This window comes from Magnolia sinica, chromosome 14 (genome assembly GCF_029962835.1).
Source record: "Magnolia sinica isolate HGM2019 chromosome 14, MsV1, whole genome shotgun sequence".
Classification (NCBI taxonomy): Eukaryota; Viridiplantae; Streptophyta; class Magnoliopsida; order Magnoliales; family Magnoliaceae; genus Magnolia; species Magnolia sinica.
In genome coordinates this window covers 24,937,895-25,009,983 of record NC_080586.1, presented here as the reverse complement: position 1 = coordinate 25,009,983, position 72,089 = coordinate 24,937,895, and the positions used below count along the sequence as shown (strand labels likewise).

The following is a 72,089-nucleotide window of genomic DNA, read 5'->3' as shown; positions in this document are numbered from 1 at the left end:
GCGACTAACCTAAGATCAGGAGTTTACCACATTGAGTCTGACTATCCAAATTTAGGTATGGGACTGGTTTGGATAGAAGTCCCTTATGATGGACCCCATAGCCTGCGATACTACGTACTATTATCCCGACTTCACACTTCAGCATGGTCATTCCAGTCACACCGCATATTGTATTGCATCCCCGACATATGACATTTAGGGTTGCTATATTTCTGTATTTATATGACTTAGATGAGGTTGATGGTATTCGTAGCTCTTTCGAATTGCATATTGTATTACATTGCATCCTCGATTCCCAATATTTGTCTTATTATGTCTTCGCATTGCATAGATCTACATTGCTTCTTTAGTACGTGATAATGGTTTATGTTTTTGAATCGTATAGCCTTGGTACAGCTGATGACACTTATGAACTTGTCAGTATTTCTGTTTATTCTGATAATTATTGATCTTGTCAGTATTTCTGTTTACTCTGATAATTCATGATTTTGTCAGTATTTCTACTTATTCCGATATTATACGATTTATGGATTACCAGTATTTTCGGCATTATATGATGATGACATTGCGTTGGATACTTAACAACTACCTTGTGCACACAGTTACACCACCTTCTAAGCTTTCTATAAGCTTATGCACGATAGATGGATGCAGAAGATGTTAAGTTGCAGCATTGTTGAGCTTGGAGCGTGTGACGGTCTTCTGGAGCTTGATTTTCGATTTATATATTTTCCTTTCAGCATTGTACTCAAATGATTATATTAGTGGATATGTGTTGATGATGTTGCCTTTATGAATTGGGTAATCTTGTGGTTATGCTTATTACGAGCTAAATGTACATTGAAAAAAAATCCTCTTTGTAGGATTCCAGGATCAGAATCTGGTGCATGGACGTTAAGAGCCGAAAACGGGGTACTACGGAGGCTGTCGACACCGGATTCGGTGATTGAGATTTCTGTGAATTCGATTTTCAGGTTTGGGGTGTGACAACTTGTGTTAATTGTGGGAGTTGAATTGCTAGATTACATGCCTAATATTTATCCTGCATATTTTCTTATGCTTATGGATTACTTGTGGATTATTTAAGGAACTTAAATTGGTACATCAGTGGAAAACTCCTACTTATAAATATACACCTATACTCGGGATGTAACTCGATTGATGGTGATTGTAATGGACCTTCGACTTAGTGGTTGTTGAAATGGTGGTTTAAAGTAAATATTGATGTGGGCCTGCCATCCAGGGGTTGCTGGGTTAAGTGAGTTTTGAGGATGGTCTTTTATCACATATTTTTGATATTTGCCCTATGTAGCTTAGTTTTGATATTTGCCCTAAGTGGCTTGTTTTGGTATTTTCCCTATATGGGTTCGAAGTTTTATATTGCGCAACCATGCAATGGCAAGCCCCATATACTAAATATGATTGACCACTAGTCGATGGGTTCCATAAAACATCCTAAGGTGGTAGCCTCATGAGCAAAGGATGGTGGAATGAGATACTATGCCTGAGCTGTCGGCCTACGATGGGCTCTGAGCTTCCCATAGTGACCTTTGAGCTTATTAAACCTGTTGGTTGTAAACGGATTAATAACGGTTGGGTTAATCATGCATTCATAGCATTCGGGCGATGATGGATAGATAATTTTGGATGCTGTAGCACGTGCCTAATAGGATTTAGTTGGGGTATCATTTCGCTAACTTTCAGACCATCGACTATCGACCCACTTTTGGTGAGTTTGGCACTATGCATGTACTATATACTTTCGCTGGTGACCGGACACATTGCATGGGTTTTGCCCAAAAGGCAACTGGATGAGCATCCCCAGTTGATGTGCACTCATGCATCCATGCATCTAAAAAGACTGCATCGTGTATTGCTTTGTATACCTTGTTATGTTTTTATATTATTTCTTACCTAATGCGGCGGTGTGTAATCTCGAGGGGAATTTACATTGAGTTGGTCACTCATCCATCAAATATATAACCGTATAGGTAACACAGGTGGCTTAAGTGGTTTACAGGTTCGGGCTGATGAGGGGCAGAGTACCACTGTTGAAGATGCATGATTGTATTGTCAAGAATTACTATGTGGTTTTACTGTTCCAGATTTGTTATAATTTACTTTGTTTACATGTAACATTATTTCACTTTGTAATTGTAAGTTTTGAGATATTTATTTAAGTTATTATGGGCAACCTCTCGTATATTTTAAATGTAAACGCAAAGTATCCTTTACGTTGAATTGTCCATCCTAAGCTCATCTGCTTGCTCTGAATGAAAAAAAATAAAATGTACACTTAAATTTGACCATCTTTTAAGGTTAACACTCAGGTTTTTGGGATACGGGTCAAAAATTCAGGTCCTGAAAAGTCGGGGCGTTACAAGTGCAAAATTTCAGAAAAGACGAACCTAAGAAGGGTGATTTTTAATCTGTGAAAAATTTGAATATCATGTAAAAAAATGTCAACATCGTAAGTCAAAATCCACGAAAGGTGGGTCTAATGAAAATGCTTGCAGTAGTAATTTAAGAGGACAATATGGTGGGAAATGAGAAAGATTGGTAAGATGACATAGGAGCTATTAGACATATCACACGTGATAAGAACATTTTCAAGACCTATGAACTAGTGGAAAACAATAGGAAGGCCTACATGGATAACTCCTCATCCACTAAAGTCATGGGAATAAGAAATACTAAAATAACACTTTCACCATGAAAAGTGCTAATTCTAAAGCATATCCTGTATACATTAGACATGAGGAAAAATCTTATATCAGATTACTTGAGATTACTTGCTTAGTAAGAATGACTTCAAAATGGTGTTTCAATCTGATAAATTTATTTTGTTAATGAAGCTTCTGTTGGGGAATGATATGCCTATGATGAGGAATATGTTTCATTCCTTTAGGTCCCACCTAGTACCTTCTCTTATCTAAGATGCTTGAGATTTTAGTGGGGTCCATGATTATTTCCTTGTGAGAAATAATGTGGCCGAGATAATCAATCTTTTCTTGCTTAAACTTACACTTTGAAATCTTTGCATATAACTTGTGAGTCCACAATATATCTAAGACAGTTCGTGAATGAATTAAAATATCTTTCCACATTCTACTATAAACCACGATATTGTATAAAAAATACCAATATAAATTTCTATAAATACAGTTTGAATTCTCGTTCACAAGACTGAAAAGTTGAGAGTGAATTGGTTAAGCCAAATTGGCATCACCAGAAACTCAGAATGACTATCATGGGTCCTGAAAGAAGCTTTTGAAATTTCTTCCCATCGACATATATCCGGTGTCATCCATATCTAAGATCCTAACTGAGAATAATATCGTGACTAATGAAGTTCATCAAGCAATTCATCAATCACGGGAATATGAAACTTATCTTTGTTCATCTCTTTATTGAGTGTTATGTAATTAACGTACAGACATTAGTTGTCATCGTGCTTGCGAACCAGTAACATTGGAGATGAATAAGGACTCACACTAGGCCGGATGATGCCTAATTCCAACATCTCATGAATAATTGACTCTATCTCGTTCTTTTGAAAGTGGGGTTAATCGTAGGGCCTAACACTGACTGGGTGGCTTATTTCTGTTAATAATATTTGGTGTTCACGGGCTGTTGGTGGGGTTAATACATATAGATTGGCAAAGACGTCTTCATATTCTTTTAACAATGCCTTGAGTTGCATCTTATTCAGTGGTATTGTTGGTTGGCAATTAAGGCCGTATGACTGTATAATCGTTCCCTTTGCATGCTTTTTAATACTCTTCATCATCTGATAACAATCAACTACCTCCATGATTGCAATTGGCACTCCCTTAAGGGTAGTACCTTCCATCGAGAGAAACCCATCTACAAATGTGTGAAATCCCAAGGGATTGGGCTTAAAGTACACAACTAGTGGGCCCATATTACCATGTCACAACCTCCAAGTGGCAAGAGGTAGAAATCATTTTTAATTGTGAATCCTTGGATGGTGAAAGTGACACCTTAGCGCTTCCTTTCGCTGGCCGTTTTGTTGCCATTTGCAACCATTACACCAAAACAATCACCATGCAACACCTTAATCCCATTTCTTTCATGTTGTAAGGAATTAGGCCCAGTGGACCCAAGTCCATGTAATAAGGCCCATATGGCCATTCATGTTATTATTATTATCAATATGAGAGGGGTCGGGGTTTCATGGCCTAAAGAATTCCAAGCGTCCCATTCATGTTACCATCTCTTCCCTCTCCTTATTCTCTCTTCTCTCTCTGTCCTTGCAAGCTCTCTCCTGTATCATTTCTCTCTTCTTCTATTGCTCCTAATAAACTCATAATATTGGCATGATGTAATGTTTAACATGGTATCAGAGCACTTTGAGTTTGAGAGGGTGTTAGAGAAGAATTTCTTTCTTTCTTAAATTTTATTATGTTAGCATTTTGTTCTAAGTTGGGTCTCATTATGATGCTCCGGCTTGAGGGGGAGTGTTGAAAGGAATTAGGCCCATTGGGCCCAAGTCCATATTATAAGGCACATTCAGTCTATTCACGATATTACTATTATATATATGAGAGAGGGCTAGGGTTTTGATGACCCTAAGAACTCCAAGCATCCCATTTATGTTCCCATCTCTTCTAATACATCTCTCTCGTCCTCTTCTTCTTCCTTCTCTCTCTACCCATGCAAGCTCTCTCTCCCATCTTATTTCTCACTTCTTATGTTGCTCCTAATTAACCCCTAAAATCGACATTCTTTCAACATTTTAACAACTACGGGGTCCACAAAATTGTGGGTACTCGCAGAATTGATTAAGACTATGATGAATTGGAAGCGAGTTTGCCTTTGACTTACATAGTTTGTGATGTTGGAGCTCGAGCAGTGGCACGTGGGGAGATCTCAGGGTTTTCTTCATGCTACTCCATCGATTTCTATGCTTGCTTGGCTGCATCAATCTGCTCCTCTCTTCTGGCTAACCTTCTTCAATTGTAAAAAAAAAAAAAAACAACTTTTGGATCTTACAACAGTAGTCATGGTGGAACTTTTCATCACAGTAGTAGCAGAGGCCTCGTCCCCTTCTCTCTTTACCTTCCATTGGAGTCAACCTTCTAATTGGATGCGTGGGTAACCTGCAACTATTGACACTTAAGGGTTGTTGGTTCTTGGGCTTCTCTGGCCGAGCTTGTCTTCTCTTTGCATTAAGTTTTTCTTCTTGCAATAAAGCAAGCCTTATAACAGTGGTAAGAGAGGCTAGATGAAACATTTGAATGCCCATCCATATTTCTTCTTTGAGGCCACATCTGCTGAGAAAAGACTTGTTGAGTTCCTTAGTTTGTTTGGCTAGTTTCTCGAACAATGACCAATACTCTCATACAATTGAGGTCTTCCTTAACTTGGTGAGGCTATCAATAAAATCCTTAAATTCAGTGGGCCCAACCAAGTATTGAGGGTTGTTACAAACTTTGTCCATGTTAGCATACCTTGTGACTTCTCCAATCAACAGTATCACTGGAGTGCTCCTTCCAAATGGAAAGAAGTACAGGTAAGCCATTTGGTAGTAGGTGAAAAATTGCTCAACACAATAGTTTTTTCAGTCAACAGGCACGCGTCGACCTACTTTCTTTCATGGTGGAATTTTGAAGAAAACAAATAACATGATAAAAACATTAGATTCACTTCAAGGGGAATTCTTTCCTCCTTAACTAGGATAAGATTGAGCAGTTTGTTGTATTTATTTCATTGATTCATGCCATTAAATACAATTACATCCATTGTTGTCATATGCAATCGCATATGCAGTTTGATCTCATATACGTTTTGGACCATGTGTACGTGATGATGGCATACTTTTGTATGCCATAAGTATGATGGCTTATGCAATTATGCAATCACATACAGAGTGTGATGGCATACTTTCTCCCTCACTCTAAATTCTCTCTTAGTGTAATTTGTAAATTGTGTAAATTTGTTCTGTTACATATAATATAACTTTAGATGGTCTGACAGTTAAACTACAGTGAAATAGGTAAATAATAATAATAATAATAATAATAATAAATCCAATCCAATCCAATCATTGTAGTAATTAGACGGTTTTTCTTGATTTTTTAGAATTTTTTTATTCTTTAATTTTTAAATTTTTTTAAAAGCAAGCAGCTTGAGCAAAGCTTTTGTAATTGTGCAAATGCATAATAGCTTATGCGATTTTGACAACATTGAGTCAAATGTTTATTTTGAATCATTCAACTATGCACAACAACTCCGCCGTTCATGTAAGCTTAACACCAAAAATTCTCACTTCTTCCTGACTTGACAACCAACAACCAACCTGTATAAGATACCATGCACTTGCCAGGTGCAAATGCAACATGCACGTATCAGATCTCTATACAATTCAATAGAGCATCCTCTTTCAGTCATTGGGGGCTTGTTTGGATGCTCTATTGAATTGAATCACAAGTTTGAGGTCATGAATATTGTGGTGTATGTATGGCATCCAACCAGTCTGATAGATGCCTGAAAATCATTCTGATCCAACTATCAAGTGGGCCACCATGTGAATTCATATTTTTTGGATGGTTATCTATTATTTTCTATATTCAGTTCACTTGTTTTTTTTTTTTTTTGTGTCATCTCATTTTTACGGTGGGCAACCCTGTCTATGGGTTGGATGATGTACATACACCATGATAGCCCCACAAAAAACTAGTTGCATCCATTTTCATGTTATAGTCGTGCGTGAGACCTCCCTCAAGAACATCAAGGGTTTTTGACATATTATAGACATTCCATCCTAATAAACTGTGCACTTGAAGTTGAACTGAAAATGATGGCAAATCCAAACTCGCAAACCCTTAGGAAACCAGTAACCCAGAAACGCTCGCGGTAAATCCACCAAACCACCCTATAACCAATCCAAAGACGTGTCACATGTCCAACAACCCACAAAACATCCCCCCCACATAACATTTTCACCCCTGAAGTTCTTAATATTTATAAAAAGTGCCATCAACCTATCTATAAATATCACATTCCTCTCATTTCAAGTATGGCATAGTTCTCTACTAGGGCAAGAGAAAACAAGAAAAGAGATCAAGCGTAAGGGAGAGAGATCTATAGAGAGTGAGTATCCACCCTATCCAAGCCACGCATTCCATCTCAACCATTAAATCTAGCTTATGCATCCATTTCAAACCATCACAACGATTCCAATCGATCAAAGCAGGGTTAAGATTTGAGATTTACGATCTTCTCCAAGAAGTGTTTTAGGGGTGTTTGATTTTTTATTTCTCTAGTAAATACAAGTAAATAGCAAATTATTAATTTTTACCCACGTTTTAAAAAATAAATTATTTCCACCTCGAAAAGTGGTCCCAAAGGTACCAACTTAAATTTGTGAGCTCCATCATATGTGTGTGACATATCCAAGCTATTAATCTGTTTTACTGGAACAAGTTAGGGCATGAGCACAAAAATAGGCAAATCCAAATCTCAAGTGGCCCACACCACAGGAAATCGTGTTCGTAAAACATCCACGGTTGAAAAGTTTTTTCTTCCTAGGGTCCAAAAGATTGTTTATTTACCATCTAATTCATTTATAAGATCACACAAACATAAATGAGGGGATAACACAAATATCAGCATGATACAAAACTTCTAAACCCCCCAAATTTTTTTTAATAGTAAGCATTCAATTTCCACTGACATGGTTCACTCAAGCTTTGGATCTGCCTCAATTTTGGGCTCTTGCCCTAAAATCAACCTGCAAAATAGATGGATAACGTAGATAAGCCACATACATCACAGTGGATCCCACGTGAAATTCTCACACTATTCGATTTTAGTGTTCAAAAAGCAACTAGTCAGCGTCAGCATTGAAAAGGGTGCGGGAATTACATGCGTAATTAATTATTACCTATTTATCAGTATTTACATCAGTGTATTAAAAAACAAATAGCCCCTTAGCTCTCACTCCCCTCAAATCTCCCATGTGTTGAAGAGCTTACTTGTCGTTCTTTTACTTCGCTTTCTTTACATATTGGCATTTCCCTTCTCATGCACCTCCCCACTCTTTTGGTGAGACTTAAGTGTATGCTGTCTTACAAAGCTATCAGATCCTGACAAACCTATGATCACCTAACCTTTTTCTTTACTTGGATAATCTCCCAGTAACAGTTGATGCCGGCAGTTGTCTCCACAATCATAGCTGTAGTTGAACTTTATTGGCATTTTCCTTTACATTTCTTTTCTTTTTGATAAAAATCATCTCCTCGAATCACCAACAACGATGAGCTATCACGGTAAAAAAAGCAGTGATTATAGTCGATCAGTCGCTTCCTAATCAGCTTCGTATCTTGCTTGCAACTGACTGCATAATAAGGCCATCTGAAACCCCAAAAATCTCCAAAAATCCCAAAATCCTATAAAATAGAAACTGTGATGCAGGACATGAAATTAAAATATGATATGCAAGATTTTAGGCTTAGATCATACTATTTCAAAAACAATAACATAAAATTCCACATCCCACACAAGTTTAACATTCAAGTTAGGGGAATCAGTATGGGTCCAAGCCTACACAGGCTAGGACTGGATCAGTAAAATTATGAACCAAACGATGCTCAAAGGGTAATAGAAATCATCCACACATGCACAGTAATCAGTCCCTAATCCAAGGGATTCACGAATTGGAATTCAGGAAAACCCTAAGATAAGAAAAGGGGCAAATCAATTAGGGATAATGCAATATAGGGTTAGGGTTTATGAAATTAGTTATAAAAAGAGGAAAATAGGAAGAAAACCTGAACCTGGAACAGCTCCTACGTGCGGACAGCGGGCCAGGGCCTGACGCACGTGCGCTCGAGGCTAACTGCACGTGCGATGGGGGCCCGAATCCCAAAACTGACTCCTTAACTTTGGTTAGCCAGGGGGGACTTTAAACCCTCCAAATCTCGTTGCAATCCGATGTGTGGTCGGGGCGCGGTGTTCCGTCGAAGTTTCAACCCTCCTGCAAGGGCAAATTCTGGAACTGACTGTAGAGAGACGAACAGCTGCAAAACAAGCAGATTTGAAGCGAAGATGATCATAGAATGTGAGAAATATGGATGATTTAAGATGGGGGCGGGTTGGGATAAACGTGGCTTCGCACCACAGTAGTTAGCCCTTCGAAAAGGAAGGGCTTCGCACCCACTTGAAAATTTCCACAACTCACTCAGAGAGCAGAAAAATAAAGCATGAATTTTTATTAAGCTGCAATGAATCAAAAGAGCTACAAGGGTACCAATTTATAGGAAAACCCTATACCCCAAAACTTGACTCATGTGCGCAACTTATTACTTGGCGATGAAGTAAATCAAAATAAAAACTAATCAAAAAAATCTAAAGCGTTCATGATGTTTTAAATAACATAAATAAGCAGAACCTAAAATATGAACTTAATTCGACTAGTAGGTCACGATCATGAGATCCCATGATGGGCTTTACTTAACTATCGGGTCCACTCTAATGAACTAAGACTCTGTCTTCTAGCTATGAGGCTCTCCCTGGACGTCGTCATCCATCCAAATCGATGGTGGGGCCCTCTGTCTTCGTGTGTACGTGCGTAGGAGGCGGCGTGCGTGTGCGTGCACGTGCGCGTGTGATGTCCCCATCAGCTCTCCCCGGCTGCGAAGATTTCGCCATTGGCGAAACAAAACTCCTGAACTGCTCCAAGATGTTAGAATCAAGTCTCTAAAGCTCCTCCTCAGTAAGCCACATGCTGTCTGAAGTTGGGCGTGACTTCCATTTAACCAGGTACTTCTGAAACTCGCCGTCCGACGTTGAAACTATCTGATGGTCCAGGATATCCTCTATTTCCTCTCTGGGTGTGGGAATGTTAGGTAATGGAGGTAGTGGCTTGGAAGAAAAGTCAGGAAGAGGTCATGTGTCAAGGGACAGATCTAGGGAATTAAGATGGGTGGGCGAAGAGCCGGACAAAGTATCAGTGGTCCCCCTGAAAAGCAAGTAGATTCTCCACATTGAATGTGGAACTAATTCTCATGGAAGGTGGAAGATCTACTACATATGCATTGAGACCATTTCGTTTTATAATTTTGAAGGGTCCAGTGCTACGCGTGTGCAATTTACGAACGGCCCCTTGAGGATACCGCTCAGGTCTAATGCGGACCATCACAGAGTTCCCCTACATTGAATTCCTTGAAACGTTTATGCTGGTCTGTAGAAAATTTGTAATGTTCATTACTAGTAATGATCTTTCGCCTGATTTCTTGATGCAATGAATGGATGTGATGCGCAAAAGACTTTGCAGACTCTAATGACCTATGGGACAGAGACATAGGGACAAGATATAGGCTTCCTAGGCTTATAATCAGCAACGACTTCAAAAGAACTTAGACCTATGGACCTATTGACAGAACTATTGAATGTAAATTCAGCTATGGGTAGTATGACGTCCCATGTTGTGGTGTGTTCCCCCACTAAACATCTGAACAAACTCCCTAGGCTCCTATTAACCAGCTCAGTCTGACCATCGGTCTGAGGGTGGTAGGCAGAAGAAAATTGGAGCCTAATGTTCATCATGTGCCATATATCTTTCAAAAGTAACTCATGAATCGTACATCATGATTAGATACTATGGTTTTAGGTTACCCATGCAGTATGACGACCTCACTAAAGAACATTTTGGCAATATGAGATACGTCGGAGGTCTTAGAACAAGGGATGAAGTGGGTCATTTTAGAAAAACGGTCCACGAAAACAAATATGAAATCGTGTTTCTGAATAATCTTGGGAACTCCAAGCACAAAGTCCATACTGATGTCCTGCCAAGGGATGAATGGGATTGGCAAAGGTGTGTATAATCCTGTATTTTGTTTCTTTTGCTTTGCCAGTTGAGAAGTACGACATTGTTCTATAATTTTGGTCACGTCTCGCTTGAGGTTTAGCTAATAAAACCTATCCTCCACTAGGGCAATGGTCTTGTCTTGACCAAAATGACCCGCAACCCCTCCTAAATGTAACTCCCAGACAAGAAAATCACGGAGGGAGGTGCGTGGTATGCACAAACGGTCACTCTTAAACAAATACCCGTTTAAAATCAAGTACTCACTGCTAACTCCTAACGGACTCTCTAACAACGACACATACACAACTCCAAAATCTGGACAATCAGGATATTCTTCTTTGATGCGCTCAAGGCCCGTAACTTCGACACTCATGAAGTAGAGTAATGCGACTCGACGACTCAACGCGTTGGCATACTTATTCTATACACCGGCCTTGTACTTAAGCACAAAAGTATACTTTTGAAGGAATTGGACCCACTTGACATGCCTATGGTTTAATTTCTTCTGAGAGTTCAGATATCTCAAGGCCTCATGATTTGAGAATAAGACGAATTCTTGCGGCAATAGGTAATGACGCCAATGACGCAGCGATTGCACTACCGCATATAATTTATTGTCATAGGTGGAATATCTTTTGTTTCGCCTCATTCAGTTTCTCACTGAAAAAGGCGACAGAGTGCCCTTCCTGATTAAGTACTCCTCCTATGTTGTCTCCTGACGCGTAACATGCGACTTTAAAAGCTTTTGAAAAATTCAAAAATCGCGTGACTGGAGCTTCGGTCATCTTGACCTTTATCTCCTGGAAGGCTTTCGAGGCTGCCTTTGTCCATTGAAATTATCCATTCTTTATACAATCCGTGATGAGAGCCATAATGGAACTGAAACCTCAAATGAACTGCCTATTGAAAGTGGCTAATCCGTGAAAGCTGCGCACCTCATGAATATTACGAGGTTCAGGCCAATTGACGATGGCCTTGACCTTCTCGGGATCCGCCAATACGCCCTCAGCTGACACAAAAACCTAAGATCACACTACTAGACAAAAACACACACTTCTTTAGGTTGGCGTACAGCTTCTTGACCCAAAGGATCCCATAAACCTGCCTCAAGTGGTTGAGGTGTTGTTCCTTAGTCATATTATAAATCAAGATATTATTAAAATATACGACCAAGAACTTTCTCATGAAAGGCCTCAACACTTGGGTCATCACACGCATGAAAGTGCTTAAGGAGTTAGTTAACCCAAAAGGCATAACTAGCCACTCGTATAGACCATCCTTCGTCTTGAATGTCGTCTTCCACTCATCACCAGGGTGTACACAGATTTGGTGATAACCACTTTTGAGGTCAATTTTTGAGATGATAGTAGCATTGGCCATCATATTCAACATGTCATCAAGACACGGTATGGGGAACCGATACTTGACTGTGATTTTGTTGATGGCTCTACTATCAACACACATCTTCCATGTGTCATCCTTCTTAGGTGTAAGAAGGGCAGGCACGGCACACGGGCTCATGCCCTCTCAAATGAAACCCTTCTCTAGGAGCTCATCGATCTGCCTCTTCAACTTAACGTGCTTCTTTGGGTTCATTCTGTAATGCGGGAGGTTTGGTAAAGTCGCCCCATGAATTAAATCAATGACATACTATATATCCCTCATAGGGGGAAGCTCATTCGGTAGATCATCAGGTAAGACATCAGGAAACTCATATACTACATGAATGGCCTCGATAGGTAACTCTATGCTCGCCTCTGGTACACTCTCCTTAATCACAAGGGCGTATACCATCGAGTCTACCTCCATCTCTCGCTCAAAGTCTTTGGCATTTAGAATATGGAGCGGTTTGGACTTGGATTTCGATTCTTTTACTTCTTTTGAGCAGCTCACACTACTCTGCATGGTGGACACCTTTTCATTCGTACTCTTAAGTGACAGAGGGTTTAGCTTGACCTTCTTGCCCTCAAACTAGAATGTACACACATTTAAACAACCAAATATGGTGACATCTCTGTCGTAGAGCCACTGTCTGTCCAGAATGATATGACCAACATCCATGGGAACAATATCGCACCAAAGAGTGTCTTTATATGATCCAAATTGAATAGGAACAAGACAACGGTGCGAGACTAGAATGGATGTTTCATCAACCTAGAAAACTCTATAGGGTTGAGGATGGGCTTCCAACTTAAAGCCCAAACGGCTCACATGCTAGTCGATGCCACGTTGGCACAACTACCACTATCTACGATCAACTTATAGCTCTCTTCTCCATATTTTGTATAAATGTAGAAGATCGTGTTGTGGTACTAGTCATCAGTGTTCTTGGCTTGAGCCAAAGCGTAACACACAATTGCGAGGGTCGCAGACTCTTGCGCTCCCTCTCCCTCATCACTAGGTGTATCCACGGGCTCATATTCTTCCTTCTCACCGTCACTCTCTGGGGGTACTACTTCTACTTGCCCATCAATAAAGAATACTTTGGTGCATTCTCTCATGTAGCACTTGTGAGCAAAATGACCAAACCCCTGACACCTAAAACACCTAGTGGTCCCACTTCCACGTGAACTAGACCCGGCAATTTCTTTACCCTTATCATCCTTAGACCTAGGCTGAAAATTGTTGGAAGGTTTGTTTTGATATCCAGTGTTAGGTTTAGCCCCAGAGGGATTGGCCTTATCATTAAAATCGCGAAAATCAAACTGCCTTCCCACAGACGCTTTGAGATATTGCTTGACGTCCAATACTACTTACTGCTAGCTTCTGATGGACTCTCTAACAATGACGCGTACACAACTCCAAAATCTGAACATTCAAAATAACCTTCTTTAATGCACTTAAGGCCCATAACTTCAATGCTCATGGAGTTGAGTAATGTGACTCGACGACTCAACGCATCGGCAGGCTTATTCTCTACATCGGCCTTGTGCTCAAGCACAAAAGTGTACTCTTAAAGGAATTAAACCCACTTGGCATGCCTAGGGTTTAATTTTTTCTGAGAGTTCAGATATCTCAAGGCCTCATGATATGAGAATAAGATGAATTCTTGCAGCAATAAGTAATGACGCCAATGGCACAGTGATTGCACTACCGCATAAAATTCATTGTCATACGTGGAATATCTTTGTTTCGCCTCATTCAGTTTCTCACTAAAAAAGGCGACAGGGTTCCCTTCTTGACTAAGTACTCCTCTTATGCTGACTCTTGACGCGTCACATGCGACTTCAAAAGCTTTTGAAAAATCTGAAAGTCGCGTGACCGAAGCTTTGGTTATCTTGACCTTTATCTCCATGAAGGCCTTCGAGGCTGCCTTCGTCCAATGAAATTCTCCTTTTTTTATGCAATCCGTGATGGGAGCCATAATGAAACTGAAACCTCGAATGAACCACCTATAGAAGGTGGCTACGCCGTGAAAGCTGTGCACCTCATGAATATTGAGGGGTTCAGGCCAATTGATGATGACTTTAACCTTCCCGGGATCCGCCGATACGCTCTCAGCTAACACAATAAAACCTAAGAAGATCATACTACTTGACAAAAACGCACACTTCTTTAGGTTGGCGTACAATTTCTCCTCCCTAAGGATCCCACAAACCTGCCTCAAAATGATTGAGGTGCTGCTCCTTATTCATGTTATAAATCAAGATATCATCAAAGTATACGATCAAGAATTTCCCCATGAAGGGCCTCAACACTTGGGTCATCACATGCATGAAGGTGCTAGGGGCATTAGTTAACCCAAAACGCATAATTAGCCACTCGTATAGCCCATATTTCATCTCGATGGTCGTCTTCCACTCATCACCAGGGCATACACGGATTTAGTGATAACCACTCTTGAGGTCAATTTTTGAGAAAACAGTAGCATTGACAATCATATCCAACATATCATCAAGACGCGATATGGGAAACCAATACTTGACTATGATTTTGTTGATGGCTCTACTCTCAACACCCATCCTTCATGTGCCATCCTTCTTAGGTGTAAGAAGGGCGGGCACGCACATGGGTTCATGCCCTCTCAAATGAAACCTTTCTCTAGGAGCTCATCGATCTGCCTCTTCAACTTAACGTGCTCCTTTGGGTTCATTTTGTAATGCGAGAGGTTTGGTAGAGTCACCCCAGGGATTAAATCAATGACATGTTGTATATCCCTCATAGGGGGAAGCTCATTCGGTAGATCATCAGTAAAGACATTACGAAACTCATGCACTATCTGAATGACTCGTTACTAGCCTCTGATACACTCTCCCTAGCCACAGGGCGTATACCATCGAGTCCGCCTCCGTTTCTCGCTCAAAGTCTTTGGCATTTAGAGTATGGAGAGGTTTGGACTTCGACTTCAACTCTTTCAATTCTTTTGAGCCGCTCACACCATTCTGTGTGGACTCCTTTCCAGTCGTGTTCTAGGGTGGTAATGGATTTAGCTTGACCTTCTTACCCTCGAATCAGAATGTACACACATTTAAACGACCAAATATGGTAACATCCCTGTCATAGAGCCACGGTCTACCGAGAATGATATGGCCAACATCCATGGGAACAACATCACACCAAAGTGTGTCTTTATATAATCCAAACTGAATAGGAACAAGACAACGGTGCGAGACTAGAATGGAAATTTTATCAACCCGGGACACTCTATAGGGTTGAGGATGGACTTGAAGCTTCAAGCCTAAATGACTCACGGTGTTAATCGATGCCACATTAGCACAACTACCACTATCATCTTACAGCTCTTTTCCCCACATTTTGCATAAGTATAGAAGATCGTGTTGCAACGCCAATCATCAGTGTTCTTGGCTTGAGCCAATGTGCAACACACAATTGTAAGGGTCACAGACTCTTGCGCTCCCTCTTCCTCATCACTAGGAGTTTCTACTAGCTCATATTCCTCCTCTTCACCGTCACTCTCTGGGGATACTACTTCTACTTACCCATCAATAAGGAATACTTTGGTGCCCTCTTTCATGCCGCACTGGTGGACAAAGTGACCAAACCCTGACACCTAAAACACCTGGTTGCCCCACTTCCATGGGAGCTAGACCCGGCAATTTCTTTACCCTTATCATCCTTGGGCCTGGGTTGAAAATTGTTGGAAGGTTTGTTTTGATATCCAGTGTTAGGTTTAGCCCCAGAGGGATTGGCCTTATCATTAAAATCGCGAAAATCAAACTGCCTTCCCACAGACGCTTTGAGATATTGCTTGACGTCCAATACTACTTGATACAATTGTTCAATAGTGTTTATGTCTTTGGCGAGCAACTCTCTCCTAATGTCAGGATGGAGGCCCGTTTTAAAATGAGCAAGGGTGAGTATGGGGTCCTCATCAACCTCACAACAGGTCAAGTACTCTTCGAATTTCTCAATACAGTCAACAACACTCATGGAACCTTGTCGAAGAGACTGCCACTCCTCAATCAACCGCAAACGATAAGAGAAAGATAGATACTTTTTTAAAAGTGTTTCTTTCATTTCTCCCCAATGGACTATTGAGAGTTCCCTCGCTCTTTCTTTCTTTCGCTCCATCATCGCCCAAAACCTCTTTGCTTGGCCCACAAGCTTCATCTTGACGAATCAGACTTGACGAGCGTCTGATATGTCATACCACTCAAAATAGTGGTTCATATCCGCCAACCAATCTAAAAAGGCTTTAAGGTCTAAGTGACCATCAAACATAGGGGCATCTACTCTAACCCCTTTTAGGAGTTGCGTATCTGGGTCATATTGATTATGATGTCCCTCACAGGGTGGGTGCACAGGTGTGCGCCCATGACCAACTCCTTAGCCGCCCTCATTCCTTAGTCTAACTTCCTGACCACCTGCATGAGATTGGACATCTTCCCTAATGGTGGGGTTTGTCCCGAGGGAGGCCTTTATTTGGTCAAGGCGTTAATCTATGCATTGTTCTAAGCGCTTACTCAAGGAATCAACCTGCTGGGTTTTTGTTTTTTTTTTGGTATCACATGTTTTTTTTTTTTTTTTTCACATTTAACCTTTTTTTTTTTTTTTCATAAGCCAAAATATATAGGAATTGACATTCGGGCTACCTCAGGAAAAAAGGACCTGAGAGTAGCCTATCATAAACTGGGAAGTAAGCTGCAGAAACTGGGCAAGACAAAAGAAAAGAGGGAGCAACCAGGCCCCCTAAGGAAATCCTTGGCGAATCGCATCAAGGCCAACCCTGTCAAGGAAAAGAATGCCCCTGACACGCCTAAGAAGAAGAGAAGGTTGCCGAATCAGAGAGTTCACCTGGGAGGAGTTGGCTAACCGAGCCATACCGTCAGCCGGTTCATTCCCTTCTCGGAAAATATGAGAAAAAATAACTTGACCTACTTTAGCAATTACCTAGATGCGGGACACCCAATAAGACCATTTCCAGCTATGCGTGACAGTACCATTAAAAAAATCTACGACTAGGCTAGAATCCGATTCCACTGCAATTTGACGATATCCAAACCGGGAACATAGCTGAAGCCCCTCATAGATAGCTCTCAATTCGGCATATACATTGGAAGCTAAGCCAAATGCTGAAGAGAACGCAAAGATGAGGTCGCCCCTTTCATCTCTACAGATACCACCCTTGCAAGAAGGCCCTAGGTTACCTCTAGCCAAACCGTCAAGATTAAGTTTAACCCAACCTTGAAGCAGTTTTTGCCATCTGACGAGAGAAACAAGATGAATTGTGCGAGAAGAGGCATTAATTCCCAACTCAGCAATAGCAGATTTGTGGGGAGGAGGCCGAAAAAGGGTGGGGAAATGGTCAGCTAAGGACGAGAACCAACGGGAGATTTTCTTACAGATGGACGGAGCCTGGAGCATACTGCCTTCAAATCTGGCTGCATTGTGAGCTTTCTAGAGTTCCCACAGAATAACGCATGGGGAGATATTGTGAAGAGGGGAGGTTCTACGGGTAGATGGATTCCACTAGGCCACCAGCATGGAATCCACGTCAGCAATGGAGGAGCAGACTATTCCGAATATTCTTCCGAAAAAATTCCAGACATATGACGCGACTGGGCTGGTAACAAACACATGGTCCAGAGATTCCACTGCGTGGCAGATGGAAGGTGGGTCTAATCCACAAGAGCAGCAAGACGCTAGAGGGATTCCTTATTTTTGCACTTCCTGATCGACAGGGGTCACTCTGTTCAAGAGTCTCTAAACAAAAACAGAAATCCTGGGGGGCAGACTTGCATCCCAAACCCAGCGAGACCAGGCCTTACGAGGATTACGCAATCTGCAAAGGTTCCACATCGAGCTAACCGAGAAGATTCCGGTAGGAGTGAATGGCCAAATGAGGGAATCCGGGGAGTTAGAGAGACAAAAACCTGCCTGGAATATGTAATCAACAATGTGTTGCGGAAGATAACCGAAGACCGAAGTTGGAGGGAGAGGGCCAGCCGATCCAAATACCTGGTTCACCTTGAGCAATAATAGGTTGGAGGGAATCTGCTGAGACGAAAGGCTGAGCAGAGGGCCCAAACCGGACCAGTTCATAGTCCAGAAGTTGCAATTGCCATGGCTGATTTTCCATTGAGCATGCCGATCGAGAATCGGGAGCAGGTCGCAGATCCAAGTCAACTTGCTGGGTTAACTTGGCTACTGCTTCTTACAATTGCTCCATGTTTAGTGTAGGGTGTAGACCAAAACCGCAACACATACTGTAGGCATACACTTGTTAACTCCACCTAAGGACTTTCTAAGATGACTATATGCAACTAAGTAGGATTAAATGATCCTATGAGACTCTATATGAGGGAACTATGTAGAGTTACTAAAATCCAGCAATATAGTTGTCGGGCTTATTTCCTAGTGACCGTTCTGTTCCATAGGGTTCCGCGGTCCTCCCGGTCAAATTCCGGTGACCCGTGACCTGTAGATTGCATTTGCGTGCAACCCTAAGTCATATCTTGTAATCTCGAGCCATCTCGACCTGAGACCTGCGCCATTGCGACCGCGCCATTGCCGCGATTCCGATGTCGCATCTGGTGTGCCAATTCGATGTCTAGATCATAAGTTGTGGGCTGCGCATGATTCCGGCCATTGATTGCGTAATTGTGGGACCCACCTATCCTGATTGCACATTTCCATAGGCCATATGAGGATGACCTCACCCTACCTACCTACCTACCTAGCTATCCTAGCCACCCTACCCCCAGCCCATTATTATTTTTCTTCCACCATCATTGCCTAGCTAAAAGAGCTAGGCAATCATTTCTCTCTCTCCTTTCTTATCTCTCTCCCTCTCCTTTCCTTCTCATTTCTCCATTGATAGCAACCTTCAACCCTTAATGAGAGCTCCAAAAATCCAGCAACTTTCACTCCCTAACCCTCCCAATCCAACCATCAAAACTACATCCCAACCATAGACCCTCACTCCCTTGGAGTTTTGGAAGCCCTTGGTGGTGGTAGAAGTCCAAGATTTGAATGTGGGTGCTTGATTAGGTTTAGATCTCTCATTTATTTCATTGATCTTTAGTATTTCTTGCATAGGATCATGTAGGACCCACCAATCAATGGTGGAGATCCTATTTGACCCTTTGGATGTGGCCGATGGCCTATCCTTGATGCATGCATGATCCGTGATGGGGCCATTCTCCATGGACTCCATCATGATGTTTTGAGATAATCCATGCCTTCTAAGAGTCATCTAAACCCCTCATTTGCATGGTGGGGATGGTATCCCCACCTCAGATTTTTATTTTGTGATGATGGGCCCATGCATATATGAGACCCATCTTAATGTATGTATTGATGCATGTATTAGGAGGGCCCATAGTGGCGAGGCCCCTCCATCTCACCGTTCTCTCTCTCTTTCTCTCTCCCTCCCTTTTTCTTTTATGGTGATCATGATGATGTGTGTGGTCTACTTAATATGATAAGCAAAATCCAGACTATCCAGAAATTTCTGGATGTCCAGTTTATGGAGCCCACCTTGCTGCCCATTTTTGGGCCACGCCAGATGAAAGGAAAACAAATATCAGCTTATCTATTGGTGGGTCCCACGCATGTGGACCCACCTCTGCATTTTTACATCTGGGTCGTCCACCTGCTGGACGGCCAGCAGCTTGCTTCTACATCGACGTCAGCAAGCTCTATGGGCTAGCATGGTGTATGTGTTTTATATGAGCCGTCCAGGTGGGACGCACTGTGATGTAATGTTTCATCCAGCCATCCATTGGCCAAGATGGTGGAACCCACCTTATGTATTTGTGTTACATCCAACACCCTCCATCCTTTTTTTCCTGAGGCGTGGGACCCACCCACACGTGTTGCATGTGTGGGACGGGCCCACCTTAATGCATGTATTCTCTATCCCCACCGTCCATTTGATTGGGATGGTGGGATGACACCCTGATGTATGTGCTTTATTCACGCCGTTCATCTATGTGGGCCACACTAGCTGATGACATCAACAAGTTTCATGGACCCCACATTGATGTATGTATCTTACATCCTCACTGTCCACACCATAGGACGGTGGGACCCCCTGACGTACAACTGTTGTACGTGCAACAGTAGGACCATGGGTCCGATTATGTATTATTATATCCAACCGTCCGTCTGCTTGAGGACGTGGACCCCACTTGAATGTATGTGGTTCTCCAACTGTCCATCTGTCTAGGGTGGTGTGGGAACCCGCCGTGATGTATGTATTCACCACGCCCCCATCAGCATGTGGGGCACACCATGATGAGTGTGTTTCAACCATGCTGTCCATCGATTTTGTTAAGCCATGGGCTTCCCCATCAGGCCCACTTGATATATATGAGGGCCACCAATTGTATGAGGCCCATTGTGTAGTATTTGAGGCCTAGAAATCAGGCCCATGTGATGTATCTATGGCCTTTGAATGAGGCCCAATGAGATGTATTTGCAGCCCATTTGATAAGGCCCAATGAGATGTATTTGAGGCCCATATGATGAGGCCCGATGTGATGTATGAGGCCCATTTGGTAAGGCCCAAAGTGATGTATGTGAGGCCCATAATAATGTATATGGGGCCCATGAGTGAAGCCTAATGTGATGCATATTAGACACTTGAGGGAGGCCCATTGTGATGTATATTAAGCCCTTGCGTGAGGCCCATTATGTTGTGTATGAGACCCTTGTGTGAGGCCATGGGCCCACTATATGTTAGGCTCCATGTGGGCCACTTCTTGGGAGCAATGTTGGTTAAATGTCCACATTGTGACCTTCCCTTAGGCCTTGTTAAGCCCATTTTCATCATTCTCTAAGTGGGATTGACCCTAATTATTGGGCCCCATTGATATTGCATGCTCCATCTATTTTTCTTAGGCTAACCCAAAATGTTGGGGCCTATTGATTGCTATTAGGATTGTTTTAATTTTGGAGTCCATCTAGGACTCATTTGGGCCCCCTAGGGCATCTAGTGGGCCTTATGATAGTATGGCTTAGATCGGCTGTCCATCTATGGACCTTGCCTTGTATACAGGCCGATTATTGATGCTGATTATGAGTACGCGATAGCACATCATCATGATACATGCGCATACGCATCATCTGCATGCTTGATATGAGATGTGGTTGACCATTGCATATGACATTGGGCAGGTTGTTCATGGGATTCCTTGATAGGCGGAGTTGTCCCACATGAGCGCATGACATGCGCAGGATTGATGTATGATTAGACTGTGTAACTCATCCTTCTTGCATTGTGTGATTGTGATACTATTCGCCCTAGCGACATCAAGTTTGTAGCCTCCGCAGGTATAGCGCGGACGACAGGATTGGATACTGGAAATACTGTTTAAGCAAGGGGGTGCGAAGGATATCTAAGGGTGAAAGTCCCTAAACCCTTATGGTATCATGGAGGATGCTCCAATGCCTAGACCGAGTGGATGTATGAGCGCATGAGGGCCGAATACTAGGAGGCCGCGTCTCCCACTGTGTCATGATCGGTTGGAAGGAGGTGCAGCCTTACCCACCCGAGGGAAGGGGGCAACGCTAGGCTAAGTCTGACCAGCTCATAAATGGGTCCGTTATCGACGTGTCGGATAGATATTGACAGACTATTGGCCAAACGGATAGTGAGGTCTCTTCCGCTTGTAGGGCAGCAATGTGGTCTGTGTATAAGACCCCGGTGATATCCCAGAGATGAGCTGTATGATTATGTGGATTCAGAGGAGGATTGGTATGCTTAAGTTGCATCCTGCATCGCATGGCCTTGGTATGGCCGATAGCATTCATGCATCGCATCGCATAACCTTAGTATGACTAATAATATTCATGGATTCGCTAACATATTCCGCATTACTCTGATATTGCATTTCGAGCATGCTTATATTGTGCACACACTTACACCACCCTCTAAGCTTTCTATAAGCTTATGCACGATTGATGCGTGCAGGTGACGTTAGGCCGTAGCTGAGCAGGAGCAGGAGCAGGAGCGTGCCACGAAGCTTCAGGAGATTTTGGCTATTATCACCATTGTATTTCCCTTTATGCGCATTGTATTTCAAAGTTTTTTATTATAGTGGATTTTGTGATGGTGTTCTTATTATTATTATTTGTGGGTTATGCTATGGTTATGCTTATTATGAAATTGATTTATGTTTAAAATCCTCCTTGTAGGATTCCAAGATCGGAACCTACTATATAGGTGCCGGGAGCCGAGAATGGGGTACTACAGAGGCTGTCGGCGTCGGATTCAGTGATCGAGAATTTTGTGAGCCCGGTTTCCGAGTTTGGGGCGTGACAATAATTGTCGAAATAAGGGAATAGCAGAAAATTACAGCATTAGGAATTGCTGATTTTTCTGATAACAGAAATTCCAACAGCTGGCATCAGGATTTATGGACCTCAAAAAAGCTATATATATGATGCGAGTGGATGTATGATGAACGTAAGCAAACTAAACCCTAAATATGGAATGAATTCCCCCTATAAGAACACTAATCTCTAATACCAAATTTAATGCAAGACATGAAATTGAAATATGAAATGCAAGATTTCAGGCTTAGATCATACTAATTCAGAAACAATAACATAAAAATCCACATCCCACACAAAAGTTCAACATTCAAGCTAGGGAAATCAGTGCGGGTCCAGGCTTACACAAGCTAGGACTGGATTAGTAAAATTATGGACCAAACGATGCTAAAAAAGTAATAGAAATCATCCACACATGCACGGTAATCAGTCCTTAATCCAAGAAATTTATGAATTGCAATTCAGGAAAACCCTAAGGTAAGAAAATGGGCAAATCAATTAGGGATAATACAATCTAGGGTTAGGATTTATGAAATTAGGTATAAAAAGAAGAAAATAGGAAGAAAACCTGAACTTGGGACAACTCTTGCGTGCGTACAGCGGGCCAGGGCCTGACGCATGTGTGCTCGAGGCTGACCGCATGTGCGGTGGGGGCCCGAATCCCCAAACTGATTCCTTGACCTTGGTTGGCCAGGGGGGAACTTCAAACCCTCCAAATCTCGTCGCAATCCGATGTGCGGTCGGGGCGCGGTGCTTAGTCGAAGTTTCAGTCCTGCAGGGCCTGATTCTAGAACTAGCTGTAGAGAGACAAACAGCTGCAAAATAAACGGATTTGAAGCAAAGATGATTGTAGAATGGGAGAAATATAAATAGTTTAATATGGGGGTAGGTTGGGATAAATGTGGCTTAGCACCACGTTAGTTAGCCCTTCGAAAAGGGAGGGCTTCGCACTCACTTAAAATTTTCCACAACTCGCTCAGAGAGCAGAAAAATAAAGCAGAAATTTTTATTAAGCTTCAATGAATCAAAAGAACTACAAGGGTGCTTATTTATGGGAAAACCCTATACCCCAAAACTCGCGCCAAGTGTGTAACATATTACATGGCAATGAAGTAAACCAAAATAAAAACTAAGCAAAGAAATTTAAAGCGTTCATGATGTTCTAAATAACATAAATAAGTAAAACTTAAAATATGAACTTAATCCGACTAGTGGGCCACGATCATGAGATCCCATGATGGGCTTTACTTGACTATCGGGTTCACTCTAATGAACAAAAACTCTATCTTCTAGCTAGGAGACCCTCCCTTGATGTCGTCATCTGTCCAGATCGATGGTGGGGCCCTCTGTCTTCATGTGTACGTGCGTAGGGGGGGCGTGCGTGTATGATGTCCCCATCAAACTGCACGTAAGTGCAAATGAAAAATGGTGCCAACTCTTCCCTTCTCCATAACCGAGGTCCTAACTTGAGATTTCCAAATGTAAACCAACCACAGAAGTCATTCTAATTGCGAAGTCTTTGACAACTGAAAGCAATTCTACAGTGTCTAGTCAACCATAGATTGAGTCTCATCCAATGTTGTCATATGTGATAGCATATGACATAGTGGCATATGCAATTATGCCGTCACTTATGTGATGAAAAAATAAATTTTCTAGGAGGTTGGGCAATGGCATATGCGATTATGCAACCGCATATGCACACGAGCCCCTTAGGTGACATACAATTGCTTGTGCTATTTGACAACAATGATTTCACCAGCTAGTGGCAACTCCATGATAAAGATACTATGTTCGAGTTAATTCCACACCTTCATACTAGGCCAAAGGCCAAAAGGCAGGGTTTATATGTCCAAAGCCCAACATTTAAACATCTCAATTTCTAGATCGCATTGTTTTCTTTCAGTAACAAACATAGAAATTAGGATTTAGGACTGCGAACTGCTGATGGGTAACTGGACAAAAATAAAAGAGGTCTCAGGAACATCTGATACAGGCCAAACCTCCTGGGCTTCCAAGAGTTCTCCATTGTAGCCTGCAAACCTAACAAAGCCACACAGGACTCGTTCATTCAAAAGAAGATTGCCCACTGACAAATCAGTCATTTTGATTATGTAACCTGAGAGGGGTCAAAGATTCCGTCGATTCAACTGCCACACAAACTGATCAACAGCCACCATTGCATGAGACGCAGAGCCAATTGAGCCATCATACCTGTATATGGATCAACGAAACATGAATATTTAAATGCTTATACAAGTTCTCCATCACAAGCCACATCAAGGGCGCATTTGGATGCACTGTAAAATTGACTTGCAATTGTTGATTGAAGGAAACAAGAGAATCCAAATGCTTTCTAGCTGCGAAACATATCAAGGGTGCATTTGGATGCATTGCCGAATCAACGTGCAATTGTTGGTCGAATGAAATGGGAAGGACCAAATTGTGATTTCCTTCGTCAGCATTCAAATCATGGGTCTGGGCTCTGAATTGCGATTACGTTGCTTTCAAGTTAGATGGTAAAAGAAAGTAACTGCAATTTGAGGCCACTTCCCCATTATGAAATATTAGGAAACATCACTATTTTTTGTTATTTCTTCTGACTGAACTAAATGTTTCCAATTCAAACTGGTGCAGCCAAACACATCCTCAGTTCTCCATAACTATCCATATTCAAACATGCTGCTACCATACGGCTAGCAATTTTTTTTTAATTTTTTTTATTTTAAAGGTGAATAAAACTTTTACATGTTTCAATCGACCCTTACATTGCAACCAACAGAAATGCTGCAACCTGCATAATGATAGCGCCTTCACCAGCAGGTTTTGATGTATTCACGCACCGTGCACAAAACCAGTGCTCATGGATTGACGTGATCAGATCTGTAGACACCATTTATCAGAAGTGAATACCAATTAAATCATCCAAGTGTGTGTGGAACTTTGGGGGAGAAAAGTTAATGCATGAAACAATATATGCCAGTCTCAAGGATGAGATTTTTATTTATTTTTAACAGTATTGTGTTAAAGATAGTTTTAAGACAGTCCAGAAATGAACCAAATAATATTGGACACCTATCTTCAAGGTATGGTGGATTTGAAAAAAAAAGAAAAAAAAAGAAGAAGAATGAAATGGTGTCAACCAAATAATATCGGACACCTATCTTCCAGGTATGGTGGATTTGAAAAAAAAAAAAAAGGAAGAAAGAACAGAGAATGAAATGGTGTCAACCAAATAATATCGGACCCCTATATTCCAGGTAAGATGGCATAAATTTACTTTTGACGCTAGAAAAAAAGAAAGAAAAAAGAATGAAATGCTAATGCACTAGGCCATTCATCAGGTGGGACCCATCATGAACATGCCTGGTCCAAAAGATCAGGCCAGTCGATTCATCATGTGAGCAACACATGCACGTCGAATATGGATTGTGGGTGATTTCTTCCCAGCCATCCATTTCCCACAGATGAGTGGAGTGTTGTGGCCTGAGCTTCCATACATGTATGCTTACTGTTAACCAAAGTATTGTTGGGCTGGAGTGTATTTGGGAAGCTCAATATTGTGTTGCCCTCCATCACATCTTTACATGCTGATCGCCCTCTTTCACATCTTTACATGCTGATTGCCCTCTCTCTCTAAGCACATATTTACACCCTGATCAACCTCCCTCTCTAAGCTAAGTATTGCTCAACTTTATTATGGGATCAGAGCACTGATCCAAATCTCGGCTCCTGTGCATCTCAAACCTATAGAGAGTGCCTAGTTGAAGAAAATCGGAGATCTGCTGTTTTGATTGGGGTAATCTATCTTCCAGTTTTATTTTGAACCTCACAAAACCAATCTGGTTCTGCTCTAATCGCAGCATGTGGCTGTGAATAGATCCAGCATGATCAATTTTTTTGTTGAACCAGTTGGGTCAAGATCTGGTCATGGACACCAGGATTTTTTTTTTTTTAAAGAGCCAGTTGTGTCCATTCTTCCCTGGAACAAAGATCTGGTCAGTGTGATCAGGGCGTCGCAACTTTTTCATCAGATTCGTCAGTGCTGATGTCATGGATCTATTTGAGAAGTTAATAAATTTTTTCTTTTTATAATCTGAAGTGACTCAATTGTCAACTTATTGATAATCGTTAAGGTGGATATTGATCAGATTTGTATGCCATTGTGATCAATCTGAATTTTTTTTAATATACCACTGGTTTATTTGTATCTTTGGCTGATCGAATGGTTGATTTGAAACCAGAAACCAAGGCTTACACCCAGTAGATTGTCTCAGTCAAACTGAGGGGTGTCAAGAACTATTTGCCCCGGGCACGCTCCATTAAAAATTTCCTCCAATCCAAGAGAAAACTGAAGCATCTGACCAATGATAGGCCCATGGAGGAATCAGACATAGTTGCAGTGGAAGGAAGACGATTGCTGAGTCATGAGATAGCTATTTCATAGTATGGAGGAGAAAGTATACCATGATGTTATATGTGGTGAAAGTGCCAAGGAAATATGAGACACTCTTCAACAGCTTTATCCTAATGAGGATAATATACAATGGCTGTACGGCATCTTCAAAGAGTTTCAAATGATGAGACAGAGGGAGTATCTACATGAGCATTGTGCCCGATTCCAAGGATTGTTTGATGAATGGAAATTACACCACACCTTCACTCAGAATATTGCTCAACAGTAATGTCAAATAGAGGAGATTGGAATAGCCCTCCTCACCACAGTGCACACGTACCTAGAGCCTATTAAGGCCCAACTACTGAGGAGTGAGCATCTGCCTTCCTTATCTGATGTATTTGCTTGAGTGATATGTGTCTGAGCACCTCCGCCCTTGTCAGCCCCACCACCATCAAGTGAAAACGCAGGTTTGATCACCACCACAGGATAAGGAGGTAGCAGCCGTGGAGGTCATTCAGGAAGGAAAGGATGGGGTTGTGGTTTCTCAAGTGATTTGATAGATAAACATTTTTGCATCTACTGTAAGAAGACAAACCATATGGTGGACAAGTGTTGGAATCTTCTTCACTGGGCTAGACCCCACCAAGCAAATCCTGCACTACAAAGTGGTGATGGTCTATCTACTGGTGTAGTAGCTCTAACTATTTGGTGACTCTATCATCATGATCCAGTTTCACGGGCCGAATACGAAAAAATAAAAAATCCTGGGCAGACTATTAAGTCTGATTCAGCTACTACTTCTTCGACCAGTGTAGCTAACTCCAGTAATGCCCTAGTTGCATCCTCTGGTTTATCACCTTAGGTGATCAATTCTAAGGCTACGAATCACATGGCAGGTATGTGTTCCTTACTCTCTTCAAGAGCTCATAGATTAGTACTTGTCTAAAGTCCATGGTTCGGAAAGTGTTTCCCCTAGCACACACATTACCTCATTTTATGTTTTGTATGTCCTTAAGTTTACCCTTAAACTTGTATCTGTAAGCCAAAAAACCAGAAATTTGAACTGCTCAGCAAACTTTTACCCTTCTCCGTGCCTTTCCGGAACTCAAGACCAAGGTAATGTTGGTGGGGGGAGTGAACTGCACCTATATTACCTCGACCTGGGATCACTGGAGCTGCACTCAGTGCACACGTGACTCCATAACTGCCGGTTAAATCATCCACCTTTGGAGTCCCATAAAAATTTAGTTTCATCATCTTCTATTCATCAGTATGGTGTGAATGTCAGTAAGATAAACATCATAGATCTGTTTTTTTTTTTTAAAATTTTTTTACTAGGATAGATAATCAGATTTCCACTCCTTTTGCTTTAGTACATTGGATGTGCGGGGTCCTATTCGGGTTCCTAGTCTAAATAATTCCAAGCATTTTGTTACATTCATTATGATTATTCTCACATGACCTGTGTATTCATGATGACAAATACATTAGAAGTTTTTACTATGTTTAAATCCTTTTCATTATGATGAGCTGGCTCAGACTGGATGCCAAAAAGCCATGGAAGAGGAGACGATTGCTAGGCCATCGTACTGGGACATGGGATTTGGCCTCATTGCCGCCTGAGATGTGGACAGTCGATTGGCGATGGGTTTATACTATCAAATACGAACCCGAAGGATTGGTTCAATGCATGAAGGCTAGGCTTGTCGCAAAAGGATATACTCAGACTCAGGGGCTAGACTATGAGGAGACCTTTTCTTAGGTTGCTAAACTAAATTCTATTTAAGTTTTGATTTCTGCAGCAGCTAACAGGTCTTGGCTGCTAGATCAGTTGGACATGAAGAATGCATTCTTGAATGAAGATTTAACTGAGGAAGTTTACATGGAGCAACCTCCCAGGTCTATTGCTTAGCAAGAGACTAAAAATGTGTGTAAACTTCAGAAGGTGATTTACAATCTAAAACAATCTCCTAGGGCATGGTTTGAAAAGTTTAGCAGAGCATTGGCCGACTTTGGCTTTCACAAGTGCCAAGATGATCATTCTGTGTTCGTGAAGCATAGTTACAAGGGGCTAGTTGCGTTGGTGGTCTACGTAGATGACATCATTGTCACAAGAAGTGATCTGATGGATACATCAGATTTTAAATCTTACATCCATTGACAATTTCAGACCAAGGACCTTAGACCTCTCTGATACTTCTAAAGATTGAGGTAGCTTGATAAGTTTCAGCGATCTACTTGTCCCAAAAGAAGATGTGTTGGACCTATTGCAGAAGATTGGGATGTTTGGGTACAACCCAAGTAAAATAACAATGGAACCGAAGTGTATACTGTCCAATGATTAGGGAGAATTGTTCAAGGATTTAGAAGTACAGGAAGCTTGTGGGAAAGCTCATCTATCTTACTGTTTGTAAGTGCTATAATGTGTAAAGCACACCTTGTTTGTCAAATTTCTTTTAGACAAAACAGCTTATGAAGTGGCCTTCTAGTGTGGGTCAAGATGGAAAGTTCAGGTTCTACTAAGATCAAGATGTTAAGTTCAAGTTCTACTAAAGTTCTAGTAGAAGATCAAGCTCCATCTAGAAATTCAAGCTCTATTGAAGAATCTAGTAGAAGCTCAAGCTCCCTAAAGTTCAAGCATCTAATCTACTTCAAAGTTCAGTCATTTCAAGTATTATGAACCCTAGAAAGATCTTAGGTTTAGGTACTTTCAAAATCTACTTTAAATGGGTTTTTATACTTATATTTGGCTGAGGTTCAACTAGCCTAAGCTGTGGCTCGACTAGTCTAAGAATTTTTCGACTAATCCTAGTACAAATCGAAGTAAAACAGATTTTCTGTTACACCTTCGACCAGTTGAGGAAGCTGCTCGACTTGTCGAAGGTGGGCCTTCGACCAATCGAGGGTTGTTCGACTCGAAGTCTAGCAACTGAATCAGTTCGGATTTTGTGTACCCTTGACCAGTCGAAGACCATGCTCGATGAGTCGAACAGGGCCCTCGACCAATCGAAGATCTGTTATATCTTATCCTGCTTAAATTTGAATATTTGTTGGAACGGAATCCGGTTCTTAGACGAGTCGAAGCAACAACTTCTTTGCCTATAAATTGAGGTTTTCTCTCAATCCAAAAATACAATTCAAGTCTATCAAATCCTTCTACAAGAGAGAGAGAAGCCCCTGTTATATTCAAGCTATTGCACGGTATTTATTACAAATTTTTAATAGCTTTTTGTTTAATTCATTGATCTCTTATTCTGTCAATTTCATTTTATAAAGAGAGTAAATACTCTTCTTTTTGAGATCTTAAAGGAATTCAAACAAGTAATCATTGGTTTGAATCTATTTAAAATCAATCTAGAACCTTGAACCCTTATCTATATGACTGAACATTGAACAATCTACATTCAAGAGAAGTGGTTCTACGGCTACATCGACAGATACATCTTCAAAGGTGAAGATAAGTATATAATTCTTTTGTATTTTGGTTTTATTGAGATAACCAGAAAATCTCATTGTTGGTTTTCTTGAGATAGTCAGAAAATCTCAGTAAGGCTTTTTTTTTTTTTTTTGGTGATAGCCCATTAAAATCACAATTGTATCAGGTTTTAATGTGTTCCTGTGAAAATCTTATTTATAGTGAAAGCTAATATCACGTGGAGAGTGATTATTGGGAGTGGAGTAGGTGTGGCTGTTTGAGGATGTGGTGAATGCCTTTAATGTTTATGTGGTGAATGGTTGTAATCTGTTTAAGTTAAAGTGGTGAATGCTTGTAATAGTTTAGCTTTTATTGACTCTTGCTTGGTGTGGAATTTTGATTCTTACAAGTTTCGTGAAATAAGGTTGTCCTGCCTAAACTTGTTTGGGTGAAGGTTCTCCTACGAATCAATTTGAATCAACGTTTCAATACTAGTGCAATTGAGACCTCTAATTTATTTATTATTTCTGCACTTTACTTAATTATTTGGCATAGTCCTATTCACCCCCCCTCTAGGAATGTTTAAACTCTCCTTTTCACTCTTACTTGGCCAGACATTTCATTTGCAGTTGACTTAGTGAGCCGATTTATGCGTTGGCCAAGGGTACAACATTGGGACGTAGTTCTTCATATCCTTCGCTACTTAAAGAGAGATCTAGGACAAGGATCAATGTATAGATCACACGAGCATGTTTAGGTCGAGTCCTCTAATGATGTAGATTGGGCTTACTCCATTACGAAGAGGAGATCCATTGGGGGTACTGCACCTTTGTTGAAGGAATCTTAGTTACATGGAAGAGCATGAAGTAGAGTGTTGTTCCTTGATCAAATGTTGAGGCTGAGTGCAGGGCCATGAGCCATGCTGTCCACAAATTGTTATGGGTCCAATCATTGCTTCAAGAACTTTGGTTGTTTGAGGAAGGCCCTATGAAGCTATGCTCTGTCAACCAAGCTAGTACCCACATCAATAGCAATCTAGTATTCCACAAGAGAACAAAATGCATAGAAGTTAATTGCCACTTCATCATGGAGAAAGTCACTTTCAAGGAGCGTCACCGAGTATGTGCACTTTAAAACCCAACTAGTTGACATCTTCACCAAATCCTTTCCTCATACACAATTCTCATCTCTTATTGGCAAACTGGGCATGGTTGATATTTATACTCCAGCTTGAATGGGAAGTGTTAAACTATGTATTTTTGGGCTAGACATACTTGGGCTAATGTGTATTTGGGTTGATCTAAGCCTATTGGCATGTAATGTAATTTCTTATATATTATTAACAAATAATAAGAGGGACCCAGCAGCAACCCAAATCGTGCTGCCATCATCTTTACACGCTAATCAACCTCTACCTAAGTAAAGTTCAAATCTATTTTTGGATTTTATTATTCACAATGCCACACATGTGCTAATGCCAGATTGGAATGTTTGCATGAAGCCCCTCCATTTCATGCAAGTACCATTCGTAATCCTTTTGATGCTACCATAGGGGCTATTTGGATTCGAGCAAAGTTGCATCATTGACTTGCAGGTGCAGACAAAAGTACATGTCCATGGCATGTCAACCATGGTTCCAGGACTCATCCTAGTTGAGTGCGACTCAGACTCAGTAGGAACCAATCCAATTCAATGCCATGAGTCACCCTGTAAGTCACCTCCGATTCGGATGAGTTGAGTTGGTTTAGCCCTGACTTGTGTGAGTTATTACTCAACTTGGCACCAAATGAGTAAATCTAAGTCGTCGAGCCATGTGATCATGTTGTCAACCTCCTTATGCCCGGGAACCTGGACATTTTTGGACAAGTAGTTTAAGACAAATAACCATTAAATCATAGATTGGTTATCTCAGCTAAAGGGGTGGAATTATTGTCCCTAATTCAATGCAAAATTAGGAATAATGCCATCCCTGCACATGCATCACATTTTCCAAACATGCAACGTGTACGACATGTGCCACCATCGATCTTCAAGCACCCAAAAATGTGGCAAATGTGTTAATGTGCTACCATATATATTAAGCTCCCATACAAAATTCTATCAAAATTGCTAGCTTCAAGATTTAAAGCGACTATTAGGGGAGTAATGTAAGACCCGAGGGCCTGAAATTTGGTCCGTACACTGGATAGCCGTTGACCGTAGGTCCATTGGCCCCGAGAATAGTTTGACTTGATCATAATATTGTTCTGTTATCAAGCTGCAAGCCGCATTTCAACCTGATGTTCGAATTTTAATATACCGACAATGTAAGAAATGACAACTATGTCCTTATTTTATCTAGCGATAGGCCATCATCGAGTTTTCAAAATCTGTTAGGTCCGAGAGCCTAACCGTTGTGACCATAGTCGAGTTACAGAATTACTAGAGAAAATGGCATGTCAATATGACACCCGGATTGTAAGTTATAAATAGATATATACATGTATATTTTGATAAAATAACTCAAATGACCTCAATTTTTAAAAAATCCTTGGAATGCTTTATTTCAAATCCCTTAAATAACATTTTTCTATTATTACCATAAGCTTAAACATCTCAAAAACATCACAAAACACCTCCCAACCCTTCTTTTTAGACAAAAGCCTATTTTAAAACCATTTTTAAGTCCATAAACATAAAAACCTTCTTTCAACAACCCATTTCCAGCACTCTCTTCCTTGTGTCATGGGAGGCCTAAGGAAGTGAAGAAGAAGAAGAAGAAAAGGAAGTAGAAGCCGAGTTTGAAATCCAATCCTCTGATGTTACAGGTGAGTGCATAGATTAGGAGCACGCATATATGTACGTTAGATTACTTGAAAGCCCTATAAAAGAATAGATTTTCTAGTCCATGGTTGTTGAGAGAGAGAGAGAGAGAGAGAGAGAGAGAGAGAGATTTAAATTGCCCCACTAATGGCTATGATGTTGGATTTTTTGATTTAGTTGGTTAGGCTATTGATGGAAGATTGGATGATAGAGATGAACTTAAGAAAAGGTCCATGGGAGAAGCTATGCAAGATCAACCCATCACGGCCCCATCTCCACCATCAATTAAACCATCCATGTGGCCCACACCCAAGGGATTCATATGTTTTAGTTTTGTTTAAATTCATAAGTATTTCCATCGGTTTCCATCTTTGTCCCTTACAAAGTCTACCCACTACCTGTTTGACAAAACATTTGAAAGAGTTGTTCTTCCTCCTTTTGGTGTAGTTAACTCTTGAGAAAAAACATGCTTGTGGCATGAAGTCTTATAACAGAATGAATCCCGGGTTGGATTTAGATTGATAAGTCATGTGCATATCATATGCATGGTTCATAGTTGTTGTATCATTGTATGATTGAGGGTGAATGATTCATATCATGGTATGGTGATCATAGTGGGTTGTGTTGCGACACACGATGTGTCTGTGATTAGTATGTGAACCGTCTAGATACAGGATGCATTACATGAGACCCCTATAAGGAACTTAAATTCATGAGGAGACCACATGAGGAAGGTTGTCCTATGCTTGCCTTGAAAAACATGATATTGTGATGGTGTGTGGACTTATGCATACGGTGATTGTAAATGCGATGAAACATACTTTGTTATGACTTGAGTTGGACACCACACTGGAAATGTGTAATTCAACAGGACATGATTAGAGGGTCCCTGGATGAAAGTCCCTAAACCCCGATTGGTACCAATGTGAGCAACCAATGCTTAGACCGGATGGAAGAACAGAGCGCTGGAATGCCAAAATACGAAAGTAAGCGGCGACTCCCACCGACGCGTGTCGATTGGTTGAGAGGTTTGACCTGACCTGCTTATGGGCAAGCAAAGATAGGTTGTGTGTGACGAGCTCATAAATTGTCCACGCTATCGTTTTGTCAGGCAACTTATGACTTCTCGCTGTTAGGCAGATAGTGAGGTTCAACACAAGTGGGTTAGACTAGTTCGGCCCATGAATTATGTAGTCCCACCTCTATAGTTGACCACGGTGGAAAAGCCTATGCAAGTGGGTAGTAATCACATGCGAGTCCCACCTTTGTTTCAGACCTTGGTGATCCAATTGAGAAAAGTGGAAAGTTGTGGAAACGTTAAAAGAATATGTATGTTACAAGTGGGTAGAAGTCCCACCTGTACATGATATGAGCATGACATGAAACATGCATTTTCACTGCACACACACACTCACTGGGCTTAGTAGCTCAAGGTTTCCTTTCCATTTTTTTTTACAGGTGAGAGTAGGGAGCTGCAGGAGTAAAGGTTACAGACTCCAGTTGTCCTTTTTGTTTTGTACATATTAGTGTATATATATTTTTTGTAATACCCTGTATATGTACATTAGGAATCGTAAATATGACATGGTTTATGTTTTGGTTTTGCCTTGATGTGCTCAGTTGTACACAGTAACACATGTTGAATATGATGAAATTTTAAGAAATGATGTGTTTGTCGTCTTTACTTAAAAAAATCCTCCTTGTGGAGCCTCGCTTATGGGACTTAGTATGTGATAGTTGGAAGCCCCAAAATCGGAGTTCTACGGAGGCTGTCAACCAAAATTTGGTGTATAGTAATCACGGATTACCGACACTAGATTTAGGGACGTGACAAAAGATGGTATCAGATCTGAGGACGGCTCTGCCCTCTGTGAGGGATATTTTGATGCCCTGTCACTGTGGTCACATGTGAGTGGGCGCTGATGTAGGTGAGACTTAAGGGTTTGGGCGAGCTACCAGTGGCTTGCAGGCTACTGTGTACCCAATGAGAGGCGAAACCTTGTCCCACTTAGAAGAGTTGTCTGAAGTAATGGGAGTTATATGTGAAGTTGTCACCCTATACTGTATGAGGCTGTCGGCGCCGGATTCGGCGATCGGGAATTTTGTTAGACCGGTTTCCGAGTTCGGGGCGTGACAGCCTTGATGTGCTCAGTTGTACATAGTAATATATGTTGAATATGATGAAATTTTGAGAAATGATACGTGTTTGTCGTCTTTACTTTTAGAAATCCTCATTGTGGAGCCCCGCTTATGGGACTTAATATGTAATAGTTGGAAGTCCCAAAATCAGAGTTCTACGGAGGCTGTCCACAAAAATTGGGTGTACGGTAATTACGGATTACTAACACTAGATTTAGGGACGTGACAGAAGATGGTATCAGAGCATGATCTGAGAAATATCTGCATAAATCATATATTGTCTTTACTATACGTTGTTGCGTTAGAGTTGTTAGGTTCATGCTTTGCAAAGTAGAGGAGTTGTATGGTTATTTAGTATTGTGTAAATTGTATAGGTTTACTTGTTCTTTTTAGGCTAATTCGGTGTTTTGTCAATAGGATGCCGCCTAGAAAGAATTCTGTTCGGACTCCTCCAATGCAACCCAAGTCTAAGTTAAAATCTACGTCAAAATCTATTCTAGACCCAGTTATACCTGTTCCTGCAGCATAACTTCAACAAATGCTGCAGACTATGTCAACTATAATGGCTAATTAAAAGCAGCGATTTAGTCATACTCATGAGACGTTAGCGCAGGAGCAGGCCAGTGCTCTTTTTATGGATTTTAGACGTCTAGATCCACCTTGTTTTTCTGGCAAGCCAGACCCTATGGCAGCCGAGTTATGGAAGTCAGAATTAGAGAAACTTTTTCATGTTATAGGTTGTACTTCGAAACAATGTGTTACCTTAACGACGTATCAGTTGCAAGGAAAGGCAGAACAATGGTGGAAGTCAGTTGTTCGTTCAGTAGATCTAAAATTTGTATGGACAGTTCGATCGTAAGTTTTTTCCCGTAGCTGTTCGTTGTTAGAAAGCGCATTAATTTGATTATTTGGTTCAAGGTGAGATGTCTGTTGCTGACTATGAGGCTTATTTTTATAGAATTATCTCATTTTGCTCCACATTTAGTAACCAATGATGATTTGAAGGCAAGGAAATTTGAGGATGCTTTGCGTCCTAGTTTGCGATCTCAAGTTAGAGGGTTTGAGTTGCCGACCCTTGAGGGAGTAGTAACGAAGGCACAGATTTTTGAGTCCAATTGGAACCAACAACAAAGTACTCATCCATCTACTTCTAATCAGCAAAGGAAGAGGAGATTTATTTCAGAGAGTAGTAGTAGTTTTCAGCCCTGCCTGCAGTTAGATATGATAATGCAGCCAGACCTGATGTCAGATCCCCAGTATCATCATCTGTTCCTCAGCGATAGTTTTCTGGAGCTTGTTATAATTGTGGTGGTGTAGGGCACCGTAAAAGGGATTGCCCCAATCCGTAGAAACAACAGCCATATCAACTACCTAGACATCAGCAGCCCCAGCAACAAAGGCCACCATATAGGTCACAGTATAGGTCCCAACAACAACAGTTTCAGCAGCAGTCACAGCGGCAGCAAGGTAAACAACCCTTATCCCTTCAGACGCAACCTAGTGTTTATGCAATCCAACAGAGAGATTCTCAGACTAAGGGAGGAGTCATAGAAGGTATACTTGTAATATCACGTGTCCTTTTCGATTCTGCTGCATCATATTCATTTATAGCAGATAGTTTTTGTCAGTCGTTGGATTTGCCAAGAACATTGATGACCAAGGGATTAGAGCTCTCGACTCCTTTAGGGAAAAGAATGGTGTTGAGTTCTATATGTTAGGACTGTCCTATTTACATAGAAGAGTATGCCCTTCCAATCGATTTTTATGTTTTGGTGTTGTTAGAGTATGATGTGATTTTGGGAATGGACTGGTTATCCAAGTACCATGCAGTGTTGGACTGCACAGCTAAGACAGTCGACCTTTTCTATACCTGATCAGCCTCGATTTCAGTTTGTGGCTGACCCTAAAGAAAAGTTTATAGAGACGTTGATGTCCTGTATTCATAAAGAGTCCAAAGGTGTGTATTGAACAGTTGCCGATAGTACGTGATTTTCCAGATGTTTTTCAGGAAATTCCAGGTTTGCCACCCGTTAGATGTACAGATTTTCGAATAGATCTTATCCTCGGCACTGCCCCTATATCCAGAGCCCCTTATCGTATGGTGTCGTTAGAGTTGCATGAGTTGCAAAGACAGATAGATGAATTACATCGTTTAGAGTTTATTCGCCCGAGTACTTCACCTTAGGGAGTGCCAGTGCTTTTTTGTAAAAAAAGAAGGATGGTTCTTTACAGTTGTGTGTCGATTATAGAAGGCTTAATAAGGTTACGATTAGAAACAAGTATCCGCTCCCAAGAATAGATGATTTATTCGATCAATTGAGTGGTGCGCAGTATTTCTCAAAGATAGATTTATGGTCTGGGTATCACCAGATTCGGGTTCGAGAGGAGGATATTCCGAAGACATTGTGACTCGTTATGGACAGTTTGAATTTTAGGTTATGTCATTTGGTCTGACTAATGCACCTGCAGTATTTATGCAGTTGAAGAATAAGGTATTCCGTCCTTATTTGGACCAGTTTCTTGTTGTTTTTATTGATGATATTTTAATGTATTCAAAGACAAGGGAAGATCATGAGTGTCATTTAAAGATGATGTTGCAAACCCTTCGTGCCCACCAGCTATATGCTAAGCTGGAAAAAATGTGACTTTTGGCATGAAGAATTAAAATTTTTGGGGCACATAGTTTCAAAGAATGGAGTTTCAGTTGATCCAGCTAAGGTTGAAGCAGTTTTGCAATGGAAACAGCCGAAGAATGCATCTGAGATTCAGAGTTTCTTAGGTCTAGCAGGGTATTATAAACGTTTTATTAAAGGATTTTCTCTTATAGCTGCCCTACTAACTCGATTGACTCGAAAGGATGCAATGTTTGTTTGGAGTGGAGCCTATAAGCGAGCATTCGCGGAACTAAAAACTCGTCTTACGACGGCACCGATTCTCACTCTTCCATCTGGGAGTGAGGGATTCGTTGTTTATACAGATGCCTTGCTTATAGGTTTGGGGAGTGTCCTAATGCAACAGGGCAAGGTTGTAGCATATGCATCTCGCCAACTTAGGCCTCATGATCAGAATTATCCCACACACGACCTAGAGTTAGCAGCGGTAGTTTTTGCCCTAAAAGTATGGAGGCATTACTTGTATGGGGTTAGATTCGAACTCTTTTCAGATCATAAGAGCCTAAAATAACTCTTTTCACAAGCCGAGTTGAATATGAGTCAGAGACGTTGGATGGAATTGATGAAAGACTATGATTTTAATCTTCAGTACCACCCAGGAAAAGCCAATGTGGTGGCGGATGCTTTAAGTTGTCAGCCACAGGCCCAAGTGGCACAATTGATGATGCGAGAGTGGAAAATGGTAGAAGATATAGCTGAATTTGAATTTGAGATGACTCTACAGTCCTCAGTTGTTCAATTAGCAAACTTGATGATTCAGCCCTCTTTGATATCTCAAGTAATAGAAGCCTAACAATTTGATCATTGGGCATTGTTTTGTAAAGATGTGATGATAGGGAAAAGTCAACCAGAGTGGCAGATAAGTTTGGATGGTGGACTTCAGTTTCAGGGCAGATTATATGTTCCATATATCTCAGAATTGAAGAAGGCCCTTATGGATGAGGCACATTGCACTAAGTTTACTATCCACCCAGGATCTACGAAGATGTATAAGGACATGAAAAGACAATTTTGGTGGACTGGAATGAAACGTGAAGTTGATAAGCATGTGTCAGAGTGTGACATTTGCAAACGAATAAAGGCAGAGCACCAAAAGCTTGCAGGGAAATTGCAACCTTTGGAGATACCAGTATGGAAGTGGGAACATGTAACTATGGATTTCATTGTGGGTTTACCAAGAACCTTACGTCAACATGATGCTATATGGGTTATTATAGACCGTTTGACAAATACAGCCCACTTTCTTCCTATTTGTATTTCTTCGTCCAAAGATCAACTCACAACTTTGTTTATAAACGAAATTGTTAGATTACATGGTGTACTTGTTTCGATTGTATCTGACTGAGATCCAAGGTTTACATCAAAGTTTTAGAAGGGTTTTCTAAAAGCAATGGGGACTACTTCAAGATTTAGCACAGCATATCATCTACAAACAGATACGCAGTCCGAAAGAGTTAACTAGATTCTCGAGGACATGCTCAGATCATGTGCATTAGATTTGTCTGGTAGTTGGGACGACCACTTGCCGTTAGTAAAATTTGCGTATAATAATAGTTTTCAGGCGATTATTGGAATGGCTCCCTATGAGGCGTTATATGGTAGACCTTGTAGGTCCCCAAGTTATTGGACTAAGATTGGTGAGCGATGTCTTTTAAGCCCTGATGTTGTATGGAAAACGTTTGAAAAAATTGATCTTATTCAACAACATATACTTACAGCTCAGAGTCGGTAGAAGAGTTTTGCAAATCGCCGACGTAGACCCTTAGAATTCGTCAAGGGAGACCGTGTATATCTCCGAGTTTCACTAGTGAAAGGTGTAGTACAATTTGGTGTTAAGGGAAAGTTAGCCCCGAGGTTTATAAGGCACTTTGATATTGTTGAACAAGTTGGTACCGTAGCTTATCGTCTCGCTTTGCTACCCCAATTATCTGGAGTTCATAATGTTTTTCACGTCTCGATGCTTCGTAAATGTGATCCGAAGATAATAACACCTATTATTGACTGGCAATCCTTAGTAGTTTGGGAAGATGCATCCTATATCGAGTAGCCAATCTGTATCGTGGATAGAAAAGTACAAGTTCTTCGTACTAAAGTCATCCCCCTAGTTAAAGTCCAATAGGGTTATCATTCTATAAAAGAAGCAACCTAGGAACGGGAAGCAGAGAAACGTAGTCGTTACCCTCATCTATTTGATTCCTAGATATGTATAAGTATGATATGGTTATTGTTGTATTGTAATGTTATAATTGAATATGTTTTGAAATTTCGAGGACGAAATTTTTCTAAGGAGGGGAGAGTTGTAAGACCCGAAGCCCCGAAATCTGGTTCATACACTGGATAGCCATTGACTGTAGGTCCATTGGCCCCGAGAATATTTTGACTTGATCATAGTATTGTTCTGTTATCGAGCCGCAAGCTGCATTTCAACCCGATGTCCAAATTTTAATATACCGACTTAAAATTAAACAATCTGAGAAATGACAACTATGTCCTTATTTTATCTGGAGGTGGGCCATCATCGAGTTTTCAAAATCCATTAGGTCCGAGAGCCTAACCATTATGACCGTAGTCGAGTTACGAAATTACTAGCGAAAACTGCATGTCAATATGACACCCGGATTGTAAGTTATGAATAGATATGCACATGTATATTTTGATAAAATAACTCAAATGACCTCGATTTTTGTAAAATCCTTGGAATGCTTTATGTCAAATCACTTAAATAACATTTTTCTATTGTTACCATAAGCTTAAACTTCTTAAAAACATCACAAAACACCCCCCAACCCTTCTTTTTAGACAAAAGTCAAGTTTAAAACCATTTTCAAGTCCATAAAGATAAAAACCCTCTTTCAACAACCCATTTCCAGCACTCTCTTCCTCGTGTCATGGGAAGCCTAAGGAAGTGAAGAAGAAGAAGAAGAAAAGGAAATAGAAGCCGATTTTGAAATCCAATCCTCTGATTGTTATAGGTGAGTGCATAGATTAGGAGCACACATATATGTACGTTAGATTACTTGAAAGCCCTATAAAAGAATAGATTTTCTAGTCCATGGTTGTTGAGAGAGAGAGAGAGAGAGAGAGAGAGAGAGAGAGCTTTGAATTGCCCCACTAATGGCTATGATGTTGGATTTTCTGATTTAGTTGGTTAGGCTATTGATGGAAGATTGGATGATAGAGATGAACTTGAGCAAAGGGCTATGAGAGAAGCTATGTAAGATCAACCCATCACGACCCTATCTCCACCATCAATTAAACCATCCATGTGGCCCACACCCAAGGGATTCATATGCTTTAGTTTTGTTTAATTTCATAAGTATTTCCATCGGTTTCCATCTTTGTCCCTTACAAAATCCACCCGCTACCTATTTGATAAAACGTTTGAAAGAGTTGTCCTTCATCCTTTTGGTGTAGCTAACTCTTGAGAAAAAGCATGCTTGTGGCATGAAGTCTTATAGTAAAATGAATCCCGGGTTGGATTTAGATTGGTTAAGTCATGTGCATATCATATGCATGGTTCACAGAAGTTGTATCACTGTACGATTGCAAGTAAATGATTCATATCATGGTATGGTGATCATAGTGGGTTGTGTTGCGACACACGATGTGTTTATGATTAGTATGTGAACCGCCCCTATGAGGAACTTAAATTCATGAGGAGACCACATGAGGAAGGTCGTCATATGCTTGCCTTGAAAAACATGATATATTGTGATTGTGTGTGGACTTATGCATACGGTGATTGTAAATGCGATGAAACATACTTTATTATGACTTGAGTTGGACACCACACCGAAAATGTGTAATTCAACAGGACATGATTAGAGGGTCCCGGAGTGAAAGTCCCTAAACCCCGATTGGTACCATTGGGAGCAACCAATGCCTAGACCGGTGGAAGAACAGAGCACTGGAATGCCGAAATACCAAAGTAAGCGGTGACTCCCACCAACGCTTGTTGGTCGGTTGAGAGGTTTGACCTGACCTACTTATAGGTAAGCAAAAATAGGTTATGTGTGACGAGCTAGTAAATTGTCCGCTATCGTTTTGCCAGGCGACTTATGACTCCTCGCTGTTCGGCAGATAGTGAGGTTCAACACAAGTGGGTTAGACTAGTTTGACCCATGAATTATGTAGTCCCACCTCTGTAGTTGACCACGGTGGAAAAGCCTGTGCAAGTGAGTAGTAATCATATGCGAGTCTCATCTCTGTTTCAGACCTTGGTGGTCCAATTGGGAAATGTGGAAAGTTGTGGAAACGTTGAATGAGTATGTATGTTACAAGTGAGTAGAAGTCCCGCCTATGCATGATATGAGCATGACATGAAACATGCATTTTCATTGCACACGCACTCACAAGGCTTAGTAGCTCAAGGTTTCCTTTCTATTTTTTATTTATTTTTTACAGGTGAGAGTAGGGAGCTACAAGAGTAGAGGTTACAGACTCCAGTTGTCCTTTTTGTTTTGTACATATTAGTGTATATATTTTTTTTGTAATACCCTGTATATGTACATCAGGTATAGTAAATATGACATGGTTTATGTTTTGGTTTTGTCTTGATATGCTCAGTTGTACACAGTAACACATGTTGAATATGATGAAATTTTGAGAAATGATACGTGTTTGTATTTTTTACTTTCAAAAATCCTCCTTGTAGAGCCCCGCTTATGGGACTTAGTATGCGATAGTTGGAAGTCCCAAAATCAGAGTTCTACGGAGGTTGTCAACCAAAATTTGGTGTATAGTAATCACAGATGACCGACACTAGATTTAGGGACATGACATAACCAGTCAACAAGAACATGTTCATGATCACGTGGTGCCAACAGCTTGTCAATAGACTAATAATCAATGCTACAACTTTGCTCGAATCCAAACAGCCCATGGTGTCAACATTTAAAACATTTCATGGTATTATTATCGTCAAATCCCACAACCAGAGGGAAGGTGTTCTTTCCCACTACACATGGCATAAGTATCACAAACAAAGTGGTGGGACTTACATTCATTTGACCCAATGAAGAAGCATTCCTTCTGGAGATTGTTCCGTTTGATGAAGTCAAGAAAAGGACTCAACTCCACAGGCTTTGCCTTCATTCCCTGCTGCTCTGCTCTGCCAACACCACAGACCAAGTTTCAGTTTCTGTGGAGGCATCGAATAAACATGTCGGCTGTATAAATCCCAGAGACAAGAGTTCAGATAACAATTACCAACCAGCCACGACACAATGTTTTCAATAAAGTTCATAGCAAAGATCATGGCTTATGTGGAAAATTGAAGAACTGCTCTAAATACGGGTGAATGTTTTAAGCATAGTTTGCAAACCAGGATTCAGACAGTCGCTACATTAAGTCAACCAGGGACACAGTGGATCGACCAGGTGGTCCTGAGAATAATTTCTACTATAAAATATGACGTTTACTAAGCCCGCACACATCCGAAGCCCTGTCTATCCACACTCAAGCACATATGCATATATAACACATCTACAATCTGAACTTTCAGTCTAGGCTACAGGAGACAAAAACAAACAGACAGCTGGAAGATCTTAACTGCACGGTCTGCATGATGCAAAGCTTGGAGTGCACACACATGAGCATATTAGCATGTGTGATTGTGGATGGGGAAGGCTCCACCATCCAAGCGCGTGGACTTAGCAAACTTCATAAAATAACCCCCACCAGCATCACGATCGCCTAGGAGATTTCTGGGCATTTCTCGTCTATGGCAGGGCTCATGGAATTTATTTACTTTTTCTTATTCCATTTTCTACCAAACCAGGAATCAAGATCACCAGGACGAATCTTCTCCTGAACCATTATGGGCCCCAGTTTCCCAGACCTGGTAGCCAAGCAATTGATGGGGTCAAGTTGACTCAGGTGAGTCCCGGGTTCAGAAGCCAGGTTTGTGAACTATATGGTTTTAAGACCATATGCATACAAAATCTGTCTGCTGGAAATAGATATAAAAAATGTGAGAAGACCTATGTACCCTTCAATATATTGCCCAAGAATACAAATAAGTAAATAACCAGATGTGATCTATCCGCTATAATATGATATATGTAGGTAACAATTGGATCCTTACTCTTGGTCCGGTGGTAGACTCTCAGGAGTTTCAACACCCGGTCAAGGGTTTGAGCATCCATAGGTGGTGAAATCCCACTATGGCGTGAGTGTGTGAGGGTGTGTGCGTGTGTTTTTTTTTTTTTTAAATGATATGTGTAGGTAATAGGTATTGATCTGCACATATTTGTGTGAGGAAAAATCAGATACAACTAATTTTCCAATACCCTTTAGCCTAAAAAGTTGCATTGGGCACATGGACAATCCAATCAACAAGTAACAAGTTGCACCATCCATTCATTCTAGACCCCTATTTACAGGCCACAGTCTAAAAAGCACCAATCAATTGATCCAAACCATCCAAACATTATACACATGTTATAATCGTCCATTTTCCAATCCATGGATCGGATGTTAGCATCATCTAACAACAGTGACTCTTTAGAATCTACACAATCCAAGGTGGAGCACAACAAATTAGATGGTTCAAGTTAATGATTGCTCTTTTCTTTCAATTACCTTGACTTTCCGTTGTTCACACCATTCGTTGGATTGTTAGGATCATCCAATTGGTTTGGTTTTTGCACTATGGTCCGCAAAGACTGGGCTGCAATGAATGGATGGTCAAGTTAGTAGACTGGACTGTCAACATGTCCAATACAACTGTTGTACTGTAGGCCTGGCGCCTATGGCAAAACTAGCCGTATATGATCACTGCTCTATATCTATATACATGTACATATAGGGAATTAACAACAAGAGCCAACTTGATCGACAAATACACCCTTCTTCTCTATTTTTGGTAAGAGAATGGTATAACTTCGAACTACTGCACCACCAAGACTAGAAAGGATCGGTGTCTCTATTAATCAAGTTGGGTGTAAATAGTGGCTCCCCATCTGTTTGGTTGTGTTTGCACATGCACATATATGATAGAATGTACACGGAACATTCCTACACGTTGAATTGTCAATTTCTTACATGACAGATACCAAGCGAGAGGTAGCATTTGGGTCGTAGTTAAGTAGCAAAGCTGCCTTCAATGGTTCACCTACAAGGAAAGACACCATCTTGCTTATTGTCCATTTGATATAAAAAAACCAATCACTTAACAAGCTCTGAACGTCCTCACCAGAAGAACCGACATTATTAGAAGTCCACTTCTCCCAGACTCTATGTGTGAACGCCCAATCCATTGTAGCTGGCAAAAAATCACAAATTTTCAATTGCATATGATGTAAAGAAAACTTCATTTCACAACACGATTTCATAAGCAAATCTCAAATGGAGTCAACTGCAATGAATGTTAGTCTGAAGATATCCACACAACCCTCGCAGAAGAAATCAGCATATGTTCCACCCTTAGGTTTCCCCATGTAATATTCCACCATTGTTTGCCATCATAGGCTTCACCTGCATCACCTGCCAATGTCTATTACTTATCCCATCTTCAATTCTTCGACAGAGCTCATCTGGCAAACTAGCTTCGGCAGCTAAACTTAGAGCACTGCGTACCAATTTATATGTGTAATCGTGAGGAACAGATCCTCCATCGACCATCTCAACCAGAAAATCACATGCTTCCAATGGCCTTCTCGCTTCACAAAGCGCATTGATGATTGGGGTATAAGAACTTGAAGTGGGGATCCCATGGTTCCGAGACCTCACAGTATGCATCATCACAACGGCCTTATCTACCTCATTAACAGCGCTATAGTATCTAATGAAGGAATTGTATGTGACCCTATTGGGGGTGAGACCCTTCTTAAGCATATCGTTGAAGAGCTCGGGCGCCCTATTGATCCGATAGTCTTGCAGAGGCCATCGATCAAGCAGTTGTAGGTCACAACGTCTGGGACGAAACCCTTGAAAAGCATGCCTCGGAACAAATGGTTGGCCTCCCACGACCTCCTCGTCAGGCAGGCATCTGGAGCCTGGCATTTCCATCTGATCCAACAAGAACCTTGCCTTCTTGAAATAGCCGACCTTACAAAGGACACAAATGATCAAGTTGTAAGCGACCACATCGGGCTTACAGTAGAACTGCTTCATTCTGTAGAATGCCGCCAACACCTCCTTCACCAGGCCCTCCTCTCCGAGAAACTTTATGACGCAGGTCAAGGTCACCGTAGTCACAAGATTACCACTCCTTCCGGCCATATCCCGGAGGAATTGCCAGAGCTTCTTTAAGATTCCCACTCCTTCTGGCCATCTCCCGGAGGAACCCCATCTGCCGGCTGACGGACCTTGAGCTCTGAAAGAAGAGCATCGGAGCGGCCCTCAAGACCTCACGGACGGTGTCAACGGTCCATACACAGGGGCAGCACCCGGACGTGCTGTCAAAGGGCCTGTCCTGATCATGGCGCCCATCGCTTGCCGGACGAGGGCTTCGCGAGCTTGGGATTCTGAAAAGGTGGGGTTCATCTGCGCCATCGGCGAGAATTGACGATCATGCCGCGACGATGTCAACGGCTGGGATCGAAGGGAAACATGCGGGCAATGCTGGAGTAGCAGACTGCAGAAGTGGCGGGCCCTCTATCTTTTGAGTAAAGATACGACAGTAGCCATTGATTGATGAGAATTTGGCTATTTATCATCACAGATTTTTCTTCTTTTCTTTTTTTTTTCTTTTTTTTCTTTTTTTTTTTTTTTTGCAATAGGAAGACAAACGTGAAAAACGAATTTGAAAACTTCCCGCGCGAGGGTAGAGATAGAAAGACGAAGGAAAATAATAATAATTCTTGGAAGTGTATTTTGAAAAAGAAAACGCTAGAAAAGAGAACGGCGAGAGGGTCTCACATCGGACGGTTGTGATACTCGGTCAATAGCTTGGTCGGGCCTTCTTCCTCTCCCTCGGTCTGTAGGGTGGCTTTCTCCTTCCTTTATGCTGGGAAGAAGAGAGTAGTGCTGCTGGCGTTTCGATAGAGAGCAGAGGTGGCAATGAGGGGCGCGGCTTCCATGGATCCCTGACTGTGGGGGCCCACCTTGCTGTATTAAACTTAAATCCATGCCGTCTATCCGTTTCTACAGTTCTTTAAGGTTGTTAGCCCAAAAATGAAGCAGATACAAATCTCAGGTTGACCAGACCACAGGAAACATCGGTGATCAACCGTTAAAAACTTTTTATGAGCCACAAAAGTATTGGATCAAGCTTATATTTGTATGATTCCTTCCTTCACGTCTTTTTGAACTTGCTGAAAATAAACATCCTGGTGGACCCCGAGAAGATTTTAATGATGAGCATTCAATCACCACTTTTTTTTTCTGTGGTGTGGTCCATCTGAGATTTAGATCTCCATTTTTTGGATTGTAATTTAAAATGAGCTGGAAAAATGAATGGACGGCATGGATTTAATGCACATACATCAAGGTGGGCCCAAAGTCTGAGATCCACCGAGGTGGGTGGATCCCTGACTATGGGATCCACCTTGATATATGTGCCTTATATCCACGCCGTCTGGCAGTTTTGAAAACTCACGATATTAATCCAGAAAATAAAGTATATCCAAATCTCAAGTGGACCGCAATGTAGGAAACCGTGGTGATCAACATAAAAAACTTATGACGGACCAGAAGAGTTTTAAATCAAGCTGATATTTTGTGCTCTTCATCCAGCTCTTTTTGACCTTGGATGGCAAATAAACAGTCCAGTCCCGAGAAGTTTTTAATGGAGGGGATTCAATCACAACTATTACTTATTATATGGTCCACCTAAGATTTGGATCTACTTCATTTTTGGGATCACCTAAAATGAATTGCAAGTCACATGCTTTATCATCGTACGCTCCATGTAGGGGATTCACCCACGTCAGTGGATTCAGGGATCCACTGGAACCACATGAGCCTGACGTAGTGATGATGACTACAGGAGACACGGACCAAGACCTAGCTAAAGACTAATGATCCTATCAAGGGTTTTACATGACACCTTTGTATGTATGTTTTATTTTATTTTTTTGTTTGGGGGGGGGGGGAGGGGGGGGGGGGGGAAAGTGGAATCACACCGAGATGAATCTAGGATAGTGATTTAAAAGCACCAAGCAAAAGGAAGGAGAATACAGTAATTTAATGTGGAAAATCCTTTCGAGAAAAAACTACGGCACAAAGCGATATATATATATATATATATATATATATATGAGAGAGAGAGAGAGAGAGAGAGAGTTTTAGAAAGAATTTCAAACGAAGTCGGACGCAAATTTCATAGATCCAGCGGATCCGCAAAATTCTGCGTGAAACTGTTCGATGACATTGAACACCCTTCAATGACATTGAACAACAACCAAAATTGTCCAATGACAAAACATAAATTTTTCAGAAATCTTCGATTGCTCGACCCAAGCTTCGGTGGCATCGAACACATCTTCGATGTCATTTAAAGCTCTTCGATGTCATCGAAAAATGGCACCAATATGTATAGCAACCAACAGAGAAAATCCAGAAAATTCTTAATGACATTGAGCTGACTTCGATGACATCAAACCTGTTATCAACAAACTGTTGATTTAACGGATTTAAGACATCTATCAACAACAATCTCTACCATATGTCCAATCTTCAAACGTGTAGCTTCTTATCCTTTTTTCTTATCTCTGTATCGCATCATAGCTTCATCAATGCTTCTTATGCACATTCCGTCTTCCTTTTGCGCCATCACCAAGCTCAGAGAAGTTGCACAGAACCTGAACTTCTCTGCATGAAGAACCTTAGTGAGCATGTCCTCTAGATTCACGCTAGTGTGAATCTTCTCCAGAGTCACGCTTCCTTCAAGCACCTATCGAATAAAGTAGTGACGAACATCAATGTGCTTAGTGCGAGAATGATAAACAGAATTTTTAGCTAAATTTATAGTACTTTTGCTGTCACAATTAACCGGTACAACTTGTTGCTAAGCTCCAACTGATCTATCATGTCTCTTAACTAAACATCTTCATTAAATGCTTTTGTCACTGCTATATACTCTGCTTTGGTCGTGGAAAGAGCCACCACAAACTGAAACTTCGACATCCAACTGATTACTCTAGTCGTTAGTACAAACGAGTAACCTAAAGTTGACTTTTTGGAATCCACACTGCCTGCGTATTTTGAATCCACATAGCCTACTAAATTTTCCATTGTCTTCTCAAAAGTTAAGATGAAGTCTTTTGCACCTCGAATGTATTGAAGTAGCAATTTCACCGCTTTCCAATGTTGCTTGTTAAATTTGACATGTATCCGCTCACAATACCGACTGCCTGTGAACTATCTAGTCTCGTATAGACCATGACATAGATTAAACTGCCAATCATATTCGAATAAGGCACATGAGACATAACCCACTTTTTCTCATTTGATTTATAACATTGTTCTGAAGAAAGCTTGAAGTGAGCCGCATGGGAACACTCACAGGCTTTGCCTAGTCCATCCCATATTTGATCAGTACTTTTTCAAAGTATTTTGTCTGTGATAACTAAAGCCTGCTCCCCTTCTTATTTTTATAAATATCTATGCCGAGAACCCTCTTTGCAGTCCTAGATCTTTCATCTCGAATGTCCTTAATAACCGAGTCTTCAGTACGTCGATTTCAAACATATCATGACTAACGATCAACATATCATCAACATACTATACTAGTATGATGAATTTTTCATCACTCAGTGTCTTGTAATAGACACAGTGATCGAATTTACTCTGAGTAAATTTCTGACTCAACATGAAAGAATCAAATTTTTTATACCACTGCCTAGGCGATTGTTTAAATCCGTACAACGACCTCATTAACCTGGAAACTTTGTTCTCTGCCCCTTTAACATTATAGCCATCTGATGGCTTTATGTAAATTTTTTCTTCCAACTCTCCATGCAGGAATAGTCTTGACATCCATCTGTTCTAGCTAGAGATCGTATTGGGCAACCAGCCCCAACACGAATCTAATAGACACCTACTTAACCACTACTGTAAATATCTTTGTGAAGTCGATTCCTTCTCTTTGAGTATAACCCTTCGCTACCAGCCTCATTTTATATCTATCATGTTTTCTTTTCAATAATCACTTGCATCTAATCACTTTTCGGCCCATTGGAAGCTCCACCAGCTCCCATGTGTGGTTCTTATACAAAGAGTTCATCTCATAGTTATACCCGCCTTCCACTTTTCTACATTAGGCTCATCAAGAGCCTCATGAATAGTAGACGGGTCCTCCTCATCTGTAATGAGGGCACAGGCAATATTAGAGTCATCCCTGTATCTTGTCAATAACCTGCGATCATGCGGCGGGTTTCTTCTCACAAGTGGCTCCTCCACCTGCTCATGTACCTCTATTTGTGAATCCGTCTCTGCCTGAATATTATCTATGTTAATGTAGACGTTTACGATCAACCTTTATGATTCCTCTTGCTCTTCTTGATCATTCTTGTGGAATAAGGAGCTTTCATCGAATCTGACGTCACAGCTAGTGAAGACCTTACGTGTGGCCTTGTAGAATAATCTGTAACCTTTCACACCAACACCATAGCCAACAAAGATATAATTTTTGGCTTTATGGTCTATCTTATCTCTCTCAACTGACAATAAATGAGAGTAAGCCTCACAACCAAATATGCGCAAATATGAGTAGTCCATCTTATGACCACTCCATACTTTCTCTCAGATTTTACATTTATTTGTCATAAAAGGAGACTGGTTCACTGAATATCAAGTTGTATTAACGGCCTCTGTCCATAGGTCATTTCCCAACGCATCATTACTTAACATGCATTGGACCTTCTTCAAGAGAGTCTGATTCATCCGCTCAACTACACTATTTTGTTCAGGCGTGTGGCCCACTATGTTGTGCCTAATGATCCCTTTATCCTTGCAATATTCATTAAAATTAGTGTAAGTAAATTCTTCACTATTGTCAGTCCTTAAAACCTTTATTTTTTACCCTGACTATTTTTCCACTATTGCCTTCCATTATTTAAATATAATGAAAACTTCGAATTTACGTTTCATAAAGTAAACCCAAACTTTCCGGGAGTATTCGTAAATGAATGAAACAAACCATGATGACCCTCCAACGAAAACCTCTGGCGACGACCCCCATTATGTCAGAGCACACATAATTAAGCACTCCCTTACATGTATGTTTTTAATATTTAAAAGATAATTTAAATTATTTATCATATATACAATGTTTGCATATATCTAAATCAGAATTTTTAAAAGCTGGAATCAAATAGTATCTTCATGCCCCACTTGATCATGTGACCCAGATGAGCATGCCACATACGTGCAAACGTCGAATCTGCAACAGCCGCTGCTGCTACACCTGCTGAAGTGCTCCCAATCAACCTGTAAAGGTTTCCGTGCCTTTGCACTCTTATAACCACAAATGCCCCTTTTAAAACTTTAAGGACACCATTAAGACTAGTGAACTTGCACCCTCTAATCTTGAGTGCTTTGGTACCCTTGTTGGGGTAACAGTAGAATCGCACAGAAATGAATCTAGGATAACAATCCAAAAGCACTAAACAAAAGGAAGGAGAAAGCAACGATTTAACGTGGAAAACCCTTTCAAGAAAAAAGCATAACACAAAGCGATAGAAATTCACTATGAAAGCAGAAATTACAAAGAAAGAAGCCTTACCCGATTCAAACAACCTCGAATCTCACCCTTGCTTCACCCCTTTGGAACCTTAGAACTATTTAGAAACCCTTGAAATCCCTCTCAATCCCATTTATACCCATATATATATATATATATATATATATATATATATAGTTTTAAAAAGAATCCCAAACGAAATCGGAAGTAAATTTTGTAAATTCGGCGGATCTGCAAAATTCTGCATGAAACCATTCGATGACATCGAACAACCGCCAAAACTGTCCAGTGACAAAACATGGGATTTTTTGGAAATCTTCGATTGCTCGACCCAGCTTTGATGTTATCGAAAAATGGCACCAATATGTCCAACAACCAACAGACGAAATTCAGAAAATTCTCGATGGCATCAAGCTGACTTTAAAGACATCGAAGCCTACTCAATGACATCAAACCTGTCATCGACAGACTGTTAATTTAACAGATTTAAGACATCTATCAACAACATTATCCACGTCATCTATTTATTTTTAAGGTCATTTTAGGAAATGAGCTAAAAAAATGAAGTAGATTAAAGGATTAAGTAAGCCACACCACATGAAATAATAGGGATAGAAAGCCAACTATTGAAAATTTCTTGCGGGCCACAAAAGTTTTCAATCAAGATAATATTTTATGTTTTCCTTCATCTAAATCTATGTAAACTTACAAACAAGTTAGATGGCAAATAAACATCATGGTGGGCCCTAAGAGGTTTTCAATGGTAGGAGTTCAATGCCCACTGCTTCCTGCTTCTTGAGGTGTGGCTGACTTAAACCTTTAACCTGCCACATTTTTTTTAGTTCATGCCCTAAGGTGTGGTTGACTTAAACCTTTAACTTGCCACATTTTTTTTAGTTCATGCCCTAAAATGATCCATCAAAATAGATGGACAACATGGATAAAACATATACATTATAGTGGGCCCCATGGAACCCTTGAAAAGACCAAGGTGGGCGGGATCCTTGATTGTGGGGTCACTATGATCTTTGTGTCTTATATCTACATCGTCCAGCCATGTGGACCCATACACTACCCACATGGACAGCATGGTGGCCCTCACATGACCACATGGACAGCATGGTGGAGCCCATATGATGTCCACACGACGCAGGTGAGTGGGCCTCGCATGCTTTAGATCATGGACATATGGGTGGACCCCATATTCACTTAAGTGGACCACACATTTAGATGATTTGGATTAGCTCTTAACCAATTAAAGTGTACACTTGATTTGGTATGGACCATTGTGATAGGTAGGGATAATTTTGTTTTTTGTGTAGTGAGCTAATATTCACGGATGTTTGCTCTACTAGTGGGTTTAACTTTATGGTTCAAACTTTAAATAAATGCCATATTGGGAACCTTATTCCTCAGTAAGGAATGAAATACTATGTGCTCATATGTAGACCATTCTATTCAGCTACTAAGTTGCCTACTAAAAAATGATTGTTCGCTAGTAGACTTTCATTTCTAAATTTTATAATGAACTACATAACTATGTATCTATGGATGCTGCGAGGAGGAAGGCGGATTTCCCAAAGGCATGGGAGATCTACTCTCTTATTTTTCACTGGTTACATCGCTCGAACGCTTTTGTAAAAGGGAGTAAAAGATGTGATATTTGACTAGAGTTGCCACTAGTAAAAAATGTGATAATTGACTAGAGTCGCTGTTAACCAATTATTACGATTTTACAGTTGGTTAAGGCCTGTAGAAACGCTTAAGATTAAGGACCCGATTATCCTTAACCCTAAGATGACTTGTAAGTTTACATTATAGAGATTCCGAGTAAGGGACCGCGTTTATAGATAGGGAAGATATTAGGCACACACTCTGCCTTACAAATGTACGGTCTTTACTTCCTAGTCTGATCAGCGGAACGTGACGAATACCCAGCAAGGGGGTCACTTCCTAGTATCTCAGCCTCCCTCGACCAGGAGTGCTTTTCAATTTCCTGCACAGGGGAATTCAATTACATTTCAACAAGCTCCCCCTAATGGGAGTCATAGGATTGAAGAAATCAATCACTATGTTGAAGAAGTGAAACGGGCCTTTCCACGAGAGACGTTGGTCCCTCAAACGAGCCACGCAGAAATAGAGGAGTTACAGGAGCAGCTCTAAAACATGCAAAATTAGCTTCAAAGACAGCAAGGGGTCAATCTCCCCTCAATAAAATTCAAGGACTTATGTCCCTTTCCAGATGCACAGGTGCCTCAAAACTTCGAGGTACCAAAATTCAAGAGATGTGATGGCAGTGGATGTCCTATGACACATCTCAAGGCATTCTGTGGAGAATTGAATGCAGTGGTAATAAATGAAGGAGCAGTTATCCGACTATGTCGGAAGTCTCTAAAAGGTGATGCTTTGGACTAATACACTTCCTAGATTGTAACTGAATCAAGACTTAGGAACAATTATTGCATGCATTTGTTGACATATTCGCCTACAATTTCAACATGAATCCCTGAAGAGCAGACTTAGTAGCCTTGAGACAAAAGGGCAAAGAGACGTTATTAGCGTATGTAGGGCAATGACAAACAATGGCTGCCAGGATGCACACTCCAATTGACAACGAGGAGTAAATCTTCACGATCATCCATTCAACAAATCCGGGCATATCTGGATAATTCATCTCGCATCCCTATGCAAACTTCGCTCAACTCATCCATGCTGAAGAGCAGGTGGAAGCAAGAATATGTGCAGGAACAATGTCCCCGTGGCCTCATCAGGCCGCTCCAGTCAAATGGAACAAGGTTGAAGGAAGACCCATGGGAAACAGAAATGGAAACGGAAACGGAAATGGCAACGGTGCTGCCCAAGCCAACATCATCACTACAACTCATGGCACACAATATGCACCTCAACAGGGGTGACAATAACACTAGCAATACCGGCCTCAGCATCAACAACAAAGGTATCAACCACCTCCATCGCAACAAAATCCACAACCACAACCTCAGCAACAACAATAGTAGTAATAGTTCAGGGGAAATGTCCAGTACCCCCATCAGAATTAGCAGGTGAATAGGGAGTTCAAGAGATTCACTCCACTCACACAAACATATAGTTAGATCATGGCAACGTTAGTATAAAAATAACTCCTCACTCCTTATAACCAAAACCACCTCCAAATGCTCTGCTGATGAATTACAACGAAAATGAGTATTGCGAGTTCCATCAAGGCTGAGGTCATTTGACAGAAAGATGCTTCTCCCTGAGGTATGCGATCTAGGATCTCATCGACATTTGAAAGATCTATATTTCAACCCATGGAATCGCACCAGCGGCTCCCACAAATATCCTTAAGAATTCTCTGCCACAACATCCTTTAAACCCTAGCTCATCACATGGTCCAACAGTTAATGTCCTTGAGAGGGAAAGCATCGATCACTTCTTCATTCCCCTACGGTTTATCCATGCCATATTAGGAGACCACTCAAACACACAACTGGTCTTGCAAGGCACACCTTAGACCCCTCTCCCAGCAGCTGAGCCGAAAATCCTTCAAGTAGGGAACAATCCTCATCAACTGTACGAGTCGATGGTATTGGAAGGCGCACCCTCTAACTTTGAGCTAGTCATCTTGGAATGGGCACCCTCAGCATACAAGTAAGTCATCTTACAAGGACACAACACGAGCAATCACCGACGGGCCACTAAGGGCACCTTTCTACATACCACATCAGCTAACACATGACAGGAGGATCCCTCGTCAAGCACCAGTAATGAGAGAAGACCTTTCTTCATCCCATGGCAGCCTTCGACCACGAATGAAATCAGGCCACGAACTAATCCTCATATCATCTATGAGGGCGAACCTCACTGTATCACATCCAGCACATGCAACAGAGTGGTCTTATAAGGAAGAGCTCCATATGAGGAGGAGACATTGATCATTCCTGCAGTATGGAACAACTCCCAGCTTAACCAGGGATATTCAAGGAGAATGAGCTTCCATGCGACAAGGCAGTTCCTTGGCACTATCTGGAGTGTGACAAAGTGAAGAACCTGAGCCTTAACGGACGTAGTAATGACATAGGTGCTCTATCAAAGCCCGAACAGGTGACAACTTTAGAGGTAATAATGTAACTCTAGACGATCCCATCATAGGTATATGTATGGGAACTATTGTTGAGTGTGAAATATTGCATATTTCTCTGTATTTATACTTTGATTTTATAAACATGATAGTGCTTAATCGATCTAATTATGCATGTTTTCATTTGTGAGGTGATTTCGAGAGCTTAAGGTGAAATTAATGTCAAAAGGAAGATTTATACTCAAAAGATTACTAAATGAAGATTTGGAGATTTAGAAGTCATTAATGAAGAATTCACATGCCAAAGTTCCAAGGAAACTAAGTGAGGGATGAAAAGAATCGAAGATTTGAAGTGAAGAAAATGGATCCTGAAAATTGTCCTGAAAAAGAAGATTCCTGAAAATTGCCCTGAAAAAACATAGTTTGGAATTCTAAGTTTAAAGCATAATTTTCTTGAAACAGACTTTTGGTCTGACCAAAGTACAATTTTTGGTTTGACTGAAATTGAGAAAAACAGTCTAGCGAGAAATAGAATTTTTAGCCTTAATTCAGTTCGACCGAAGCTAACTTCGGTCTGATTGAAATCGGGTAGATTTGTCCAGCGAGAAAGTGCAATTTTCAGCTTTAATTTGGTCCGACCGAACCCAACTTCGTTTTGACCGAAGCGTAACTTTTTATGCAAATTTGAGGCAGTTTCAAAGTCGGTCCAAGCAAATACTATAAATATGGGTATTTTAATTATTTCTAGGCACGAATTAGGGTTGAAAGAGTGGAGTAAAGTGTTGGAGAACTTCAAGGAGTCCTTCTTTCCTCCTCAATCTTCTTCTTCTAGTTAGTTTTTATAATTTTTTAAGAGTTTTAGTTCAATCATGTCTTTGGTTGGCTAAATCTCTTAAATAGGGCTAAGAGGTGAAGCTTGAGTGTGTTTGGATGTTTATTTTGCTTTGATTCTTTTTTATGTTAAAATTTATTGACTTCTAGTTTGAATTTAAGAAATGTTTTCAATTTTCTATAGTTTATTGTGACTCAAATTACAATAGATGTTGTGATAGCTTTGAATACCTTCTTTTCTATTCTAAGATTATGAGATTGGTAAATCCTATTGTTCACCATCATCTCTTGGGTATGGTAGGGTGATGGAATCCCTTCCACTCATTACAATTCTCTTCCATTAAGAACTAGGTCAATAAAAGGTCAGATTTGATTTAATTGTTTTATCTTCCAATTGGATAGGATAGGACTCCAATTCCAATTATGTTCCTTGAATCAAGTAAAGTAGCATCTTGATAGGTACAAGTGGATCCTTGACACCCTAGTTCTCACCTTTAAACTCACAAGTCGTAATCAACTTTATTCGCAATTACTCTCCTTTATTCCAGGTTTAGATTTAGACCTTTTTCTAGTTCTAGTTCTAGTTATTTCAGAATATGTATAAGTTTAGTCCCTGTGGATTTGACCTCGGTCTTACCGAGTTATTACTACATTGCGACCCTACACTTGGGGTTGTGAACAACTATTATGCACATCACGGACGCACCAGGAGCTATTCACCAAGACATTGAATGATGCCCACATCACCATGGATACTCCACCAAAGATGATCACGCTGATGATCGAGCAACTCCTCGCACCCAAAGCTATCACTTTCATGAACAATGAGCTTCCTCCTGACGGACAAGATCATGGAAGGTCTCTCAATATCACTCTGTAATATAAGAACCAATGAGTTCTGAAATTGTGGTTTATACCACTGAAGGTGCTAGAAAGGGGTGAATAGGACTTTTTAAATATTTTGCCTATTTAAAAATCCTAATTGCCTAATTTAAATAATCATTCAGTTTAAAGCAAGTAAGACAATATAACTCTAAAGGATTCCAAGCCAATAGAGGGTCCAATCACAAAGGCTATTCAAGATATACAAATAAAACAACTAGCCTAGTGTTGTGAGCTTGTGTGTGAAATGTGCTTCCTATTAATCTTAAGTATTCATCTAATCATGCATAAACAATCAAGTATTCAAACTTAAATAAATATGATTAAATAAATGCGCAAATAACAATTCTAAACATAAACATATATAGTGGTTCGACTACTTGCCTACTCCATTCTCGACAACCGCACTCTCTCCCAGAGTGTGTCGAATTTTACTATAAATGATTTTAAATTAGGTTCATCATTAACCTTTACAGTCCTACATAAAGGACTCAACAATTTATGCTCTTCACAAAAGTAAAGATCCTACACTAAGAACCTACGTTAAGGCCCATCGGCCAAGGTCCCACACTAGGCACCTCCGTTTAGGCCCACCGACCAAGGTCCCATACAAGACACCTACGTTTACACCCACCAGCTAAGGTCCCACACAAGGCACCTTCGTTGAGGCCCACTGGCAAAGGTCCCACATAAGGTACCTATGCGAGTTTGTTGATAGCAAACTCTTAGCCTCAATCATACACGAGGATAGAGACTAAATTTTGGACTCTTAAAAATGACACTTACTTATCAAAATGAGTCCTCTCTTGTAGCTTGTCTTGGGCTACTTGATCTTCGCTCTTCCATGCTTGAATCAGCTCCCCGATGCTCCTCGATTGCTATGATGTAGTTTACCTGTTGTTTCAGCTTCATGATCAAGAACCTCACGTATGATGTTCCTATAAAGGTAACTAAGTTAATGGGAGATGGTTGAATCTATAACGAAGGTTATGAATAGGTTTCCTAAGAGATTCAACTGATGGATGCTCTAGAGTATCATGGAGACTAAGGTTTTACCTACAGGTTCAGTCTCTATACTCTAGAGGAGGCTTGAGATCATGTTCTTCATTAATAGGAGCTTTGAATGCTCATGAGTGAAGAATCACAATGAAAAGAACATGAATCTCATGTGGATAGAGTCTAGGATAAGTGATTTGAGCTTGGGACAACCTAAGGACTCTAAAATGCTTAGGTTCGGTCTCTATACCCACGCTTTTTACAAAGTTCTGGGTCCTGTATTTATAGAGAAAAGGGCCCAATGGATCTATAACGGCTAGTTATCGGTGCTACCGAGTGAAACTTCGATAGTATTAAAACATAGTCGGTGGTACCGAATTAGATCCTGAAGTTTGTTGAATGATTTTTGTTACTTTCGGTGGTACCGAAAGTTGTTCATCGGTAAGAGTCAATGATACCTTTGAAAGCTACTGGACTGTTTTAGGCACTTTCGGTAATACCGAAGGCATCTTTGGTATTACCGAAGGTGCCGTTTAGTGGCACTTTCTCTTACTGAATGTGGATAGATTTTTCTATTTTAACTTCTTGTCTATTAAATCATTCAACAACTTGGAACTTCTTAAAGCCAAGACTAAAAGGATAGAGAGTATAAACTTGGAATTGGCTTTGAGTAGATGACCTAAGTTGGTTTTCTTATTTAGGTTAGACTCATCTCTAGGCAAGATCCAGATCATAGAAGCTTCTTTGGAATCTGACATTGTAGCTTGGGCTTTTGCTCCAGTTGCGTCGTCGGTCTTCTTTTGTAAAGGACTCATCCAACTACTTAACACAACTAGTCACATGATTGACAAACATGTGTGTAAATAAGTACACTAACAATCTCCCCCTTTATCAATTATGTAACAAAACAACTTATCCTAGGATACTGTCATGATCCATACCATGACCTACCAAAACAATAAAAGAATACATATCATGTACTAAATTACAACTCAAACATAAGAATAGATATGTAACATAGTGATGTTGTTCCCCCGTAGTTTCTTCCATGATCAACCTATATTCTGCAGAAAACAACGGAGTATTTTGGTGGGTGGATAGGTTTCTTTTTCCCCTTTTTGTTAGTTATTGGCAAATGATTTACCAAGAAGTAAACCAATATATGATGAAATTCAGTATAGAGAGAGAGAGAGAACATGTAGATCACATAAAGTTAAAATGGAAGAGTTGTGTAACATATAAGCATTATGTGATCAAAAGAAAGATATAACCCATGTCAGAAGAAATATAACCATGAAATAGAATAGCCAACATAAGCATAAATATAGCATCATAGATGCGTCAAAATTACTACCCCAAGTTTGGGTAGAATAATCTATCATCCAAAAACCAATAAGCCCTTAAGGGCATAATTATCCAAAAATAAAATGTACTATGATCCAGCAACAACACAAAAACAAATTATCTGGACGATCCACCCTCATATGGAGGGATATAAGGGCGAAGAGTCAAAAGCAATTCAGTCATGTGCTCCCCAGTATGTTGAAGAGCGTCAAGACGCAGTTTAATCCTGGAGAGTCGATTTTCGCACTGCCGAAGGCGAGCTTCTATATTTGACTGCCCTTCAAGAAGTTGACGAGCTGGATCATTTTGGCGAAGAAGACGCCCAGTGTTAACTGATAATGGACTTGGTGCAAGCACTTAGGTGCGACAAGAGTCCCAGCCAGTGGCTATGGGAGTGTCTTGAGCTTATTTGCCGCTTCTACATTCTTGATTCTCCTCGAATGTAGTTACAAACACATTTAGTTGAATTAGAATTTCTTTGGTAAAGCATACAGTAGGATATACCGTATCGTGGGTAGATGGTAGACTAAGGAATTTTAAGAGTTTGTAAATAACACTTGGAAAGGGAAGGCTAGTACAATGAACACCCTTGACGACTAGGATCAATTATTTCAGGATAAGGGTTGGTAGGCATACTTTAATCCCCTGAAAGATGTCATACAAGATATTTAGAACAAATGGAGGGATCATATCTCCAGAAACTTCACATGGGTATGCATTTGTGTAAGGCCCGTATCCTAGTCCGTACCATTCCATAGACTCTCACGATCCTCCCTATAGAGTTTCGATAAACCGTGACCTATAATCGGTATTTGCAAGCGACCCTAAGTTGCATCTTATAGACCTGAGCTGACTCAACCCGAGACTTGTACCCTAGCGACCGCGCCGTCACCGTGTTTCCAACGCCGTGACTTGCGCACCGATGCAATACCCAGGTTAGGAGTTGTGGGCCTATGTTTATTCCTAGAAAAACGCCGCGCATTGCGAATCCCGAGAGAATTTCTACCCAATCCATCACATCAATCAATCAATACTAATCAAGTACACATCCCATCACACCCATCCCTCTCTCACCCAAAAGTCAACACAACACATGCCTCTCATGTCACTCTCTTACACAACCCATACCACCCATCACTCACCCATCCCTTTCATCCCATCACCTTCTCTCTCCCTCTCATTCTCTCCACCATTCCAAGCTACCAAAGGAGTGGACGTCCAAGCTATTCCAAGAGAGCCAAGTGTGGCCCACTTCCTACCTCCTCATCTCCCATCCTAACCCTTCAATCTTCATCACCCTCCATCAAAGTTGGAGCCAAGGAGCCTAGCATTCCAAAGAGCCTAGAAGATTAGCCATCGGTGGGTGTTTTGTAGGAATGGATTTATGTTTTGATGATGGACCAAGTGGGGCCTACCGATTGATGGTATGGATCTCACTTCGGACCTTAGGTGTGGTCGATGGTCCACCATGATTCATATGATCATCCCATGATGGGGTCATTCTTCATGGACCCCATCATGATGTTTATTTTTCCATTGTGAAAGGTCATCTAGACCTTGCATTTTGTTTGGTGAAAAGGAATCTCCACCGTTGATTTTCATGATTTAGGGCCCACATGATTTGGGACCTATTTTGATGTATGTATTTTATTTGCATGGCCCACATAGGGAGGGCTCATAGTGGCGGAGCCCCTCCCCTCCATCGCCATCTCTCTCTCCTTCTCGTATGATGGCCCACCTTGATGTATGATCCATGCCGTCCAACTAAGTGGACCAAACCAGGCCCACGTTACAGCCACCTCGCTGCTCGTTTGGGCAGCCCTCGTTTTGAAGGAAAACATAAATATCGACTTGGTCCAACACGTGTGGCCTACCTACGTGGGACCACCGTGATGCATGTGATTTATTCACACCGTCCAGCCTACTGGACGGTGTGACCCACCTTTAATGTATGTATCTGGCATCTAGGTCGTCCAGGGCCTAGACGCTAGATTAAATTATATATATATATATATATATATATATATATATATAATATGTATATGTGGTGGGCCCCATGTGGGACCCACCTGCTATGAGCAGATTGGCTGGTGTATCTCACATTGGCTACATAGCTACTGTAATTGACGTCAGCAAGTTATGTGGGTCTGATCATGAGGTATGTGTTATACCCAAACCGTCCATCTGTGTGGGGCCCACCTTGATGTATCTGTTGTACACGTGGACCCCACGCGATGTATATGTTTTATATCCACATCATCGAGCTATCTGGACGGTGGAAACCCACCGTGATTTATGTATTTTATACCCACCGTCCAGATGTGGTGTATTTGTTATATCTACACCGTCCATCCATCTAGATGAAGGGAAAACATATATATTAGCTTGATCAGTGGGCCACCACGTGGCACCACCTTGATGATGTGTTGCATCCACCATCCAGCCCATGGATTGGGGGGGGGGGGGGGGTGAATAGGACTATGCCAAATTAAAACTTTAATAGTGGAATTTAAATGAATAAAGGAAAGATAACACTTTAAACAAATCACAGTACGGAAATGTAAAGCAACCTCAAAATTCTAGTCTTGAGAGGTTGATATAAATGTTGTTCTGAGGACAACCTTGCACCATAAAAACCAAGGGTTTATGGCAGGACAACCTTACTAGAACGGTTTAAGTATTAATATCTCAAACTAAAGAGGAATAAAAAGTAAATAGCAAGAATGGAACTCTAAACTATTACGACATTCCCCACAATGCTTGAAATGTAAATATTACAACATTCACATCCACACATACATCCCATAAACTTTGAATGATAAAAAATATAGTAAATAAACAAACATTCAAATCACAAGACACAGAATTATAGTGGTTCGCCTATGTGTTCACCAACTGTTAAACAACAGCCACATAGCTTGCTACTCCACTCTTAATATCCTCACACAGTGGATATTAGTGTTCACTATGAAAATAGGTTTTTCTCAGGTTCACCCAAAACCCTCACAATTGTGTCTTTCAAATGAGCTTACACAATTCAAAAACCCCACACTCTGAGTTTTCTAGCTCTCCTCAGATAACCAACACTTAGAGATTTTTCTAGCTTAATCTCAAAGAAACCAAAAACATAGAAGATTTACACAAATATAAAATACCTGAATTTCTCCTTTTGTAGTAGCCTGCAAGAACCAAATCGGAGTAGAAGTTCGAATAGAGAAGTTTAATGTCCAATACTCACTTTGAAATGGTTCTAAGTTTTAATTGATTTTAAATTAAATCAAGTTGGGCTAGCTCTATTTGATTTTGATTCCAAAAAGTGGAATATCACAATTCCTCTTTCAAATCAAATTGGAATACAGAAATAAAATCAAATATAAAAAACTAACAAAAGAGAATATTAAATATGCATAATCTAGCTTAAAAAGAATACAAACTTATCTCTTAGAGTGATGCCTTGATTTTACTTTAATTGAATATCAAACTCTGAAAATTATGGAAATCGCATCTACGACTGGTCCTGTGGACACTATGACTGGTCATAGGACCAACAACATTTTAAAATTTTGAGTGCGATCGGACAAAACTGTTCCACGACTAGTCGTAGGCACTTCATGACTGGTCGTGAGACACCAGAATTTTTTATTGGAGTTTGAGTCGTAGTTGCTGGACTGGTCTTGAACGAGTCGAAACTATTCACACGACCGGTCGAGCAAACCCCAGGACTAGTTGTAACTCAACCAAAAAATTCTAAAAATTTGTAACAACTTAGGACCGGTCTTGGAATTTCTTGGATTGGTTGAGCCAGTTATAGGACTAGTCGATCAGAGTCCAGGACTAGTCTAAAAACAGACCAAACACTTATAAAATGATTCAATTTAAATTATGTATACAAAAAGACCTACCCTAAGGTCATTCATACCTTAAATGTGAAGAATGAACATTGAACCTTCTTTTTCTTCATATGTTGGATGATCTTTGAAGTTCATGAAGCTTGAGTTCTTGCAACATGATGAAGCTTGAACTTGAGATTTTTGAAACCTTGAACTTGTAGTTCTTGAGTTGTACTTCACCTTAAGTCTTGAACATGATCTCATAGCTTTAAAATTCTGAAGCTTTAGAGAAGAGAACAATGTACTTGACCTTACATTACTTGAAGTAGATCATTGTTCTTGACTTGAAATATTGTCCTTGTACATGTGATGCATTGCTTTGAACAGATATATCAATATGCTACACAAGACACAGATTGTGGTTTTGGCAACTACAAAATTTGACAATCAAGGTAACAAATAACCATTGCACTAACAGGGATCCCACCTAATGTAGTGGTTTATCCACCCTTTCCATGGCCCACATGATGTGTGTCCCTCATCCACATTGTCCAGCAGTCTGGACAGTGGAAACCATCGTGATGCATGGGTTTGATCCCCACCGTCCATCCATGGACCCCACTTATTGTGTGTGCTATTCACACACGTGCAGCCCACACGTGATGTATGGGTTGATTCGCACCATCCGTACAGTGGACCCCACGCTGATGTATGTATTTTATATCCACGCTGTCCATCCGCCGGGTCCACCTACTGTATGTGCAGGGCCCCTTGATGTATATGCGGCTTAGATATGAAGCTCATTATGATGTATATGTGACCCAGATATGAGGCCCATTGTGATGTATATATGGCTCGTGTTTAAGGCCCAATGTGATGTATATGCGGCTTGTGTTTGAGGCCCAATGTGATGTATAAACGGCCCATGTAATGAGGCCCATTGTGATGTATATGCGGCCCAGGTATCAGGCCCATTGTGATGTATATGCGGCCCGTGTTTGAGGCCCAATGTGATGTATATGTGGCCCATGTAATAAGGCCCATTGTGATGTATATGCGGCAAGTGTATGAAGCCCAAGTGATGTATATGTGACCCTCGTGTGAGGCCCGATGCGATGTATATGAGGCTCTTATATGAGGCCCAATTATGATGAGTGATTCCACCACGATGTATGTGTTATATTCACACTGTTCAGCCCTTTCTCTAAGGTCGTGGGCCCCATTGCCTTGAGAGGCTCACCCTAATTTATGGGCTATATGCCCACCATAGGGCTGCCTTATGAGGCCCATCATGATGTGTGTTACATACACGATGTCCATCCATTTCCTCGATTTGTATAAGGGTCGTGGGCCCCATAGAGAGTTAGATTCAAATCCTAGTGGACCACACTCTAGGAGAATAATGGCTAAATATCCACTGTTGAAATCCTCCCTAGGGCCCGTTGTTAAGCCCATTATCTTGGGAGCAATGATGGTTAAATGTCCATGTTGTAATCTCCCTAAGGCCCATTGTTAGGCCCATTCTCATCTCCTCTTATTGGGCTTACCCCAAACCGTTGGGCCACCATTGATGATACCCATCTCACCCTATTGGGCTAACCCAAACCCTTAGGCCCCCATTGGTGCTAGCGATACCCGTCCTTCCTTATTAGACTTATCCCAAACCATTGGGTCCCCATCGATGATAGTAATTTCCCATCCTTCCTTAGTGGGCTAACCCAAACTATTGGGCCCCCATTGATGTTATTGCTTTTACCTCACCCTATAGGACTACCCAGACCTTGGAGCCATCTTGTATTTATATCGGGCCTCCTGTTGGAAATGTGGCCCACCTAGGTACATGTGTTTGCCCAAGTTTAGAGACCAAACCTGAGGCCCACTAAGATGTTGAATGGGCTACCCAGATCATTTGGAAGGACATATAGTCCTAGATGTATGGACCCCACCAAAGCCCACCTTATATTCATATCGGACCCCCATAGGGAAGCCTAGTTATTACATGATAGAGAGGGTGAGGAAACCCACTTGTTGTACTTAGATTCATCTTCTTGTACACCCGCTTGACTCTCTTCGTGAGATGTGTTCTACTCTCATAATCGATTGCTAGGACTTCGATATTATGTTTATATCATTCATACCGTCCAGTTACCCCTTTTAGGATGAGTGTGAGGCCCATCCTTGACGTTAGTATGTCATCTAAGTCATCCATTATTTGTAGGATGAGTACATCATCGCCCATTGCCGTAGATGGAAGAATATGTGGTATCAAGTTTGGTATATCCACTATATAGAGCCTATCTCGATGTATGGGCAAGATCCGTCGTCCTTCCAATGGACCCCGTCTTGGGATATATGATATATCAGTATCTTGGAAGGCTAATGTTAGTATAATGCGGGACATGCCACAAGGACTCCTATAGTTGTAGAAGGGGCATGTCGTTTAACTCCTACTCTTTGTATGTTGTATGCCGGTGATGGTCGATTGTGGATTATTGTTGTCTGCCTTATTAGATAATCATGCATATGTATTTTATTACATCATGATACATGTCCATACGCATCATATGTATGCTTGTTATGAGGAGTGATTGATCATAATATATGCCATTGGATTGGTTTATTATGGGACTCCTTGTAAGACGGAGTTGCCCCACATGAGCGCGCGGTACACGTAGGTTTGACGCATGACTAGATGGTATGACTCATGCATCTCACATTTGTGTGACATGATTACTATACGCCCTAGCGATATTAGGGCTATAGCCTCCACAAGCATATCGTGGATAGCCAGATGGGACACCGAAAATCTTTTCCTACATGGGGTGTTACAGCTGTCCCTGGGTAAAATTTTCTAAACTCTCTTAGTACCAGAGGACGCTCCAACATCTAGACCGAGTAGATGCAGGAGCGCCGAGTGCCAAATCCAAGAGGCCACGCTTCCCACTATGTCGTGATTGATTGGAAGGGAGTGTGGTCTTACCCGCCCGAGGGAGTAGGCAATGTTAGGCTGAGTCTGACCCATCTTGAGAAAAATATGGTCCGCTATCGGTGAGCCAGGCTGATATTGGCAAGCGGATAGTGAGGTCTCTTCCACTTACCTAGTTGTGTGCTTGATAGGGCAGCAAGCTGGTGTAGAGTGTACTAGACCCAGGTGATGATCCCAGAGATGTATGGTACTGATATGTGGACTTACTGAGTAGGAGTTGCGTACTTAATATTTGATTGATTGATTAATTCATTCACTATCCACTCGGGCTGGTGGTGCGCAACTAATTCGTTATGTGTACCTTCGCAATGGCCAGGATTTCGGTTGGGGTGCGTAACAAACCTGAGTTTAGGAGTTTACCACATTGAGTCTGGCTATCCAAATTTAGGTATATGACTGGTTTGGATAGAATTTCCATGTAATGAGCGCCACAGCTTGCAATACCATGTATTATCATCCCGATTACACACTCCAGCTTTATCATTTCTTTTGCATTTGCATATTGCACTGCACCTTCAGCTTATGACATTGGGTTTGCTATGATTTTGCACTGTACGGCCTAGATATGATATTTGACTTACTATATCTCCGCATTGCATAGTTGATTTACATTGCTTCCTCAGCATATGACTTTGCCTTATTATGTCTTTGCATCACATAGTCAGGATAAGTCTAATGGTATTGATGGAATTGCCAGTATTTCCGCTTACTTTGATATCTATATGCATGGCACGTGCATTACACACACATACACTACCCTCTAAGCTTTCTATAAGCTTATGCACGAACGTTGCGTGCATGTGACGTTAGGTAATCTATGATTACTATACACCAAATTTTGGTCGACAGCCTTTATAGAATTTCGATTTTGTGACTTCCAACTATCACATACTAAGTCCCATAAGCGGGGCTCCACAAGGAGAATTTCTAAAAATAAAGACAACAAATATGTATCATTTCTCAAAATTGTATCATATTCAACATATATTACTGTGTACAACTGAGCACATCAAGGCAAAATCAAAACATAAACCATGTAATATTTACTATACCTATTGTAGATATTCAGGGTATTACAAAAAAAAATATATGCACTGATATGTATAAAACAAAAAGGACAACTAGAGTCTGTAGCCTCTACTCCTGCAGCTCCCTACTCTCACCTGAAAAAAATAAAAAGGAAAACTTGAGCTACTAAGCCCAGTGAGTGCGTGTGTGCAGTGAAAATGCATGTTTCATGTCATGCTCATATAATACACAGGAATGCACAGGCTTTCTGGATCGATAACAATAAAATAAATATTATGCATTATGCCACTTTTTATATTCCAAATCATTTTTATATACAGAGGTGGGACTTTTACCCACTTGTAACATACATACTCTTTCAACATTTCCACAACTTTCCACATTTTCCAATTGGATCAAAAAAGTCTAAAGCAGAGGTGGGACTCGCATATGATCCACTTGTATAGACTTTTCCACCTTGGTCAACTACAGAGGTGGGACTACATAGTTCACAGGCCGAACTATTCTAACCCACTTGTGTTGAACCTCACTATTTGCCTAACAGCGAGAAGTCATAAGTCGCCTGGCAATAGTGGACAATTTACAAGCTCGTCATACACAACCTATCTTTGCTTGCCCATAAGCAGGTCAGGTCAAACCTCTTAACCAATCGACACGCGTCGGTAGGAGTCGCTGCCTACTTTGGTGTTTTAGCATTCTAGCGCTCTGTTCTTCCACCTGGTCTAGGCATTGGTTGCTCCTAATGGTACCAATCGGGGATTAGGGACTTTCACCCACGGACCCTCTAATCATGTCCTATTAAGTTTCACATTTTCGGTGTGGTGTCCAACTCAAGTCATAACAAAGTATATTTCATCGCATTTACAATCACCATATGCATGAGTCCATACACAATCATAATATATATATTTTTCAAGACAAGCAAAGGATGGCCTTCCTCATGTGGTCTCCTTTTGAATTTTAAGTGTCTCATCGGGGTCTCATGTAATGCATCCTGTATTTAGATGGTTCACCATACCATGCATATGATATACACATGACTTAGCCAATCTAACTCCAATCCGGGATTCATTTCGCTATAAGACTTCATGCCATAAGCATGCTTTTTCTCGAGAATTAACTATATCAAAAGGAGGAAGGATAATTCTTTTAAACATTTTGTCAAACAGGTAGTGGGCGGACTTTGTAAGGGACAAAGAGAAACCGATGGCAATACATATGAATTTAAACAAAACTAAATCATCTCTATTATCTAACCTTCCATTAATAATCTCACTAACTAAATTAGAAAATCTAGCTAGAACCTTCAGAAAATTCGGCAATAACCTAACCTAACCCTAAATTAGTAAATTCAACAATCACCTAACCCTAATAAGAGAATCAAGCAATAACCTAACCCCAAAGCAGAAAATTCAGCAATAACCTAACCTTAAATTAGAAAATTCAACAATCATCTAACCCTAAATGAAAATCCAGTACTAACCTAACCCTAAAGCAGAAAATCCAGTAATAACCTAACCCTAAAATAAAAAATCTAGCAATCACATACCCAAAATGAAAATCCAGTAATAACCTAACCCTAAAAGAGAAAATCCAGTAATATCCTAACCCTAAATGAAAATCCAGTAATAACCTACCCTAAAACAGAAAATCCAACAATAACTTAATCCTAAAATAGAAAATCCAGTAATAACCTATCCCGAAATTAGAAAATTCAGCAATAGGGTTTTCAAGGAAACCCCAACGTACACATGTGTGCTCCTAATCTATGCACTCACATGTAACTATCAGAGGGTTAGTTCTCAACCTCAGCTTCTATTTCTTTTTCTTTTTCTTCTTCTTCTCAACTTCACACTTAACACGAAAGAGAGTGCTAGAAATGGGATGTTTAAAGAATGTTTTTATATTTTTATGTTTATGTTTATGTTTGGGAGGTGTTTTGTGATATTTTTGAGAAGTGTGAGCTTATGGTAACAATATAACAATGTTATTTAAGTAATTTGAACTAATGTATTCCAAGAAGTTTAAAAGCATCGAGGTCATTTGAGTATATTTTCTCAAAATATACATGTGCATATCTATGTATAACTTACAATCTGGGTGTCCTATTGACATGCCGTTTTTGCCCGTAACTCCGTAACTTGACTACGGCCACAACGGTTAGGCTCTCGGACTTAACGGATTTTGAAAGCTCGATGGTGGCGCTCCGTCAGATAAAATAAGGACATAATTAGCATTTCTCAGATTGTTTAATTTAAAGTCTGTATCTTAAAATTCAGACATCAGGTTGAAATATGGCTTGCGGATCGATAACAAAACAAAATTATGATCAAATCAAAACATTCTCAGGGCCAATGGACTTACAGCCAATGGCTATCCAGTGTACGAACCAGATTTCGGTGCCTCGGGTCTTACAACTCTTCCCTCCTTAAAAAAATTCATCCTTGAAATTTCAAAACATATCTGGTTATAACAGTACAACACAATAATAACCATATCATATTTATACATACCTAGGAATCAAATAGATGAGGGTAACGGTTGCGTATCTCTGTTTCCCATTCCCAGGTTGCTTCTTCTACAAAATGATAATCCCATTGGACTTTAACTAAGGGAATGACTTTAGTACGAAGAACTTGTTCTTTTTTATCCACGATACAAATTGGCTGCTCGATATAGGATGCATCTTCCCGAATTGCTAAGGATTTCCAGTCAATAACAGATGCTATTATCTTCAGATCACATTTACAGAGCATCGAGACGTGAAAAATATTATGAACTCCAGATAATTGGGGTGGCAAAGCGAGACGATAAGCTACGGTGCCAACTCATTTAACAATATTAAAGGGCCCTATAAACCTTGGGGATAACTTTTCCTTAACACGAAATCGTATTACACCTTTCACTGGTGAAACTCGAAGATATACACGGTCTCCCTCGACAAACTCTAAGGGTCTACACCAGCGATCTGCAAAACTTTTTTGTCGACTTTGAGCTATAAGCATACGTTGTCGAACAAGATCAATCTTTTTAGACGTTTTTTGGACAACATCGGGGCCTAAAAAACATCGCTCACCAATCTCAGTCCAACAACTTGGGGACCTACAAGGTCTACCATATAACGCCTCATAGGGAGCCATGCCAATAGTAGCCTGAAAACTATTATTATACGTAAATTCTGCTAACGGCAAGTGGTCGTCCCAACTACCAGAGAAATCTAATGCACATGATTTGAGCATGTCCTTGAGAATCTATTTAACAAACAAACATTGCATCCTTTCAAGTCAATCGAGTCAGTGGGGGCAGCTATACGAGCTTTTTAACAACTTTTTCAAAACTTTGATGTAAACCTCGGATCTCGGTCAGATACAATCGAAACAGGTATACCATGTAATCTAACAATTTCGTTTATAAACAAAGTTGTGAGCCGATCTTTAGACCAAGAAATACAAATAGGAAGAAAGTGGGTTGTCTTTGTCAAACGATCTACAAGAACTCATATAGCATCATGTCAACGTAAGGTTCTTGGTAAACCCACAATGAAATCTACAGTTACATGTTCCCACTTCCATACTAGTATCTCCAAAGGTTGCAATTCCCTTGCAGACTTTTGGTGTTCTGCCTTTACTCGTTTGTAAACATCACACTCTAACAAATGCCTAGCAACTTCACGTTTCATTCCAGTCCACCAAAATTGGCCTTTTCATGTCCTTATACATCTTTGTAGATCCTAGGTGGATAGTAAACTGAGTGCGATGTGCCTCATCCATAAGGGCTTTCTTCAATTCTGAGATATCTAGAACATATAATCTGCCTTGAAACCGAAGACCACCATCCAAACCTATATGCCACTCCAATTGACTTTTTCCTATTATCACATCTTTATAAAACAACGCCCATTAATCAAACTATTGGGCTTCTATTACTTGGGATATCAAAGAGGGATGAATCGTCAAGTTTGTTAATTGTACAATTGAGGACTGTAGAGTCATCTCAAAATCAAATTCAGTTATATCTTCTACCATTTTCCACTTTTGCATCATCAATTGTGCCACTTGGGCCTGTGGCTGACGACTTAAAGCATCCACCACCACATTAGCTTTTCCTGGGTGGTATTGAAGATCAAAATCATAATCTCTCATCAATTACATCCAACGTATCTGCCTCATATTCAACTCGGCTTATGAAAAGAGGTATTTCAGGCTCTTATGATATGAAAAGAGTTCGAATCCAACCCCATACAAGTAATGCCTCCATACTTTAAGGGCAAAAACTACCACTGATAACTCTAGGTCATGTGTGAGATAATTATGCTCATGAGGCCTAAGTTGACGAGATGCATATGCTACTACCTTACCCTGTTGCATTAGGACACACCCCAAACCTATAAGCGAGGCATCTGTATAAACAACGAATCCCTCACTCCCTGATGGAAGAGTGAGAATCGATGCCATCGTAAGACGAGTTTTTAGTTTCGTGA

At 40.7% G+C, this 72,089-nt stretch overlaps 1 protein-coding gene and 1 pseudogene across 4 annotated transcripts; both read right to left on the bottom strand.

Annotated features, from left to right (window-relative positions):
• Positions 1-24,468: 24,468 nt before the first annotated feature.
• LOC131225732 (uncharacterized) lies at positions 24,469-46,986 on the bottom strand. 4 transcript variants are annotated; one of them, XR_009161502.1, is made up of 8 exons: positions 46,866-46,986; positions 45,199-45,267; positions 45,048-45,117; positions 43,004-43,113; positions 25,345-25,459; positions 24,696-24,790; positions 24,580-24,619; positions 24,469-24,531 (listed from the first exon to the last, which is right to left on the bottom strand). XR_009161502.1 is itself a non-coding variant. In XM_058221319.1 (8 exons), the coding sequence occupies exons 2-6, from the start codon at positions 45,260-45,262 to the stop codon at positions 24,706-24,708; spliced, it is 444 nt and encodes a 147-aa protein (XP_058077302.1). In that variant the 5' UTR covers positions 45,263-45,267; positions 46,866-46,986; the 3' UTR covers positions 24,469-24,531; positions 24,580-24,611; positions 24,696-24,705. The 4 variants fall into 4 exon arrangements, 3 of the variants coding, with proteins under 3 accessions (XP_058077302.1, XP_058077300.1, XP_058077301.1); XM_058221319.1 differs by having other exon boundaries at positions 24,580-24,611; XM_058221317.1 differs by having other exon boundaries at positions 24,469-24,619.
• On the bottom strand, positions 45,360-46,499 carry LOC131224923 (pentatricopeptide repeat-containing protein At1g77405-like; annotated as a pseudogene).
• Positions 46,987-72,089: the final 25,103 nt, after the last annotated feature.

Coding starts and splice junctions, on each gene's coding strand:
- LOC131225732 (XM_058221317.1), bottom strand. CDS start 45,262: ATGGATTGGGCGTTCACACATAGAGTCTGGGAGAAGTGGACTTCTAAT. Junction 45,118..45,198: donor TAATAATGTCGGTTCTTCTG/GTGAGGACGTTC, acceptor CTTTCCTTGTAG/GTGAACCATTGAAGGCAGCT. Junction 25,460..43,003: donor CTTCATTGGGTCAAATGAAT/GTAAGTCCCACC, acceptor TGGTGTCTACAG/ATCTGATCACGTCAATCCAT.